Genomic DNA, 71,807 nt, shown 5'->3' on the forward strand with positions numbered 1-71,807 from the left:
ATAAGGGAATCAAGGAATATGGGGATAGGGCGGGAAAGTGGAGTTGATGTAGAAGATCAGCCATAATCTTACTGAATAGTGGAGCAGGCTCGAGGGGCCAAATGGTCTACTCCTGCTCCTAATTCTTATGTTCAAATATGAATCATGCATATAACATTGCATTAGTTCAAGCTCTGACTACTTCCTCTTACCTTGGAGTAAGTTGTGGTTCATAAACCATACAAACGAAGAACGTTCAAGGCTCATTCCACTTTCTGTACTGTGTCAATTGATTTCAGTCGGTGCACTAAAGTTGGCCTTAACACTGCTGGTCTAGGGAGGAGATTAGTCCTGATCACCATCCAGTAATCCCTGCTGGAAAATACATGTGCAGAACCACAGACATGTGTTGAAGATCTGGTTATCATACCATGTTTGATCAGAAAAGTTGTTGATACTCATTGCCCTGGCTCACATATTTTATTTCTGCAATTAGCACTAAAGGCAGCACTAATAGGAACACAGAGTAATGTCATGTACCATGGTCTAGATTTCCATTTTCAGCATCAACTATTTATATTAAAAAACTTCAGCCATTTTGTTTTGTTATTATCATAATGTTTCCACTGAAGTGTGAAAGTGCTAAAAAGGAAAGGCTACACGTGGAAATCAGAAGTTGATGGTAATCCACTCCTCTACAGCCCTCTCCACACCACGGCAGACCAAAATGTTTCGGATAAAAAGCAGAGAAATGGCACAATGGTCAACGAGCAACAGTTAGCTAGACTTATTTTGGGATAAGGGTTGCATTATATTTACAAAACTAAGACCAGGAGAATGCTGGCGGAATGCTGGCTGTGAAGTGCCATTATCAGTGGTACCAAGCAGAGGCTGCATGCAGCAGTTCATTTTTAGAACTATTCCATTGGCAATGTTCTGTCTATACCCACTGCAAAGTGGGATGGAAATCTTGCATTGCCACTAATAGGGTGTTGTGGGAATAATAAAATATACCACTATGTGCTCCACTAAATAGTGTAAGTGCAGCTCACCTGCTGATGATGTGCAAAGAGAAATGAAGTCATTGGTCTATCTTCTTTATTAGGTGGTATAACATTTTTCATGCATCAAGAAACATCACATTGCAATTATGGTGAATAGGTGCCAACGACATGCATTTATATAGCATCTTTAACATAGCAAAACATCCCAAGGTGCTTGAGCACAAGAGCATTATCAATCAAAATTTGACACTGAGCCAAAGGAGATATCAGGCTAGATGACCAAAAGCTTGGTCAAAGAGGTAGGTTTTAAGGAGCGTCTTAAAGGATGAGAGTTTTAAAATTGAGGCGTTGCCGGATTGGGAGCTAATGTAGGTCAGCAAGCATAGGTGTGACGGGTGAAAGGGACTTGGTGTGAGTGGATACGGGCAGCAGAGTTTTGGATGAGCATAAGTTTATGGAGGGTGGAAGATGGGAGGCCGGCCGGGAGAGCATTGGAATAGTCAAGTCTAAAGGTAACAAAGGCATGAATGAGGGTTTCAGCAGCAGATGAGCTGAGGGAGGGGCGGAGTCGGGTGATGTTATGGAAGAAGTAAGCAGTCTTGGTGATGAAGCGGATATGCAGTCGGCAGCTCATCTCGGGGGTCAAACACAACACCAAGGTTGCGAATGGTCTGGTTTAGCTTCAGACAGTTGGCAGGGAGAGGGTACAAATATACTCATATGATTGGCTTGAGGGTTACAATCTTCTGTTTAACATCACTGTGTGTGAGATACAAAATATCTTTGTGTGAAATGAGATACAGAAATACATATTGAAATATTGATTAACCACAAACTAGGAAATCAGAATGAAAAGCACTAGAGATATCTACACTGTACAGCATCATTTGCAAAGCTTTGCAGATTTCAGCTCATTATGTGCCTTATCAATTTAACAAGTAGCTGAACAAATTTCTTGCAGGTATTCTGAATGGCTGATCAGTTGCATCTGTATCCAAATCAATCCGATCTTGAAGAAATTGCATTACTCAAAATAATGCCTACCCATCAGTTTGTTACCATGCATTAAAAAAATTAATATATTTTTTATATGAGCAAAGGAATCTTGTCACCAAAGCTACATTGTTAGTACTGTATGTTAACCTAATTTGATAAGCCAGAAATTGCTATATAGAGAGTGCCCAGCTCAGAGATCGGATGATTGCACTGAAAAACCCAAATAATAAAGAAGCCAAATAACAATTGCACTTTTCATAGGTGAAGCACCAGAATACAGCCAGTGACTGTGGGGTTAAACCTCAATTATGTCACTGCCTCCAACAGAGGATGGTGCAGAAATTGTGGGGAAAGTTATAAAACACAAATTGTTTTGTATATACTTCCAGAAAAAATGACATTTTAAAAAATACTGAATAAGTAACATTAGGATACATTCACTTACACAATTACAGGGTATCCCATTTGTGTCTAACATAGTAACTACGACTGCAATACTTCACTTTAAATTTAAGTATATAATGTTGCTAATTTCATTTTTAGATATATTATGAAACTATGAAAAGAATTTTTAATTCTGCAAAATTCTGTGCAGAAGCATTTATGTAGCAGTGTCTATATAATTTGAATGACATTTGAGCTTAATATCAAGAAAAATTCTTGAAGAACATAACATGAAATATAACACTGAAATGGTTTAATGCTCGCACCTTATGATTCAGTATTAAAATGAAATTGTTATGGTGTTAATTATTATGAATAACAACTAAAAGTTTTAAATATAGTAGCCTAGAAATTAATGTTGGCGATATCAGTAAATTCTTAGCATGCTCATTTGACATTCCTCTGCCTACTATTTTAGTATAAGCACTAATCCATCTGCTACAATACTGGACAGCGGAATGTCCTATAAAAGTGTTAACAGTTCACTCGCTGATACCATCAACAGTAATTTCTAGGCTACTGTTTCTGAAGAAGCATATTGGCTCAAAATTTAATAAACTTGTTTTTTTGATAGCTATCACTCTCTTATTCATATGTCGACGATTCATATACCTAGACGAGGGAACTAGATGTAATATCTCCAAGGTTGCAGACGACACAAAGCTGGGTGGGCGTGTGTGCTGTGAGGAGGATGCCGAGAAACTCCAGTATGATTTGGACAGGTTGGGTGATTGGGCAGAAACATGGCAGATGCAGTATAATGTGAATAAATGTGAGGTTATCCACTTTGGTGGCAAAAACAGGAAGGCAGATTATTATCTGAACGGCAATAGATTGGGATAAGGGGAAGTGCAACGAGACCTGGGTGTCCTTGTTCACCAGTCGCTGAAGGTAAGCATGCAGATGCAGCAGGCGGTTAAGAAGGCAAATGGTATGTTGGCCTTCATAGCGAGAGGGTTCAAGTACAAGAACAAGGATGTCTTGCTGCAGTTGTACAGGGCCTTGGTGAGACCACACCTTGAGTATTGTGTGCAGTTTTGGTCACCTTATCTGAGGAAGGATGTTCTTGCCATGGAGGGAGTGCAGCGAAGATTCACCAGACTGATACCTGGGATGGCAGGAATGACGTATGAAGAGAGATTGGGTCGATTGGGCTTATACTCGCTGGAGTTTAGAAGAATGAGAGGGGATCTCATTGAAACTTATAAAATTCTAACAGGACTGGACAGACTGGATGCAGGAAGGATGTTCCTGATGGCCGGGGAGTCCAGAACCAGGGGTCACAGTCTAAGGATAAGGAGTAAGCCATTTAGGACAGAGATGAGGAGGAATTTCTTCACCCAGAGAGTGGTGAACCTGTGGAATTCTCTACCACAGAAGGCAGTGGAGGCCAATTCATTAAATATATTCAAGAAGGAGTTGGATATATTTCTTAAGGCTAAAGGGATCAAGGGGTATGGGGAGAAGGCAGGGACAGAGTATTGAATTTGGATGATCAGCCATGATCTCATTGAATGGTGGAGCAGGCTCGAGGAGCCGAATGGCCTACTCCTGCTCCTATCTTCTATGTTTCTATGTCCATGATAGTCCACTCAAGAGGCAGTTGATAACTGTGCTTGCCCCAATATGATGTGACACTAGGAGATCTGTGAAAATTGCCATGGAACATAATCTGAAGAATCTCGTAACTTCACGAACCAAATTGTGGAAATAGTTTCTCTTAAAATACTTTCTGCTGAGTTTTCTTGCTGTGGTACTAGTCCTGTTGATGTGTCCACCCCATATCAAAAGGTTTAATCTACGATCCAATTAAATCAAACTACAGAAAGTCCAGCATTTATTGGCTGAGAAATACTGATTTTTACATCAGCTTTTCAACCAATCAGATGCAGTTTTTAAAAGATGTAGATTGCAGCTCCAAAATGAATGATGGGGCAATGAAAACCATATATAAAAGAGGAGAACAGGAAAGGAACAAAATAAAGAATAGCTGTTAGGATTTTAGAACTTTGTTTAGTTTAGGATTTCTTAAAAGAAAAATAACGTTACAGTAAGATGAAGTAAATCCTTAAAAAAAGGCTGGTGCACGGGGTACAGAAGTCTCTGTAGATGTTGGCATTGTGAGGATTAAAATAAACTTAGACTGTGCATCAATACCATCTAGAGTCAAAGATAACTTTTGAGAGATTGTATTTTGTTGATTACTATAGACTGTATGGTACAATGGGGGAAACACTTATCTTTCACCTCTGGGTTCAAATCCAGAACAAACTGATGGGATAGAAGTTTTCTCTGTAAGAGTTGTATGCAGTTTAAAATCTAGTTCCCAGTGGACATGGACCCACAGCACAAAACTATTCCCAACTAACACTATTGACTGTTGTGTTTTCCTACATAACAACAGTGGCTCCGTATCAAAGAGTAATCCATCAGTTGTTGCTACATATTCGGGTCTACAGTAGATACATTCTCATGTTCAGTGGCATCACAATAACAATAGCCCTTGCAAAATGAACCGGATAGTTGTACAGGAAACTCTCTTTTAACCGGCATCCGGAAATCTCTCTCACCCGGCAAAATTCAGGAGTAGGTTCAGGTAAGTTTTACTATATATTAGTGGCCGTGTAACCAGGGTTCCTGGATCTGTGGCCGTGTAACCGGGGTTCCTGCATCTGTGGCCGTGTAACCGGGGTTCCTGCATCTGTGGCCGTGTAACCGGGGTTCCTGCATCTGTGGCCGTGTAACCGGGGTTCCTGCATCTGTGGCTGTGTAACCGGAGTTCCTGCATCTGTGACCGTGTAACCGGGGTTCCTGCATCTGTGGCCGTGTAACCGGGGTTCCTGCACAAGTGCCGTGTAACCGGGGCTCCTGCACCTGTGGCCGTGTACGGGGCTCTCGTAGCTTGGTAAGTATACCTCTCTGTAATCCAGACTTTTTGATCAACCGGCACCACGCCGGTCCCGTCGGTGCCGGATAAAAAAAGAGTTTCCTGTATGTGTATTTTTTCAATCTCTCCAAAGGCAGACTGAGTGAGCACTTGGTGAGATGAAGCCAGATGTGAATCATTGAGCTGCTTTATTACACAGCAAGTGACGATGGAGTACCATCTGTAATCATAATTCACTCATTCCACTCAGCTTTACTTCACTTCTGTACATAAAGAAAATATGAACGCGCCATACTTTTAGTGGACTATCTTAATGACATTTTCAGAATGATCTTACTTTCTGTACAACTACTGGCTATAAGAAATTGAAGCTCTGCATTCTGGCCTTCAATCCAGAGCAGAACCTCATCTCCTTGCAGGCTGCTATTTTATTTCACGTCAGCCTGACTCCTCTGTCAGTTTTCAGTCAAACTGACTACACCTCCCCTCAGCAACCTAACTTGGCAATGACACCCCAGCTGAGTTTGAATGAATAGAGTTGTCACAGCAGCAACAGCATGTGAAGACCAGAATGTACCTTTCATTGTCTACAGCATGCCATCTGAATCCTAACCTACAACTCCAAGCCTTGCTGTGCTATGAATTTATCCCCCCAGAGGTAAATTCAGCTCAACATTAGCAATTTTAACACATATTACACCAAGGTCATTCTGTGACGACATATTCAGAAATCTCTAAAAGTTATAACGTACTTTCAGACATCCTGAGGGCGTGATAGGTGCTACGTAAAATGCAAGTTCTTTCTTTCTAATTAAGCAATCAGCCACAGGGTGGCTGGTGTGAGAAAAGGAAAAATGTCACAGTAGTGCAAGTTATGTGGCAAGTTACCATCCAACTGCGCTGTATTGGACATTGGAGTGCTTGATGCTGACATTGGGTTCCTGAACTGGCAAGAATTCCGTTCCCTTGCACTGAAATCACTCACTTTGATGAGAATAATAATAGGTTAGCAGTTTAAAAATCCCTCTTTTGATGGTTTCCCAGTGGAGTGGATTCCTAGACAGCCTTAAGAATGGTAGAATTGGAAAAGAGTTTCCTGTCCATGGAAGAGTCTGTGTCATTCATAGGGGTATTGAGAATGTTCAGAATCTTCTTTTCATCTGATTTTTTCATGTTCACTTTAATGTGCAAGATAGCTCCAATGTGCTGTTTTCTGCAGAGAGTGGAACATTTGATTAGGATGGAGGACTCAAGAATTTTATTGTAATAAAAACTACACTTGCAGACTACAGAAATTACCTAGTGAATTCAGCTTAAAACCATATTGTGTTAATCGATTTTACTAGTAAAAGTGGAGAATGATTGTTCTCTCTAGACACACTAAGCAACCTCTGGTCAGTAGCATATCTGTATGAAAGTGTGAATTGCTAGCTTAGCTATTCAAAACTCCAGAAAGAAATCATCCAATAACAATAAAATATTAATTTTTATATCTGTTTTGTGCATTAACATGAATCAGAATTTTCTTCATTGTAAGAACTTAAGAAATAAGAGCAGGAGTAGACCATTCGGGACTTCGAGCCTGCTCTGCCATTCAATAATGGTCTTCTACCTCAAATCCAACTTCCTGCCCTATCATCATATCCCTTGATTCATTTAGTATCCAAAAATCTATCAATCTCTGTCTTGAAGGTACTCAGTGACTGAGCACCCTTTGGGGTAGAGAATTCCAACGATTCACAACCCTTTGAGTGAAGAAATTTCTCTTTAACTCAGTCCTAAATGGCCAATCCATTATTCTGAGACAGTGACCCCTCGTTCCGGACTCCCAGCCAGGGGAAAAATCCTCCCAGCATCTACCCTGTCCAGCCCTCTAAGAATTTTATATGTTTCAATGAGATCACCTCTCATAGGGAATACAGGCCTAGTCTACTCAATCTCTCCTCACAGGGCAATCCCCCCATCCCAGGACTTGGTTTCTTTGATTTTTTTTGACAACAGTGTGTGGCACTTTGGATAGTTTTCTGTAGCATGTGATGTAGATTCAACAACATCAGCTGCTTTTTAGGAACATCACTGGCTGCAGTTTCTCAGTATGCCTTGGGGTAGAAACTTCATTTGACTCATATTGCACATGATTTTAACAGTTTCCATTCTGATGAATGCTACTTGTTTAAAGCTATTGCACAATGTCTTTGATTGTATAATAACAGGCTGTGCAAATGATTGCAGCAGCTTTTTTGAAAATAAAATAAAACTAATTTCAGCTTGCATCCTGCCTTGGCATTGCCAGCCAAGCGCTCAGCCAGCCCCAAGGCCACCAGTAAGCCCATGCCTGCCACAGTCATTTTATGTCTCCTCCGGGCAGACTCCCTGGCAGAGACTGTGGAGCCTGCGTCAAATATACAAAGTGCCCTGACCTGGAAAATAGGCTGAGGCCAGAGGTGCACGATTGTGGCAGGGGATGCACCATAACTGTGCAAATGTGGAAAATCTCAGCCTGTTTATGCAGGACTCACTAGAGGGTTTGTCTGTAAGTTCATGGGCCAGCACAGCACCCACTTCATCATCACCGTCAAGCCGGGAGATCAATCCTGGTTCAATGCAGAGTGTAGAACGGCACGTCAGGAGCAGCACCAGACAAAGCTTTGAATGGGGAATGAACCTCGTGAAGTTACTATACAGGCTATTTGCATACAGGCTATCTGCATACTAAAAAAGTAATTTGATATTGTGCGCCAGATGTTTCATAGCGATTTCTTTTCATTGCCAATATACTACAGCCATTGTAGTATTTCTTCCAGGTGGCATCAGTTCACAGTCAACTCTCTAACAATGCCAAAAAGATTTCTTAAGAACAATTAGAACTCAGTCTTGTAATAAAAATGTTTGCCTAGGCATGATTGAAAGGATTGCGTGTTAAGTTTTTGTAAAGATGCTTTGCCGCATTCCATTGCTAGAATTTCCTGCAGGATCACTTGTATTTCCCACAGACATCTGGCAATGCTCAGATTTGCTTTCAAGATGATTTTTCCTTTCTGAACTAGTTTTCACACACTATTATTGCATCTTTAACTTTCAGACAAACTTTAACAGGAACTTGCTATAAAATGCTATTTGAATGAGATTAAGAGTATAATATGTCGATATAATGCATAGCAGCTTTCAAATTCTGAGAATTGAACATTTTTTGATGTTATGTTTAGCTCCACTTACTATGTACCTTACATAATATATTCTCTTCGGACTTTATTGATAATATAATAACATTAAGTTTGATAAGCTCAAAAAACATTTATATCGTTACGCATTTGTATTTGTACAGCTTTTAAAATATGGAAAAGTGTTATCAAAATGATCTGTGCAGATTTCAAAAACTAAACACTGCAAAGAATACTTAAAAACTTTTAGAGATCTTCACTAAATTATCTGAATAGAACAAGAATTGTGTTTTTTTTTTAAAAACAGAAGTCATCTCAGTTGTTCTTAAGGAGTCGCTGACTAGGCAGCCAAGTGTCAGCTTGGATCAAGGGTAAGATTCTTGTCTCGGAGTCAGAAGAGTGTATGTTCAAGCTATACTCCAGGATGAGCATATAACATAGGCTGTCACTTTGATGCAGAACCAAAGGATGGCTGCATTATAAGAGGTATTGTCTTTCAATTGAGACATTAAACTGAGGCTTCGTCTGTCTAAATCGGATGGATGTAAAAGATTCCATGTAATTATATAAAGAAGAACAGAGCATTCTCCTGATGTCTGGGCCAACATTCATCCCCCAACCAGCACTGCTAAAACAGAATAACTGGTCATTTATCTAATTTTCTATTAGTGGAATCTTGCTGCCACAATGCTTAACACAACAGTGATTATACTTCAGAAGTAATTCATTGGCTGTAAAGCACTTTTGGATGTCCTGAGGATATGAAAGGTGATATATAAATACAAGTTTTTTTCTTTCTTTAGAACATAAGAAATAGGAGCAAGATTAGGCCACATGGCCCCTGAAGCCTGCTACACCATTCAATGAGATCATGACTGATAGTCTACCTCAACTTCACTTTCCCGCCCTATCCCCATATCCCTTGATTCCCTTAGTGTCCAAAAATCTATCGATCTAAGTCATGAATATACTCAATGACTGAGCAGCCACTGTTCCCTGGGGTAGAGAATTCCAAAGATTCACAACCCGCTGAGTGAAGAAATGTCTCCTTATCTCAGTCCTAAATGGCCGACCCCTTATCCTGAGACTATGACCCCTAGTTCTAGACTCTCCGGCCAGGGGAAACAGCCTCTCAGCATCTACCCTGTCAAACCCTCTAACAATTCTATACATTTCAATTAGATCATCTCTCATTCTTCTAAACCCTAGAGAATATAGACCCATTTTACTCAATCTCTCCTCATAGGACAACCCTCTCATCCCAGGAATCAATCCAGTGCATCATATTCATTAGCTGAGCTACGAACATTTTCTGATAGAGCTAAATAAAATATAATCCTACTGAATATTTATTATTCAGGACAGGATTATTGGAATGGTCAATTCAATATTCAAGAATCAACTTCCTTTACTAAACATCACCTTCAGATGTATTGATATTTTTGAGTTTTGTGATTATACATTTCTGGCTGTTCTTACCCAACATCTGGAAAGTCATGAAAGAGTGCAGCAACTTCCATTATAATTGCATTGACATCTTTGAGCCTGATGATTTCAGCTATTTTAGGGAGCGCAGTCTCTAGAAATTTAGCTTCAGATCCCTTGTTAAATGAAAAACAAAAACAATCCATCTGTTAGATACACAAAAAAAAGTAATAATATGAGAGTGATTGCAGGACAGTAATGTAATCAATGTGTCTGGGTGATGTGATAAAACACAACAGTAACACTCAAGTGATTTATAACCATCATAGGAACCTTGATATAAAATTAGTGTTCAAATCATCCCTTTGTGTTTGTTATTATTAATGATGGTGTATTGCTAGATTAAAATCTACTGCAGGCTCTGCCACATCCTGAACCTCTGATCTATTTGTAGAACTTAACAGCAATAAAAACAGAAAATGCTGGAAATACTCAGCAGGTCAGGCAGCATCTGTGGAGAGTGAAACAGAGTTAATGTTTCAGGTCAATGACCTTTCAGAACTGACGACATCGACCCGAAACGTCAACTCTGTTTCTCTCTCCAAAGATGCTGCCTGACCTGCTGAGTATTTTCAGCATTTTCTGTTTTTATTTCAGATTTCCAGCATCCGCAGTATTTTGCTTTTGTAGAACTTAACAGTTCTGTCATGGCAACTGTGGTATAAGAACATAAGAAATAGGAACAGGAGTAGGCCATACGGTCCATCGAGCCTGCTCCGCCATTCAATAAGATCATAGCTGAACTTCTACACCAATTCCACTTTCCCGCCCTATCCCCATATCCCTTAGTGCCCTAAAATCTATCGATCTCAGTCTTGAATATACTCATCGACAGAGCATCCACAGCCCTCTGGGGTACAGAATTCCAAAGATTCACAGCCCTCTGAGTGAAGAAATTTCTCATCTCAGTCCTAAATGCCGACCCCTTATCCTGAGGCTATGACCCCTAGTTCTGGACTCTCCAGTCAGGGGAAAATGACCCTCAGCATCTACCCTGTCAAGCTCTCTAAGAAATTTATACGTTTCAATGAGATCACCTCTCATTCTTCTCAACTCTAGAGAATATAGGCCTATTCTACTCAATCTCTCCTCATAGGGCAATCCCCTCATCCCAGGAATCAGTCTAGTGAACCTTTGCTGCACCCCATCTAAGGCAAGTATATCTAAGGTAAGGACACCAAAACTGTACACAGTACTCCAGGTGTGGTCTCACCAAAGCCTTATATAATTGCAGCAAGACTTCCTTACTGTTATACTCCAAAGCCCTTGCAATAATGGTAAACATACTATTTGCCTTCCTAATTGCTTGCTGTACCTGCATGTTAACTTTCCGTGATTCATGTACAAGGACCTCCAAATCCCTTTGATTACCAACATTTACCAGTCTCTCACTTCTAAAAAAAATTCTGCTTTCCATTCTTCCTACCAAAGAGGATAACTTCACACTTCCCCACATTATACTCCGTCTGCCATCTTTGCAGCATCTTTGCGTCCTCCTCACAGCTTACTGTCCCACCTAGCTTTGCATCGTCAGCAAACTTGGATACATTACACTCGGTCCCCTCATCTAAGTCATTGATATAGATTTTAAATAGCTGAGGCCCAAGCACTGATCCTTGGGGCACTCCACTAGTTACACCCTGCCATCCCGAAAATGGCCCGTTTATTCCTACTTTCTGTTTTTTGTCTGTTAACCAATCCTCAATCCATGCTAATATATCACCCCCAATCCCACGAGCCCTAATCTTGTGTGACAACCTCTTGTGTGGCATCTCATCGAATGCCTTCTGAAAATCCAAATATACTACATTCACTGGTTCCCCCTTATCTTCCTTGCTAGTTACACCCTCAAAAATGACTAATAGATTTGTCAAACACGATTTCCCTTTCATAAAATCATGTTGACTCTGCCTAATCATAATGATTTTCCAAGTGTCCTATTACCACGACCTTAATAATAGATTCTAGCATTTTCCCTGCTACTGATGTCAGGCTAACTGACTATAGTTCCCTGTTTTCTCTCTCCCTCCATTCTTGAACAATGGAGTTACATTTGCTACCTTCCAATCCACGGGGACCATTCTAGAATCTAGGGAATGCTGGAAGATCAAAACCAATGCATCCATTATCTCTGCAGCCACCTCTTTTAAAACGCTATGGTGTAGGCCATCAGGTTATGGGAATTTGTTGGCTTTTGGTCCCATTAATTTCTCTAGTACTTTTTCTTTACTAATATGAATTACTTTAAGTCCCTCACTCTCATTAGACCCTTGGGTCCCCATAATTTCCAGTATGTTCTTTGTATCTTCTACTGTGAAGACAGACACAAAATATTTGTTTAACGTCTCTGCCATTTCCTTATTCCCCATTATAATTTCTCCTGTCTCTGCCTCCAAGGGACTCACATTTACTTTTGCTAATCTCTTCCTTTTTACATACTTGTAAAATCTCTGACTATCTGTTTTTATATTTCTTGCTAGTTTACTCTCATATTCTATCTTCTCTCTCTTTATCAATTTCTTGGTCATACTTTGCTGATGTTTAAAATCCTCCCAATCATCAAGCTTATTACTCTTTTTGGCAACATTGTAAGCCTCTTCTTTTAATTAATACTGTCCTTAGCTTCTCTAGTTAGCCATGGCTAGAACCACTTTTCCAGTGCAGTTTTTATTCCTCAGGGGAATGTATATTCATTGAGAATTATGAATTATTTCTTTAAATATTTGCCATTGCTTATGAGAGTGAATCTTTAGAGTTCTCTACCCCAGAGAGCTGTGGAGGCTGAGTCAGTGAATATATTCAAGGCAGAGATAGACATATATTTGAGCTACAGGGGAGTCAAGGGTTATGGGGAACAGGCAGGAAAGTGGAGTTGAGGCCAAGATCAGATCAACCATGATCTTATTGAATAGCGGAGCAGGCTCGAGGGGCCGAATGGCCTAATCCTGCTCCTATTTCTTATGTTCTTATCACATCTTTTAATCTAATTTCCCAATCTACCTCAGCCAACTTGCCCCTCATACCTCCGTAATGGTTTAAATTTAAGACCCTAGTTTCAGACTTAACCATATCACTCTCAATCTTAATATGAAATTCTATCATATTATTGGTATTGGAGCATACTCAAGCCAGAACGTTTGAAAACCAGCACAGAAACATGACATAAGGTGGCTTGTGATCTTACTGATATTCACTGCAAATTACAGCATTTACTGAATTTTTGTGTGAAATATGGACACCAACATCATAATTTGCAATGCCTGAATTAATGATATGAGTAATACAATAATGTGACACTAGAGTTCTTTTGTTCAATCAGTAAAGAATTTTATAGTATACTACAGGAAACTCTTTGGTATCCAGCAGTGACGGGACCAGCGTGTTGCGGTTGATCAAAAATTCCGGATGACGGAGAGGGTTATCTACCGAGGCTATTTTTAACAAAGAAAATTAAAAAATAAAGAAATGTGCAGTATACAGTAATTGGGTACTCACCTACAGAATGTTGTGTTAAATGGATGGTGGAAGATGCTTGATTAAGTACAGTACTGCCAGTTGAAGGTAATGCAATGCAATGACTACCAGCAGCGTGGGAGACACACAGTACCCTGTAAAATGGCGGATCAGAAGAGACTACCGGCAGAGCGGGAGAGTCAGACCCCTGTTACAGGGGTATTAAGGCGTTCCGACTTCCGACAGCGCCAAGAAGCCGAGTAGTGGCAGTTTGGAGAACTAACCCCACTGACTAACTCGGCCACCGCAGGAGACTCGGACTCGGCAACATTGCCGGTTATTGAGGTGTTGTTTTCGGAGTGAGAATTCTGCCGGTTAATAGAGAATTCCAGATATTTAGGTGCCATTTAAACGAGAGTTTCCTGCAAGTTGTTTTCAAATGGCAAAGAGTGGCTTTCCCTATAGCTCATTGGGTAAATGCACCGAGAACATAACAACATAGAAAAATCCAGAGCAAGAAAGGGCCATTTGGCATATCAAGCTTGCTCCATTCCGAGTCCTTTTGGGTTGATGTGTACATATGATCTGTTAGACTGTTCAGTTTTTATGTGTTCTAGTGGCTCTGCTTGTCTAGATGTAACTGTAGACTCCAGTTTTCTGGAAGTCCAGGGAAGTATCTCTGTTGCCTACTGAGAGTGCACTATATTTTTATCTTGGACTTTGGGTTTGAATGGGGATGATGACAATGGCGACAAATTTCATTTATATAGTGCCTTTAGCATAAAAAAAATCTAAAGGAACTTCATAGAAGGCATATGGAAAATAGAGGCTGAGTCAAGTAAGGACAGGTTAGGAGGGGGTGATATGGAGATGGAATTAAGAGATCATTGTGATAGAGAGGACTTGAGGACTGAAGCTCTGCTCAGGGGGATGGGATCAATAGCAAAAGAGCAGCGTTTGTGGCAGGGGCCAAAGGCAATGTATTTGGTCTTTCCAATGTTGAGCTGGAGGAAGTTAAGAGTAATCCAACACTGAATGTTGGACAAGCAGTCTGACAGCACAAAGGCAGTCAAGGGGATCAAGAGAGGCGGTAGAGAAGACCAGCTGGGTATCTTTTGCATTCATGTAGAAGCTGAGCTTGTGTATATGGGTGATGCTGCCAAGGGACAGTATACAGATGAGGAAGAGGAGATTTCAGATGTGACGATGTGGTGGAGGGAAGAGATGTTCTGGCTACGATTGGATAGGTACCAAGTGATGGCAGTCCCACTCAGCTGGACAATGGAGGAGAGGCACTGGAGAAAGATGGCACAGCCAACCATGTCAAATGCAGTGGAGAGAATGAGGAGAGATAAAACATAATGGCCACTGTCATTTGGGACTTTGGTTATTTCAATGTTGAGACATAAGTGGAAATGGACTTGGAGGAATTCAAACAGAGAGTTAAGGGAGAGGTGGGCATGGCGTTTGGAGTTGATGATTCTTTAAGGACCTCAGAGAAGAAAGGGAGGTTGGAAATGGGGCATTAATTGGTGAGGATGGAAGGGTCAAGGGTGGGTATTTTATGGAGAGGTAGATAACAGTGGCTTTGAAGGGAAGAAGAATAGTACCTAAGAAGAAGGAACCATTGATGATAGGAGCAAGTAAGAGGTTTTGTACTAAGGAGTTCAGTGGCAAAGGGATTGAGGACACAGGAAGTGGGTCTCAGACAAGATGAGCTTGGACCATCTGAAATCTGGGATGTCTAAATTAATCGGAATACCAATCTCTAATTATCACCACTGCAGTTATCATTTTCAGAACTGTATTAATGGACAACATTTGGTTTACTTACATAGAAACTGAATAGTTTCTGTAACTGGTCTGCTTCATTCTCTATCTGGTCGGCCACTTGTTTCTGCTGATTTTCTGTTTTGCAACTTAGCCTTTTTTTCATAATTCTTAGGATATATTCTGTAATGAGCTGCTTATGGATTTCCTTCAATAGATCCTGTTTAAAAGAACAAAAAAAATCAAAATTATAGTCAGGTGAGGATACAGGGCATTCTTTCCCATCTAAAAGCAAAAATATTATATTCAGGCATGAAAGAATCCTTTTTCTTATGAAATACCCTTTAAAGTATCTTCTGAGCCAAGTAAAATGCTTATGAAAGTATTTTTCTTAGAAGTTGAGTTTTTTTCCCTCCAGTTTCCTGCTGTTATTTCTCTTCTGAAGGCTGCTGTTTATAATGGGCACATTCCACAGACTGCAGTTGCTCTTTTTACCCTCCACGAGAGTAGCAATTTTGATTGTGAGCTTTCACAATCATACTCAATTCTGCCCTCACCCAACACTCACACAGGCATGACTCCAGCAGGGGTCCCTGTGCAGGGGTCACTGGGCAGTGATCACGAGCAGGAATTTAGTCTGACTGTTGTTCCTTCCCCGGCACAGATCTAGCAGCTCAAAACTCGGCAGCCATTAGGCACTGTGGGCCATCAACAGGAGCAGAATTGTGTTCCACCACAATCTGTAACCTCATGGCTCGGCATATCCCTCACTCTACTATTACCAACAAGCCAGGGGACCAACCCTGGTTCAACAACGAGTGTAGAAGAGCATGCCAGAAGCAGCACCAGGCGAACCTAAAAATGAGGTGCCAACCTGGGGAAGCCGCAACACGGGACTACATGCATGCTAAAAAGTGGAAGCAGCATGCTATAGACAGGGCTAAGTGATCCCACCATCAACGGATCAGATCAAAGCTCTGCAGTCTGCCACATCCAGTCGTGAATGGTGGTGGATCATGTGATGAAATATATGTCTGCATCAGCCCCTGTGTTTTACCTGCATTGTATTGTGTGTACCGCCCCCTTTTCCCCTATTGTGTGTATTGGCTCCGCCCCTGTCTTTTGTCATATAAAGGTCTCAAGAGCTGTATGAGTCATTCTGCCAGACGAATCCGATGTGGAATGACGTGCAATGTTCTTAGCGATTAAAAGCCTTCAGTTGAATCCTTTAACTTTTTGTCTTTGAGTTATTGATGGCACATCAATTTTAATCGCTAAAACACCAAGATGGATCGACTCCTGAAACCAGAGCGCTTGGATCTGGACCCCCATGCCACAGACGCAGCCACACAGTTCGGACACTGGTTCCAATGCTTCGAATTTTTCATCGAAACCTCAGCCACCGCCATAGCAGCCGCGACCGCCACCGGAGACGTGAAACTGGGAATCCTGCAAAACCGGGTGAGTCATCGGGTCTCCCCTCTCATCCAAGATGCCACCAGCTACGAGGATGCCTGCACCATTCTGAAGGCCCACTACGTGCGGCCAATAAACGAGGTGTACGCCAGGCATCTTCTGACTACTCGCACGCAGCGGCATGGTGAGTCACTAGAGGACTTCATGCTAAGCCTAAAAGTACTGGGCAGAGACTGTAACTGTAAGGCCGTGTCTGCCACCGTGTACACGGAAGAGCTGATCCGAGACTCCTTTATTGCGGGCCTCAGTTCAAATTACATTCGGCAGAAACTGTTTGAAAAGGAAGGACTGGACTTGACTTAAAACAGGCTATGGGCATAGCGCGATCGCTGGATATGGCCCAGAGGAACTCTGAATCCTGTTCCTCAGGCCACGCGGCCCACTCCGCCTCGTGCGCGCCGTGGGGGCCGCCATCTTGGAAGCCATCTTCACCTCCCAGGTCTCAGGCCAGCCCAGCACCGTCGGAGCCCCAGCCTCCACCCAGGAGCCCCACTACTGCCGCGATGCATCGGGGCCCGAAATGCTACTTCTGCGGCCAGGACAAACACTCCAGGCATTTGTGCCCAGCGAAGGGCACCACCTGTTTTAAATGCGGGAAGAAAGGACATTTCAATAAAGTCTGCAGAGGGAACCCCGCCTCCAACTCCGCCACGTGCGCGCCGTGGGGGCGGCCATCTTGGACGCCATCTTGTCCACCCTCATGGAGTCCACCATCTTGTCCCGACTACACGGACCCCCAGGACCCACTGGTGGCCTCAATCACAGTGGATCAATCCAGGCCGCATCCGTTGTCTAGATCGATGATGGACATAGAGGTAAACGGGAACAAGGTTAAATGCTTGATTGACTGCGGGAGCACCGAAAGCTTTATTCATCCTAGCCTGGTAAAACGACTTTCACTAACGATAGTCCCTACACAGAGCAAAATCGCCATGGCTGATAAGACTCATACCTCAAAAATTACAGGTTTCTGCGCGGTTATGTTGTCGGTAAAAGGCACTGATTACAGAGATTTTAAACTGTTGATAATGCCAGATCTCTGTGTGAGCGTGATCTTGGGTCTGGACTTCCAGTGCCACCACCGAAGTATCACGCTTACCTACGGTGGGCCCCAGCCGCCCCTCACAGTGTGTGGTCTGGCTAACCTGAAGGTCAAGCCGCCCTCTCTGTTCGCCAACCTCGCACCCAACTGTCGACCCATAGCGACCAAGAGTAGGCGGTACAGCTGGGAGGACAGACGGTTCATTGCGTCTGAAGTAGAAAGACTCAAGCGGGAGGGTATCATCGAATGCAGTACCAGCCCGTGGCGCGCCCAGGTAGTAGTAGTTAAGGGTAGCGAAAAGAAGCGGATGGTGATAGAGTATAGCCGGACGGTTAATCTATACACCCAGCTAGACGCCTACCCTCTGCCCCGCATAGCGGATATGGTTAACCAAATTGCGCAATACCGGGTGTTTTCCACCATCGACCTAAAATCGGCATACCACCAGCTCCCCATTAGGCCGGAGGACCGTCCATACACCGCCTTCGAGGCGAACGGACACCTCTACCACTTCCTCAGAGTCCCCTTTGGGGTAATGAATGGGGTCTCGGTCTTCCAGCGGGAGATGGACCGCATGGTCGATGAGAACCAGTTAACAGCCACCTATCCATACCTAGACAACGTCACCATCTGTGGCCACGACCAGCAAGACCACGACTCGAACCTCGCGAGATTTCTGAAAACCGCCCTCAGACTCAATCTCACCTACAACGAGGATAAGTGTGTCTTTAGCACCACGCGCCTCTGTATCCTGGGCTGCGTGGTGGAAAACGGGGAAATCGGTCCGGGCCCCGACCGATTGCGCCCCCTACGGGAGCTACCCCTACCAAACACTCCCAAGGCCCTGAAAAGGTGCCTGGGGTTTTTCTCCTATTACGCCCAATGGGTCCCCAATTATTCCGACAAGGCCCGTCCCCTCCTGAAATCAACGTCCTTCCCGCTCACGGCCGAGGCCCACGCCGCCTTCAACAGCATTAAACACGACATTGAGAAGGCCGCGCTGCGGGCAGTGGACGAAAACATCCCTTTTCAGGTCGAAAGCGATGCGTCCGACTTCGCTTTAGCAGCCACCCTCAACCAGGATGGGCGGCCCGTAGCCTTTTTCTCAAGAACCCTCCAAGGGCCCGAGATCAGGCACTCCTCGGTAGAGAAGGAGGCCCAGGCCATAGTGGAGGCAGTGCGGCACTGGAGGCACTACCTAGCCGGCAAACGCTTCACCCTGCTTACCGACCAGTGGTCGGTAGCCTTCATGTTTAACAACAAACAGAGGGGGAAGATCAAGAACGACAAAATTCTCAGGTGGCGGATCGAACTCTCCACGTTTGAGTACGACATAATATATAGGCCGGGGGCCCTCAACGAATCCCCCGACGCCATATCACGAGGGATGTGTGCCAGCATCCAGGGGGACAGGCTACAGGGCCTCCACAATGGCCTCTGCCACCCCGGGGTCACCCGGCTATTTCACTTTATAAAATCCCGTAACCTGCCCTATTCCATCGAGGAGGTCCGGTCTATGACCAGGGACTGCCGCACCTGTGCGGAATGCAAGCCCCGTTTTTACAGGCCCGACCGAGCCCACCTGATGAAAGCCACACGGCCATTCGAGCGCCTGAGCTTAGATTTTAAGGGACCACTCCCCTCCACCGACCGCAATGTGTACTTTCTCAACATTGTGGACGAGTACTCCCGCTTCCCATTCGCCTACCCCTGCCCAGACATGACCAGTGCCACGGTCATCAAGTGCCTCGGCAGCCTGTTTTGCACGTTCGGCATGCCAAACTACATCCACACTGACAGGGGGGCGTCGTTCATGAGCGACGAACTGCGCCAATACCTGCTGTCGAAGGGGATAGCCACGAGTCGGACCACTAGTTATAACCCCCGGGGTAATGGGCAAGTGGAGAGGGAGAACGCGACGGTGTGGAAGGCGGTCACCTTAGCACTAAGGTCTAAAGGTCTCCCTACCTCCCGCTGGCAAGAGGTCCTCCCAGACGTACTCCACTCGATAAGGTCGCTACTGTGTACTGCCACTAACGCCACTCCTCACGAGAAGATGTTTGTTTTTCCCCGCAAATCAACCTCGGGAGTGTCCCTACCTTCGTGGCTCTCCACCCCAGGGACAGTCCTATTACGGAAGCATGTGAGGGGCCACAAAATGGATCCCCTCGTGGAGGCAGTACACCTACTCCATGCAAACCCACAGTACGCATACGTCAAGCACGCCGACGGGCGTGAGGACACCGTGTCCATAAAGGACCTCGCCTCGGCAGGAAGCGACAACGACCCATCCTCACCACCCCCAGAAGAACCTCCACCATTCCCAGAGGTATCCTCACCACCCCCAGAAGTACCTGCAACACCCCCAGCACATGGGTATGCCCAGGAGGGCACCACGGACTCCCAGTCGGAGCCCGAGTACTGTTGCGACGTTCAGGAAGGACAATCACACCCCTGGACAGACTAAATCTGTAGAAGGGGTGAATGTGATGAAATATATGTCTTCATCAGCCCGTGTTTTACCTGCATTGTATTGTGTGTACCGCCCCCTTTTCCCCTATTGTGTGTATTGGCTCCGCCCCGTCTTTTGTCATATAAAGGTCTCAAGAGCTGTATGAGTCATTCTGCCAGACGAATCCGATGTGGAATGACGTGCAATGTTCTTAGCGATTAAAAGCCTTCAGTTGAATCCTTTAACTTCTTGTCTTTGAGTTATTGATGGCACATCAGACCATTAAACAACTAATGGGAGGAGGAGGGTCCAAGAATATCCCCATCCTCAATGATGGTGGAGCCCAGCACGTGAGTGCAAAAGACAAGGCTGAAGCATTTGCAACCAACTTCAGCCAGAAGTGCCGAGTGGCTGATCCATATCGGCCTACTCCCGAGGTCACCACCATCACAGAAACCAGTCTTCAGCCATTTTGATTCACTCCACGTGATATCAAGAAATGGCTGAGCGCACTGGATACAGCAATGGCTATGGGCCCCGACAATATCCTGGCTATCATGCTGAAGAAATGTGCTCCAGAACTAGCCGCGCCTCTAGCCAAGCTGTTCCAGTACAGCTATAACACTGGCATCTATCCGACAATGTGGAAAACTGCCCAGGTATGTCCTGTCCACAAAAAGCAGGACAAATCCAACCCGGCCAATTACCACCCCATCGGTCAACTCTCAATCATCAGCAAAGTGATGGAAGGTGTCATCAGCAGTGCTATCAAGCGGCACTTACTCATCAATAACCTGCTCACTGATGCCCAGTTTGGGTTCCGCCAAGGCCACTCGGCTCCCGACCTCATTACAGCCTTGGTCCAAACATGGACAAAGGAGCTGAATTCCAGAGGTGAGGTGAGAGTGACTGCCCTTGACATCAAGGCAGCATTTGACCGAGTCTGGCATCAAGGAGCCCTAGTAAAACTGAAGTCAATGGGAGTCAGGGGGAAAATGCTCCACTGGCTGGAGTCATACCTAGCACAAAGGAAGATGGTTGTGGTGGTTGAAGGTCAATCATCACAGCCCCAGGACATCGCTGCAGGAGTTCCTCAGGGCAGTGTCCTTGGCCCAACCATCTTCAGCTGCTTCATCAATGACCTTACCTCCAACATAAGGTCAGAAATGGGGATGTTCACTGATGACTGCACAGTGTCCAGCACCATTCACAACTCCACAGATAATGAAGCAGTCCATGCCCACATGCAACAAGACCTGGACGACGTTCAGGCTTGGGCTGATAAGTGGCAGGTAACATTTGCGCCTCAGAAGTGCCAGGCAATGACTATCTCCAACAAGCGAGAGTCTAACCACCTCCCCTTGACATTCAATGGCATTACCATCACCGAATCCCCCACTATCAACATCCTGGGGGTCACCATTAACCAGAAACTTAACTGGACCAGCCACATAAATACTGTGGCAACAAGAGGTCAGAGGCTGGGTATTCTGCGACGAGTGTCTCACCTCCCGACTCCCCAAAGCCTTTGCACCCTCTACAAGGCACATGTAAGGAGTGTGATGGAATACTCTCCACTTGCCTGGATGAGTGCAGCTCCAACAACACTCCAGAAGCTCAACATCATCCAGGACAAAGCAGCCCGCTTGATTGGCACCCCATCCACCACCTTAAACATTCACTCCCTCCACTACCGGCATACCGTGGCTGCAGTGTATACCATCTACAAGATGCACTGCAGAAACTTGCCAAGGCTTCTTCGGCAGCACCTCCCAAACCTGCGACCTCTTCCACCTAGAAGGACAAGGGCAGGAGGCGCATGGGAACACCACCACCTCCAAGTTCCCCTCCAAGTCACACACCATCCTGACTTAGAAGTATATCGCCAATCCTTCATCGTCGCTGGGTCAAAATCCTGGAACTCCCTACCTAACAGCACTGTAGGAGTACCAGCACCACATGGACTGCAGCGGTTCAAGAAGGTGGCTCACCACCACCTTCTTAAGGGCAACTAGGGATGGGCAATAAATGCTGGCATTGCCAGCGACGCCCTGATCCCATAAAGGAATTTTAAAAAAAGCTCAAGACCACCAAGGCCAATAATGTGTCCTGTCTGCCATTCCAGCTGAGGCTGATTAAGAAGGCGTGGAACGATTCTGGGAACTCATATGGCTCAGTGTCACTCCATATTAGGCATTTACATAGTGACTTATCAGCAGTGCACTAACATTCTCTTAAAGGCAGTTAGCAGAAAGTTGCACAGCTGTGATTGTTATCTTTACAGTGCTAATACTGTGGATTTGAAAAAGCTGGTTATCATAATGTGTTTCCTCACATATCAACAATTCTGTTGTCTGTTACATACCTGATACTGTGGTGCTTTCAATTTCTTTAATTTTGTGAGGTGCTCCTCTGTTATTTCAAATATTTTATCCACAGGCGCCGGGCACACAAGCCATTTTTCTGTCACCAGCTTTTTACAGAGTGGCTGAGGGGTGATGTAAAGGAGTTAATTTATGAGGATTCAAATTATTTAAGTGCGAAATAACTGTTCTTTTCAAAATCTGACCCTGAGCAAAAGTCAACAATCCGTTAAACCAAATATTTCCAGAATCCTTTCTAATGCAGTCTTTCACATTTTCAAAAGCAATGAGAATTAAATATCCTTTTTTAAAAAAGCTCAGTAAAAAGTGCAGAATACAACAGGGATTGAGTGCAGTGTACGTAAGGGGGGAGTTTTAACATGGGGGAGCGGGTGGGATTGGATGCGGGGGGTGGGGGGGTGGAGTTAAATGGCCAAAAAATGGAAGCGTGTTGGGGAGGTTTAACGGTGGCCGGCTGGATTTCCCAGGCCTCGGGGAACCCGGCAGCTGCAGCGAGGTGAGGACAACCTCAGGGAGCACTCCTTGTGGGCCAGGAGGAGCAGGAGTGCTTCCTCCTGGCCCCCCAAGCTCCTGCACCATCAGACCCCCCGCCCAGTATCGGACCCCTCCCCAGAATCGGTTACCTTCCCCCCCACCCTCCCTCGGGTCAGGAATCGGACAGATCCCACCCGCCCCCCCCACCCCGGATCGGACCCCGCTCCCGGGGGCAGGGATCAGACTTACTGGGTCCTGTGGCCTCTTCTCCAGCGTTCCCCGCTCAACTGGATGCCAAGCCTATCAATCAGGCTGACTTCCGGGCGGGGAACCTGTCAGTGACGTCTGACGCACGCTGTGGTTAAAACTCCAAAACAGGTGGGTCACCCCCGCCCTCGGCGGGTTAAAATGTTAAAATTCCCCCATTGTGTTTATGCATCATATACTAAAGAAGATGAAAAAACCTACTCAACATTACATAAGGTTACATAGGATATACGGCACAGAAACAGGCCATTCGGCCCAACCAGTCCATGCGCCATTTATGCTCCACATGATCCTCCTCCCGTCTTTCCTCATCTAAATCTATCAGCATAACTCTCTATTCCCTTCTCCCTCATACGCTTGTCTAGCCTCCCCTTAAATGCATCTATACTATTTGCTTCAACCACTCCCTGTTAACAAAATATATAGCGAGTTCCACATTCTCACCACTCTTTGGGTAAAGAAGTTTCTTCTGAATTCCCTATTGGATTTCTTGGTGACTATCTTATATTGATAGCCTCTAGTTATGCTCTTCCCCACAAGTGGAAACATTCTCTCTGTATCCACTCTATCGAAACCTTTCATAATTTTAAAGACCTCTATTAGGTCACCCCTCAGCCTTCTTTTTTCAAGAGAAAAGAGACCCAGCTTGTTTCTGATATGTATACCTTCGCATTTCTGGTATCATCCTTGTAAATCTTCTCTGCACCCTCTCCTTTTTATAATATAGCGACCAGAACTGTACGCAATAGTCTAAGTGAGGTCTAACCAAGGTTCGATACAGGTTTAGCATAACTTCTCTACTTTTCAATTCTATCCCTCTAGAAATAAACCCTAGTGCTTGGTTTGCTTTTTTTTATGGCCATACTAACCTGTGTCACAACTTTTAGTGATTTGTGTATTTGTACTCCGAGATCCCTTTGTTCCTCAACCCCACCTAGACTCGCACCCTCCAAGTAATAAGTGACCTCCCTATTCTTCCTACCAAAATGTAATACCTCACATTTATCTGTGTTGAACTTCATTTGCCAACTATATGCCCATTCTGCAAGTTTATTAGTGTCCTCCTGTAATTTGTTGCCGTCCTCCACAGTATTGACTACTCCCCCAATTTGGTGTCATCTGCAAATTTAGAAATTGTGTTTTTGATTCCAAAGTCTAAATCATTAATATAAATTGTAAACAGCAGTGGTCCCAGCACTGATCCTTGTGGAACACCACTACCCACCTTCTGCCACTGTGAATAGCTACCTTTTACCCCTACTCTCTGCTTTCTGCCTTGAAGCCAGCTAGCTATCCATTCTGCTACATGTCCCCCGACTCTGCACTCTCTGACCTTGTTCATCAGTCTATTATGGGGTACCTTATCGAAGGCCTTTTGAAAATCTAGATACATTACATCTACTGCATTACCATTGTCTACTCTCTCTGTTACCTCTTCAAAAAATTCAATGAGGTTGGTCAAGCAAGACTTTCCCGTTTGAAATCCATGCTGGCTATTCATTACTAATATTTTAGTTTCTAGATGTTCTTCTATTTTCTCCTTTAGTAGGGATTCCATTATTTTTCCTACTACCAATGTTAAACTGACTGGTCTATAATTCCTTGGACATGTTCTATCCCCCTTCTTAAATACAAGTATTACGATAGCTATCCACCAGTCCTCTGGCACTACACATTTTTCTAATGAATTATTAAATATGTGTAGTAATGCCTCTGCTATCTCTTCCCTAGATTCTTTTAAAATGCGTGGATGCAATCCATCTGGACCAGGGATTTTATCCTCTTTGAGTTTAATTAGTTTATTTAATATATCCCCTATTTATTTTAAAAATGCATTTATCTCATTACTAATCTCATCATCCAATGTCATGTCCACCTGTTCTAGCTCCCTGGTAAATACAGAATTATTTAATATTTCTGCCATCTATCATTACCTGTGGTATTATCCTGTCTATCCCTTAATTGCCCTATTCCCATCCCAACCTTCCTTCCTTTTTTATTGCTGTGTCTGTAAAATATTTTAATATTTTGTTTTATGTTCCTTAATAATCTATTTTCATAGTTCCTCTTTGCCTTCCTAATTGTTTTTTTGACTTCTCTCCTAATCTCTTCATATTCTCCCTTATCATGCACTTCCCTGCTGTCTAATTACTTAATGTATGCCTCTTTCCTTACCCTCAATTGTTCCCTTATGGCTTTATTCATCCATGGAGTCTCATTACTGTTTAGTTTTTTCTTTCTTTTTAGCAGAATATATTGTTCCTGCACTCTGTGAACACCGTTTTAAATGTTTCCCATTGTCGTTCTACATTGTTGTTTGCCAATATTGTTGCCCATTTTATTTTCCCAAGTTCTATTCTCAGCCCCTCAAAATCAGCTTTTCTCCAATCTATTACCCTGTTTTTCGTCATATTTATGTCCTTCTCAATTATCATCTTAAAGCGTCTTATATTATGGCCAGTATTGCCTAGATGTTAAGAACATAAGAACATAATAGGAGCAGGAGTAGGCCAATCGGCCCCTTGAGCCTGCTCCACCATTCAATAAGATCATGGCTGATCTGATCCTGACCTCAAATCTTCTATCACTCTCCATCCCACCCGAACCCATGTGATCTCCCGGGAGAGGCGAAAAACCAGATAAAAAACCCAATGGCCAATTTGGGAGGAAAAATCTGGGAAATTCCTCTCCGACCCATCTAGGCGATCGAAACTCTTCCAGGAGATCACTCTGTCCCTATATTTTCTACAGTACTTACCTTCTGTAAGTCCCCTACTTTTACTTATTTTATCTGCTCTGTTTCATTCCCCATTACTAGATCCAATAGCAAATCCTCCCTTGTTGGACTTTTTACATATTGGGTTAGAAAGGAGTCCTGTACACATTGTAGGAACTCCATTCCCTTATCCCCTTTACCTACCTCCTCTGTCCAATTAATATCAGGGTAGTTGAAATCTCCCATGAATATTATTCTATGTTTTTTTACTCATTTCCCTAATTTGTCTGTGTATTTCTTCCTCCACCTCCCTTCCACTATTAGGTGGTTTGTGGACTACTCTTATTAGTGTGATTGATCCTTTATTATCTTTTATCTCTATCCATATGGATTCTATTTTTGTCTTGCTGATAGCTGCGTCACTTTTTTCTACTGCCATTATGTTATCCCTAATAAGTACAGCTACTCCACCTTCTCTTTTTCCCTCTCTATCTTTTCTAAATATGTTATACCCTGTAATGTTTAATTCCCAGTCCTGATTTTTCTGTAGCCATGTCTCAGTAATCCCTACTATGTCTGGTTCCTCGCAATGCATGATTGCCTCCAACTCCCCTGTTTTATTACGGACACTATGTGCATTGCTGTACAGACAGTTTAACTCATTTTTAATAGGATTTCCTCGCACTTTATGTTTAACCATCTTCTTAGATCCCTGTTCTATAACTCTCTTTATTCCTTTGCCATCAATGTCCTCCCTTACTTTATTCTTTCCTATGCTCTCTTCGTGTTTTGTTTATATTTAGGCTGGTTACGTTTCTTGTAGATCCCTCCCCACATCTTACTAGTTTAAAGCCTTTGCCACCTCCCTATTTACCCTTTCCGCTAGGACACGGGTCCCATCCCAGTTCAGGTGGAGCCCGTCCCATCGGTACAGCTCTTTCCTGTCCCAGAACTGGTGCCAGTTTCCCATGAAAAGGAACCCCTCTTTCCCACACCAGCCCTTTAGCCACATGTTAATTCTCTAGATCTGTCTGCTTCTATGTCAATTTGCACATGGCTCGGGCAATAATCCAGAGATTATTACCCTCAAGGTCCTGCTTTTGAATTTAGAGCCTAACTCCTGATACTGTTTCAGCAGGACCTTCTCCCTGTTCCTACCTATGTCATTTGTTCCAACATGGACCACGACAACTGGATTTACTCCCTCCCTTTCCAAGTTCCTCTCCAGCCGTGTGAGATATCCCTTACCCTGGCACCGGGTAGGCAACACACCCTTTGGGATTCTTGTTCTTGGCTGCAGAGGGCACTATCTATACCCCTAATTATAGAGTGCCCTATCACTACCACATTTCTATTCTGCTCTCCCTCCACCACCACCACCCCCCCCCCCCTTGGACAGCCTTCTGAGCTATGGTGCCTTGGTCTGCACTGTGGCTGTCCTCCCTGCAGTCTTTCTCCTTGTCCTCACAGGTAGCAAGTTCTTCGTACCTGTTGGACAGGACCAGTAACTGTGGGACCTCCTTCTCAACCTCTCCTAAATCTCTGCTACCCGGCTCCCTAACAGTCACACCCTCCCCTTCCTGAACTCTAGGGTGTGACTGCTTTCAGGATAAAACTGCCCAGAAATTCCTCCCCCCACTTATGTGTCGGAGTGTCTCCAGCTCGCACTCCAGCTGAATGACTCTGAGCCGGAGAAATTCGAGATGGAAACATCTCCTGCAGACATGTTTGCTCAGGACAGTCTCGCTGTCCACAAACTCCCACATACTGCAGTCCAGACAAACAACCTGCCCTACCATATCTTAGTCTAGCCTTATTTTATTTAATTAAAGTCTTTATTTAATAATTATTTATAGTTATATTAATTAGTTTAACTAGTTAAGCTATAAATTTAATACAGTACTTTGTAGTTTCCCACACCTAGTTTAAACCACTGTAGAGAGAAAAGAGAAATTTTTTTTTAATACTCACCAACCAATCACCTACCTGCTGTCCTGTGACGTCACTCCTTGTTTTTTTGGAAATCGTCGAAGGTTCGGCCTCCGCTGATATCGCCTCCAATTTCTCAATTTGGTAAGAAGCTACTGCTACCGTCCTTCAGAAATCATTTTTAGGATGTCTGTTTAATTTATTCTCACCATACCTTTAATTTACAAAACAAGGTCTTTAACAAAACGTCTTTTCTCCCCTTTTCCATTTCATTCAGAATTGAAAGGGCATTCTGTTTCATCACAGCATTTGTGATTTTCTCATTTCTTTTAAGATAATTCCTGAAAACAGAATAAAAAGTTAATAAATCTCACATGTTTAAACCCAACAGTGCTTTGAGAGGAGACTTGTAAAGATAGGGTAATTTTGACTTTGGGCGATGGTGTAAAACAGGCGATAGCGAATTAGTCAATCTTTATATATCTCTCCTGGTTTTCATTTCCATTGTGGAATTATTTTATTTCCAATTCATATAAAAATGTAGCTGAAATCTCTGACAGCTTCAGGTAGAAATTGGTTTTGTCACATTTTCGGGCCCATGTCACATTTTCGGGCTGCATGTGCGCGGCAAAAACCAGGAGGCCCAATGTTGACCGGAAATTGGGCTTCATTTTAATAATATAGGTGAGCTGCCGGCGCCTGTCGTGCCTCCAGAGGCAGCACCCCCGAAATCATAAATGAAATTTGGGCCTGCTGCCTTGTTGGTAGCAGCCCTCAGGCAAGTCCTGGAAGGTTGCGAGGGGGCGGGCGGGGATGGGGGGGGGGGAAAAGAATGGGAGGAGGATTAATCATGGGCCAGCAGTAGCCCTCAGTGGTGCTGTGAAACTGGAGCACTCCTGGTCCTCCCAGACCCATAGGAAGGTAAGTAAAAAAAAAAAACACTTTTTAGCGTCGGACGTATTTCAAGTGTCCTTGGGGCGCCGGGTATAGCCCTGTGAAATTGGTGATTTTTGCTGCTGATTTCACCCCAATAATGGGTGCAATGAGGACTGATTTCTAGGAACAGACAGGAAAGTGGATTTGAGGCCTAGATCAGATCAGCCATGATCTTATTGAATGGCGGCGCAGGCTCGAGGGGCCGAATGACCTACTCCTGCTCCTGTTTCTTATGTTCTATGTTCTTATGTTCTACCCATTTGGGTCAGCTATACCTCTTAAGTATGGTCTGTATTATGGTTAAAAAGAGATTCTGATATGACTAGCGTTTTATTGGTCTACAAATCAATCTGAGAAATCTAACTGAAGTGTCTTAACAAATTATTGTCCAAACATAAATGTTTTGTATTATTTTGTAGCAATTCTTAGCCTTTTCTGTCTTCATGTGACAATACAGCATGGTTTATGTCTGGCTTTCTACGATGCTGCTCACGTTTTTAATGTGACAGATGTTATGCCACTCAGCTTAACAAACTTACCTGATAGATTCACAGCTGTTGGTAATTGAGATTATAATGCAAAAGAAATATGGATGGTTCAAATGGTTTTTCTCAAAATTCTCTGCTGATCTCTGGAAGCTGAAAAACATTTTACATTTTAATCCTTATTATTTTCCCACAAAAAATTGTAAACAAAATATAAATATATTTGTTTCACTATATGAAGGTCAATAGTACTTCTTTGGGATAATCCTAATTAATGAAGGCCTACCTTTTTTGGCTCTCTTTATTTATCAATACCATTGAGTATAGAAGATTGATGGGTGATCTGCTCGAGGTGTTTAAAATGTTAAAAGGATTTGATAGCGTAGATACAGATAAACTATTTATTTTTGTGGAGGAATCAAGAACAAGGGGACATAATCTTAAAATTAGAGGAAGGCCATTTAGGAGTGAAATCAGGAAGCACTTTCTTACATAAAGGGTAGTGGATATCTGGAACTCTCTCCCCAACTTTCTCACTTAAAATTTTCAAGACTGAGATCGATAGATTTGTTAGGTAAGGGTAGAAAGGGATACGGAGAAAAAGAGGGCAAATGGAGTACAGATCAGCCATGTTCTGATTAAATGGCAGAACAGGCTCGAGGGGCTGAATGGCCTACACCTATTCCTATGTACTATAGTCATTATTTCTCTGAATTGCCACTCTCTTCCTCCTAAGCTCCAAATACACCATCCTACATGCTCACCCTCCTCTTTGCACCTTTACTGTGTTGAAATTGAGATTTGCCTCAATCTTCTGTTCTAACATATTGTTTCCCAGAGATTTCAAACTGTGGAACTCCTTAGGGTCTAAATTCAACAACATTGCACCCGTTTTCCAGGCATAAAACAGGTGCAACATTAAACCAATTTATCAGGGCAGAGGCTCGCGGCCAATCTGCACAGTGCAGTTGGTACGGTCCCTCCACTAACCGGGGTGTCAGTCCTTACCAACCACCATGGCTGCTCCCCAACACTTGTGAACTTGATTTTCCATTTGCTGTGACTTGGACCTGCAGGCATTCACCTCTTAACATTAATTAAATCTAATTGAAAGGAAGGGTTAAGAACTGAAGTATTGAACTCCAGCAGATGGGAAGGGATTGTTGCAATCCAGTTTAAAATTAATTCTTAAGCAGATGTAAGAAATTGGAAGAAAAAACTTAAGACAAAAAAGTCTCTTCAGACTGGTGTTAGAATAACTGAATAGACGCTTACAATTTGCTTATGTTCTTGGTTCTGCGGATGTTATAATATTCTGCACCGTGGCTGTGACCCTGTTTCCAGACTAGCTGTCTGCTGTTTGTGCGCTTGAAAGGTTGTTGACTGTATCTTTGATTTGGCCAACTGAGGCCCAATACCTATGTTTCTTCCATAATTGCAAATAACCATATTATAATGCTAAGTTAGGATTTTGACTTTGTTTAACAAAGCTGCTTTAAAATGTGTAAGTTAATTAAGTATAAGGGCATAGAATAGAAGATATCTTTGGGAATTTAATGATTTATTCCATAGTACAATAGTCTGATGAACAGTGTGAACATAAATAACTGATAACAAGCAGCTACGAACATCTGAAGGCCGAGAATGGCATGTCTGACTCCAAACTTGGGAGGGTAAGCACGGGAGAGATAGTAGGCAATTGTTTGAAAGTATAAACAGGAAAGACATGTGAAGGGGAGGGTTTTCATTCGAAAGTTGAGACAAACAATTCGACATACCATTGGGCACCTTGGCTTAGGAAGAGCCCTTACAGGTTAGATAGTCCTGTCCATAATCTACCCTAGGACCACCCCTATAAAAAGGGAATAAAAAAGAGATATCTAAAGAGCCTTTAACACACGGTGAAGAGTAGGGAAGAGCTGTTCATGCACACCAGCGTCTGTCCGATCGGGACCAATACCAGCTGCTTGTCACGGTCGTATGTCTACTATGTCTATCTTGAATGTATGTTGTACTTAACTTAAACTGCTGCTCCTTAATAAAGCAACTTATGACTCCTAAGACCCTTTGGGTAATCTGTGTGTGACCTGTGATCTAAATCTTATACAGATTATAATTGTGTCGTTTTCTTTCACGGAAAGTTAATATTCAATAATGATTGCAATCTTCAGATATTCCAACAGCAGTTCTGATGTAACACAATGAAAACTTTTGAAGATGGGTATGTGCTGTGACTTTACCACAGTCCTCAGAAAATTATAGCTTTGCAGTTGAAACTAAGCATTATCATTGCCAACACAGTTTCCCTAAAACACATGTTTTTCTATTATAGGAAGCTAAGGGAAAAGTTCTCATCCCAACAGTTTCCCTCCCACGACCCATAGCTGGGTTAAATTAGACAGTAGAAAATACTTATTTCTCTAAATGGATAACTCATTTAAAGACTTGACACAGGCCAAATGGACTCCTTATGTGCTTTAAAATTGTATCATTTTATTTCATCACAAACTTGAAATAAGTGATTGATAGAATGCATTGCGCAGTTCCGTCAAATAGATTTTTCAGTTGTTTCATGGACTCACAGGCTGCCTTTAACTTTTGTGGCCTGGATGAGTTCATGTTCCACATCTAGCCTCAGTGTGAGAGTTTGCAGCTCTTCTTCCATTATTGGAAGGGGATGCTCCTCAATTTCTGGTTGCACTTCCTATGCTCCTGATCTTTGGCCACCTGGTGTGGAGGGGGGGGGGGCGGGAGATTGGGGGGACGGGCAATTCGAAGGACCTCCTTGATGTGCCTCAATAATTCCGAGACTCGATGTTAGCGAAAGGAAACAAGGCTTTTATTAACTTAGAAGGTAACACGTAGTGGAGAGAGGTATCTTCCATCCGGAGGGCTGCAGTACTGGATATGAGGCCAGACTGAGCTTGCTTACATAGGGGCCAGGTATGGGCGGAGCCCTACACACAACACATTCCAATATACAATACAATGGTGAGGAACGGAACTGGGGGAAGGGAAATGAAACTGAAACCGACCACAGTCACAGGCAGTGATGAATGGAATATTTCATCACATTCACCCCTTCTATAGATTTAGTCTGTTCGGGGGTTTGATAGTCCTCTGCGACCGACGTGGCTGTTGCGGTGCCGCGGGTGTCGGCTGGGTGTCCCCGGTAGCCTCCTGGGTCTCTGCCGGGGGTGCCGCCAGGGTTGTTGAAGGGGTAGTTGGTGGGGGTGCCGTTGGTCGATGTTCTTCCGGGGGTGATGAGAGAGTAGTGGGTGGGTAAGAGTTGCTGCGATCGTTGTCGCTGCTATCGCCGTGGTTGTTGTCGTTACCGGCTGGGGCGACGTCTTATGGACACGGTGTCCTCCCTTCCGTCGGCGTGCCGGACATATGCGTATTGGGGGTTGGCGTGGAGTAGGTACACTGGCTCCACGCGAGGGTCCGTCTTGTGGTCCCTCACATGCCTTCGCACGAATACCGGACCTGGGGTGGAGAGCCATGATGGCATGGATACGCCTGAGGTGGATTTCCGGGGAAAGACAAACATTCATTCATGAGGCGTGGCATTAGTGGCAGTACACAATAGCGACCGTATCGAATGGAGCACATCCGAGAGGACTTCCTGCCAGCGGGAGATAGGGAGGCCCTTGGTCCTTAGAGCTAGAGTGACTGCTTTCCATACTGTCCCGTTCTCTCGCTCCACTTGGCCGTTACCCCGGGGGTTGTAGCTGGTGGTACGGCTCGTGGCGATCCCCCTGGACAGCATGTACTGGCGTAGCACTTCACTCATGAAGGACGCCCCCCTATCCGTATGGATGTAGCTCGGCATACCGAACAGGCAGAACAGGCTGTTGAGGCATTTAATGACCGTGGCACTGGTCATGTCTGGGCAGGGGAAGGCGAATGGGAACCGGGAGTATTCGTCCACAATGTTCAGGAAGTAAACATTGCGGTCGACGGACGGGAGGGGGCCCTTGAAATCTAAGCTGAGCCGCTCAAAGGGCCGTGTAGCTTTGATTAAGTGGGCTCTATCTGGGCAGTAGAACCGAGGCTTGCACTCAGCGCAAGTGCGGCAGTTCCTGGTCAGAGACCGAACTTCCTCAATCGAGTAGGGTAAGTTACGGGACTTTATGAAGTGGAACAGCCGTGTGACCCCTGGGTGGCAGAGGTCGTTGTGGAGGGTCTGTAGCCGATCCCCGGTGGCGCTGGCACACATCCCTCGTGAGAGGGCGTCAGGGGATTCGTTAAGGGCCCCTGGCCGGTAAATGATGTCATACTCGAAGGTGGAGAGCTCGATCCGCCACCTAAGAATCTTATCATTTTTAATCTTCCCCCTCTGTTTATTATTGAACATAAACGCTACCGACCGCTGGTCGGTAAGTAGGGTGAAGCGTTTGCCGGCTAGGTAGTGGCGCACTGCCTCCACGATGGCTTGGGCCTCCTTTTCCACGGAGGAGTGTCTGATCTCGGGCCCTTGGAGGGTCCTCGAGAAGAAAGCTACGGGCCGCCCCGCCTGGTTGAGGGTGGCCGCCAAGGCGAAGTCAGACGCATCACTTTCCACTTGAAATGGAGTGTTCTCGTCCACTGCCTGTAGCGTGGCCCGCTCAATATCCTGCTTAATGCTTTTGAAGGCGGCGTGGGCCTCAGCAGAGAGCGGAAAAGAGGATGCTTTCAAGAGGGGGCGGGCTTTGTCGGAGTAGTTGGGGACCCATTAGGAATAATAATAAAATAATCCCAGGCACCTTTTCAGGGCTTTGGGAGTGTTGGGCAGGGGCAGCTCCCGTAGGGGGCGCAATCGGTTGGGGTCTGGTCCGATTTCCCCATTCTCCACCACGCTGCCTAGTATGCAGAGGCGCGTGGTGTTGAAAACGCACTTGTCCTCGTTGTAGGTGAGGTTGAGTTTTTGTGCGGTTTCCAGGAACCTCTCGAGGTTCGAGTCGTGATACTGCTGGTTGTGACCGCAGATGGTGACGTTGTCGAGGTAGGGGAAGGTTGCCTGCAAGTGGTAGTCATCGACCATGCGGTCCATCTCCCTCTGGAAGACCGAGACCCCATTCGTCACCCCAAAGGGGACTCTGAGGAATTGGTAGAGGCGTCCGTTCGCCTCGAAGGCGGTGTACGGGCGGTCCTCTGGTCTGATAGGGAGCTGGTGGTACGCTGACTTAAGGTCGATGGTGGAGAACACCCGGTATTGGGCGATTTGGTTCACCATTTCTGATATGCGGGGTAGCGGGTGGGCGTCTAGTTGGGTGTACCTGTTGATCGTTTGGCTATAGTCGATCACCATCCGTTTCTTCTCGCTACCCCTTACCACTACCACTTGGGCGCGCCACGGGCTGTTGCTGCATTCAATAATGCGCTCTTTGAGGAGCCTGTCTACCTCGGTCGCGATAAACCGCCTGTCCTCCCAGCTGTACCTCCTGCTTTTGGTCGCTATTGGCCGGCAGTTAGGGGTAAGGTTCGCGAATAGCGAAGGCGGCTTTACCTTCAGAGTAGCCAGACCGCACACTGTGAGGGGCGGCTGGGACCCACCGTACTTGAGCGTGATGCTTTGGTGGTTGCACTGGAAATCCAGGCCCAAGATCACGCTCGCACATAGATTCTTCATGATTAATACTTTAAAATTATCATATACAGTTCCGTTAACAGACAATTGTACCGTGCAGTAACCCAGAATGGTCGATGTCTGGGTTTTATCAGCCATAGAGATGGTACCCTGAGTAGGGACCACCTTTAGGGAGAGTTGTTGTGCCAGTTCAGGGTGGATAAAACTCTCCGTGCTTCCACTGTCAATTAAACATTTAACCCTGCACCCGTTTACCTCGATGTCCACCATTGATTTGGATAGCGGGTGCGGCCTGGTCTGGTCCACTGTGACCGATGCCACTGTAGGGCCCTGATCGAGACAAGATGGCGTCCGCGCTGTCTGCTCATAAGATGGCGGACCCCACAAGGTCGGGCAAGATGGCGTCCAAGATGGCCGCTCCCGCGGCGCGCACGCGGCGGTGGCGGGTTTTCCGGCGGTTGGTTTTCCAGCGGGGTTCCCTCTGCACACCTTCCCGAAGTGCCCCTTCTTACCGCACTTAAAGCAGGTGGTGCCTTTCGCCGGGCACAGGTTTCTGGTGTGCTTTGGCTGCCCGCAGAAGTAGTAGTTGGGTCCCCGATGCGTCGCGGCTGTCGTAGGGCTTCTGGGGGGAGAGCGGGGCCCCGACGGTGTCGGGCTGCCGAGCGGGGAAGATGCCTTCCAAGATGGCGGCGCCCTTGGTGCACACGTGGCGGCGTGGACGGCGCGGGCTGAAGAGTAGGCGTCCGAGTTTCTCTGGGCCACATCCAGGGATCGCGCGGTGTCCGCAGCCTGTTTCAGGTCCAATCCCGTTTTTTCCAGCAGTCTTTGCCGGATGTAAGTGGAGCTGAGGCCTGTGATAAAGGCATCGCGAACAAGCTCGTCAGTGTACACTGCGGCTTTTACATCTCGGCACTTGCAGTCTTTGCCAAGCATTTTCAGGGTGCCTAGGAACTCCTCCACCGATTCCCCAGGTCGCTGTGCGCGAGTAGCGAGCAGATGCCTAGCATACACCTCATTCGTAGGCTGCTGGTAATGCACCTTTAAGATGTCGCAGGCGGTCAGGTACGTGTCGGCGTCTTGGATGAGGGGGTAAACCCGGTGGCTTACCCAATTCCGCAGAATTCCGAGTTTCATACTCGCAGCGTCCGTAGCGTCTTTGACGGCTGCGGAATTGTCCAGGAAGAATTCCATACACATAAACCAGTGTCCAAAGCGTGCTGATGCGTCCGGAGCATGCTGATCCAAATCCAAACGTTCGGGTTTCAGGAGTTGATCCATTGTGTTGAAAAATAAGTTAATAAAATTGATGTGCCTCAATAATTCTGAGACTCGATGTTAGCGAAAGGAAACAAGGCTTTTATTAACTTAGAAGGTAACACGTAGTGGAGAGAGGTATCTTCCATCCGGAGGGCTGCAGTACTGGATATGAGGCCAGACTGAGCTTGCTTACATAGGGGCCAGGTATGGGCGGAGCCCTACACACAACACATTCCAATATACAATACAATGGTGAGGAACGGAACTGGGGGAAGGGAAATGAAACTGAAACCGACCACAGTCACAGGCAGTGATGAATGGAATATTTCATCACACTCCTCTTGGGTCTGCTCCTGGGCCTGGCCAAGGTGGCCATCAACAGGTCCAGGTTAGACACAGCTGATGGGGTTGTTCGCTCCGGCTGCCTGCCTCTCTTCTGTGGCTACCTCCGTGCCTGGGTGTCCCTGGAGAAGGAGCATGCGCTGTCCGCTGAGAGGTTTGAGGCCTTCCGCAACCAGTGGGCACTGGAGGAAGTGGAGTGCATTACGGGCACAGAATATAATATTCTTATTTAATTTGATGTTTCTTTTGTTTTATTTATGATTTGGGTGTTATTGTTTGTACCGCTATTAAAAGGGGGTACTTTTATTAGATTGACGACGCTGGGCCAACCCAGTGTCATCCTGATTTGCCAATAAGAGTAAAATGTGTTTTTGCCTCATTCGCACAAGGAGTTGCTGTAAACTACTTCCTGTTTCAAGGACATGCCTCTCAGCAGCAGTATGTGATGCTGCATTTAGGTAACTGTAGACATAAAAAGGTCCTCCTCGAGACCATTTAGGCCAAGAAAAAGCACGTAGGAATCTAGAGAATGGGAAGAAAAATAACTTCCAAAGCTAGGGCTTGGGGTGCTACTTGCCTGCACCAAGCTGAAAATTATACATCTAAACTCAAATATACAGAATAATTTTTTGCTGGTTTGAACTCTACATAAGTTTTTCAATAAATGCTCAGAAATAAGGAAACAAAAAACATCTCTTCATTTGCATCTTTCTCCATAATCATCTGTGGTTTTGCGACTGCTTCAAAGACATGATTTAAATAGCATTCAGATAACAGTGTTTGATATTATCTACATCCCACAGGGTTTACTGTACCTTTCCAGGAACCAATTTGTTTCCTCTAGCAGAATGTCTAGTGTGAGGTCACCCAGTTCACAAGTGAGAGTTCTGGAGTTTTGAAATGCTCCCTCAATTATCTGACAGGCAAGAGAAAAGTACTTAGCAAACTCTTGGTGGGAAAAAAGTAGCAATAATCTTAGTCCCTTAGAACTAGTAAATTTACATGGTAAAATGATCACCGGTTGACGAAATAAAAACAGACACTATTAGTTTTAAACAAGGGGAAATTTTTTTGAATAAATAAATATCAAAGAAATAAAGGTGAAAGTTAAATGAAGTACTCAATTGGAAGTGCTTATCGTCTTACATTTCTGCAATTTTTAAAATATCTTTACAACTGTATGTGTAAATACTGTAGAAAGAAAAATGCTTTAATGCTGATTTTGTTTTACAACCAATTTTCAGAGTGAGTACATTAAAATGCTTAACTTTCACATCTGGGAATAAGGTTGAATTCAATCGAAATTCATTTTATGGGGACACTGCTGACTATTGTGGTATTCACTGAAATTAGTTTGGATAGTCAGCTCAACCCAATTTCTGATGAGCATGAGGTTACAGTTTTGGCACTAATTGGCATTAAACCAGCAGTCTGATAACGGGCTATAAAAACAGTGGCTACGTGAAATGGAAGTGTCACACTGATGGAGTAGGGGACAGATATGGTTTAAGTTACATTGACGGGACAGGGCAGTGGGAGTTTTACTCTGCTTCTGCTCATACTGTGCCTGGCATGGGAGTGCTTGGTGCCAAAACGGAAAGTGTTTTGTTCTCCAGCCCTGACACCCCTCACCTTGATGACAATTACCCACCACCCCAAAAAACTGTCTAATGTACAAATTGTTACAGATTTTATTATTTTACAGTATCAGAAGAAACACATCAGTGCACCTTCTGAAACAATAAATGGCCGCTTCATTAAATATATTCACGAAGGAGTTAGATATATTTCTTAAGGCTAAAGGGATCAAGGGATATGGGGAGAAGGCAGGAACAGGGTACTGAATTTGGATGATCAGCCATGATCTCATTGAATGGCGGAGCAGGCTCGAGGGGCCGAATGGCCTACTTCTGCTCCTATCTTCTATGTTTCTATGTGAAGGCTACAATATGGAGAAAGTATTTTCCTGGAATTTCCTGGATCGCATTTACGCAGAAATTACACTCAAATTTACGCCAGTTTCTGTGTCGATCTTGCCACCCAGAACTTACACCCAAATTTCCTGCTTACCTCATTTGCCTACGCTGGAACATAAAAACCGGTGTTAAACAAGTGCAAATTCAACGGTTGACGTAAGAAAACTCACTAAGCACTTGGTTGAGTATAAAACAAGGCTTTAATCAACTGTTTCACAACCATGAGATGCTAGTTACATCACTAGTTCCTGGTTACAAAAACATCCTGGGCAAGCTGGGCCCACACCCGAGTATTTATACTCCTTGGATGGTGCCACCGGCTGGCCGCCCAGTGTTATTTCATGAGTCATTTCTTCATGAATGATAAGATTCATGACATTGGTATTATCTTGCATTCTAATTTCTTTATTCTAAATGGCTGGACAAAGGGTTAAATTAATGATTGTTTTAGTCATGTCCTAATAAAGTTGATCAAAACTATATACAGTACCTGTATGCTAACATTTTACCTCATTCTATATTCCTTTAAATAATAAAACTTGCTATTAAATTAAACTATATTCTTCACTATGTTAGTCCTTGATAAGTGCAACTAAATCATGAGGCCCAAATGTGATTTTTTTTTTAGAAAAGCAGAACAGTGCCTCGTTCCTAAAAAAAAAACTAACGCTGAGAAATGCAATTACTGCTCCAGATACACCGATATCAAGTGACTTCTGGTCCTGTTGCACCTAAATTTTTTGCGGGTAAATCTAAACCAGGTTATTACTAGCGTAAGTGGTAAAACTTGTATGAGCTGGTCTTATGCATGGGGTGGGTGGAGGGGGCGGTGGGTAGGGTTGGTGGTGAAGCTATGTAAATAAGTGGCAGAGGGTTTCGGCAGATGCATCCTGGAAACAGCGTGAATGATTCAGGAAATAGTGGGTGGGAACTTCTTCAGGCAACGGGTCTGTTGAACCAGCGTAAAAGATGACGGACTCAAGCGTAAAGTAGTTATGGGCGCAACTCACGCTTATAATTCCACAATCTTTTGCGCTACTTGATTTGATTCCACCCAGATTAAGCTGTTATCGGGGCGGAAATCATTTGGAAACTCTAGGCCTATAAGTCTTGTAAATCTGCTAGATGACTTGAATAATCCTTGGTACTGCTCTTCTTCCCCTCTCCTGGCTATTTTGCTGGAGGCACCAACAAAATATAAGAAGAGTACATTATTGTACTGATTTGGAGACAAGTGCCTGGAGTTTCTGCAGGGACCTCTGATCTACATCTGTGTTTTTGGTGGAATATTGATGGCACTCTTGGAGAAACGGTGTAAGTGGCTAAAAACCGTCATTTCTGCCGTTTTGCTGGGATTTCCACTGACATTCCGTTAGAGTTACAACAAGAGATCGGGAGAGTCCCATGCAAATTCAGCAGCATACCCTGTTTCAGAAATGAGTTCTATTCTAGGTACCTGGATTATGTCAATAGGTAACTCGCTGTGGTAACAATCGTTCAACACCAAAGGCTCTTTTTCAATTCTCCAGCTCTCCTCTTCCATTTGGAGACTATTATTCATGTGCATTCTTGCATTTGACTAAAATGAAAAAAAGCAATTGAACGAAGAAAAGCACTCACCATGCAATAATTAACATGTACAAAAAGTCATCCACAAAATATTGCAGCAAATAACTGTAATACCCACTGGAAATGTTAAGTATGGTTATCAATCTTTAACTTAGACACTGTATTATCATTGTTATAAATCCCTGGGTTAAAGTTGCCCATGTGAAGGTACGGCAAGAACTTTTAAGGACACAATGTGACTAAGAGCATACTTTCCATAATTCTGCACCAGTATCAACTGTTGCAGACAGTGAGGCTGCGCAGTCTCCAGGCAGAAACCCCAGGAAGGGGTGGAGTCGGGTTTTTCGAGCGGGAAGAGAGAAGCGACTGGAAGAGGAGAGGGCAGGAGCTCTGAAAAGAGGGCTCAGGAGGCAAATGGCTGCCGCATCCCGTCCCGGGTTTCCAAACTCGGCCGCCGCCCTTCGTATTAGTAGCTCTGCATCCAGAACTCAAAGTGGGATTCAATGATCATGAAGAGAATTCAACGAAGGGGTTCGGAGTCGTAAGTCTTGCAGACATTATACATACCATGAGCTCCAACTTAAGCGCGCCAACGAAAGAGTGCACTCGAATTTGGACACAGGGACAGATTCTCCTTTGAATCCATATAAATGGAGAATGTATGTTTATTATGTCTAGATTCATTCTAATGTATGCAAATGTCTAATTTAGGTCATTGGCCCGTAATCATCTTATACTGTCTGACGTTAAAACTATAAAGTAAGATAATTAGAATTAAGCCATTGTAGTAGTGATCTCCTTACTGGACTGTAGAATACTGTCTACAACAGAGACCACATCTCACATATATCTAGAGAACCGTGAAGGGGTTACATTTTGGGGGCTCGTCCGGGATTGTGGTCTATTTATGTCAGTAAACTAACAGTATTGAATGCTCATTGCTAAGAGAGTGGTTTGTGGTTTCTACTGGGCTGTTTGAGCATAAAAGATGGATGTTATTGAGGTTGAAGCTTGGTGCAAACGGAAGCAGATAGCTACTACCCATGCCATTGTGCTGAATGGTGTTGCTAACGATGACCCTGATGATGTCTTGCTAAGGGCTCTGAATTGTGTCAAAGCCTTTGGAAAGGTTAGGATAGTTGAGCGCTGCTTGGATACAGCTACCAAGAAGCAGTTTGTGTTGATCCAGACATCAGAGAACCTGAGAGGTCATGGTTTACCTGAGGCAGTTGGGCTTTCTGAAGAGGCTGGTCCCTGGCCAGTTCAGTTTGTCCCTATTACTACTAAGGAAGAAGAAGGGTTTCAAACCAAGTTGTTGTCATTCTTAAGACAAGAAGGAAAGACTGTTGCTGATGTCAAAGGTCTGATAGGTCCTTCGGCCCTGGATATGAACACTCAGTTGGTCAGTGCCATTAGTTCTCTGGTGGATAAATGCACCAATCTGCCCTTCGAGGCTCAGGGATACCGTAAGCTCCGTATGTTCTCAGGAGTGAGACCAACTCCCAGTGGGGAAGAGGATTACGACGCCTGGGCTGAGCAGACCCTGCCTCTGCTAGAGGAATGGCAGTGCAGTGACAATGTGAAGAGGCAGAGAATAGTAGAAAGCCTTAAGGGTCCTGCTGCTGACATTGTAAGATTCTTAAAGGCGCAGAACACCTCTGCTACTTCCTTTGACTACATGCAGGCTCTAGAAACTGCCTTTGGAACTACTGAAACCATTTCAGATTTGATGGTCAGATTCAGAAGCACATTCCAGTGTGAGGGAGAGAAGCTGTCCAGTTATCTGCTGAGAATAGACAAACTGCTGCATTGTATGTTACGGAAAAGAGGGATTGAGTTGCCTGAAATGAATCGGTTCCGCATTGAACAGGTTGTGCGAGGTGCATTGCTCGAAGACGTGACTGCTCTTCGCATACGCATGACCCATAAGTTGCGAGATCCACCTACCTTCACTGAGCTGCTAAGGGAAGTCAGAGAGGAGGAGGATATGCTTCAGGCCCAGAATGTAGCAAAGCGTGCTGTGATGTCCAAGCTTGTGACTCCTGTTACAGTTCCTACTCCTAAGGGTGATGTCAACCCTGAGATGGAACAGCTGAAGAAGGAAATAAATGTCATGAGAGCCGAGATGGCATATTTTCGGTCTAAGCCCAACACAGAAAGGGATGACTCACGGGTGCAAAAGGTTGAACACCCTGCGAAGTCTAACAGCAAAATGAATGATTCCTCTAAAGGATATCCCCATGAAGGAGATAGACCTAGAGTCTTTTGTTATAACTGTGGAAAGGATGGACATTTCAAGCGAGAATGTAGAGGTGAGGAAAATCTAAAAAAAGTAAATGGCCGTCTCATAAAACTTACCAAGAAGTCGGGAAACTACAAAGGGGCACAGTAACGGAACGGCCTGCTGTCCCTGTAGTTAAGACACGTTCCGCTAAGTGCAATAATAGACGAGGGGATATGAAAGACATCATACCTGAAGGTTTAGTAGGGCCGAGTTCTGCTGTATCAATACAGATTGAAGGCATTTATACTAAAGCTATCCTCGACACGGGTTCTCAGGTTACCATACTGTACAGATCCTTCTATGACCGATACCTGACGCATTTGCCGTTAACCCCAATCAGTCTTCTTCAGATCTGGGGCCTTAGTCCTGCTGATTACCCATATGATGGCTATTTGTCGCTGAGGTTGGAGTTCTTGGAAGCTGATGTAGGGACCACTGAGACCATTGATGCACTTGTGTTGGTTTTCCTTGACCCCATGGTGAAAGGTGAGGTTTCCATACTGGTTGGCAGTAATACACCCATAGTGAGACGACTCCTGACAAGCTGCAAAGAGCAGGGAGGTGAAAACTTCTTGAGTACCAGACACATTCACCCTGTTTTCAAAAAGGCTTTTGAGAAACTGCCTGAACTTTCTTCCGACGTAGATGATAGCAAAAGAGGAACTGTGTGGTACGTTCGAGCCAAACCTATCACCCTGCATCCTGGAGGAGTGGCTAGAATCCCTGGGATACCAAAATTCCCTGGAACGCCAGGTACTGAAGCCATTCTGATAGAGTCACCTGATGATCCTGCAGAAGAGTCACGGTTTCCAAATGAGCTTCTGGTGAGACCAGAGTTGCAGACCCCGACAGCTGTGATGTCAAGGAGAGTTACAGTGACCGTGAGGAATATGTCAGGCAAAGGAATCACATTGAGGAAAGGAATGCCGATTGCGCATCTGTTTCCTGTAAATGTACTGTCGTCACATGTGAAGGAAGAGTCCAAAGTTAACTCAACCGGAGATCTGACACCCTCCTCCTTCAACTTTGGAGATTCATTCGTTCCTAAAGAATGGAAGGACCGATTAGTCAGGAAGATGATGGAGCGGAGAGGAGTTTTCTCTACTCATGAGTTTGATGTTGGTTGTAGTAAGAGTACTCGCCATTCTATCAGAATTACCGAGGATAAACCCTTTCGGGAGAGGTCTCGACGGCTGGCACCAGCTGACATCGAAGCAGTGAGACAGCACCTGTCGCAGTTAAAAGAAGCTGAGATCATTACCGAGTCCAGGAGTCCTTATGCATCTCCTATAGTGGTGGTGAGGAAAAAGAACGGAAAGATTCAGATGTGTGTGGACTTTAGGACGCTTAACAGACGTACTATTCCCGACCAATACACCGTTCCAAGAATTGAGGATGCACTGGCTTGTCTTAATGGAAGCAAGTGGTTCAGTGTGTTGGATCTCAGAAGTGGATACTACCAAATACCGATGAGTGAATCGGACAAAGAAAAGACAGCCTTTATATGTCCAATTTGAAAGGATGCCACAGGGAGTTTCAGGCGCTCCAGCAACTTTTCAAAGAATAATGGAACAAACAGTTGGGGACATGAACTTGCTCGAAGTATTGGTGTACTTGGATGATATCATTGTGTTTGGGGCAACCCTTGAAGAACACGAAGCTCGGTTGCTGAAAGTGCTTGGTCACCTGGAGGATGAAGGTCTCAAGCTATCATTGGACAAGTGTCAGTTTTGCCAAACATCCGTGTCCTATGTGGGGCATATTGTATCACAGGATGGAGTAGCCACAGATCCATCCAAGATTGAAGCTGTTACCACATGGCCAAAACCGAACACAGTGACTGCCTTGCGGTCATTTCTTGGGTTCTGCGGATATTACAGACGCTTTGTGCAGGATTACTCCAAAGTGGCCCTTCCTTTGAATCAGCTGCTGGCTGGTTACCTCCCACCAGCCGAGAGGAAGAAAAAGGCTAAAGGTAAAGAGAACAAGGACTACTTCAAACCCTCTGAGCCTTTTGGTGTTAGATGGGATGAGAAATGCGAAGAGGCCTTCCACACCTTAAAGCAAAGTCTTACTCAAGCCCCCGTGTTGGCTTTTGCAAACCCACAGCTGCCATATGTGCTACACGTGGATGCCAGTCAAGAAGGGTTGGGTGGTGTGTTGTATCAGGACCAAGGAGCAGGGCTGAGACCTGTAGCGTTCATCAGTCGCAGTCTTACGCCATCAGAGCGTAACTACCCAGCTCATAAGCTAGAATTCTTGGCGTTGAAGTGGGGGGTGGTGGATAAGCTGCAGGATTATCTGTATGGAGCGAAGTTTGAAGTGAGGACAGACAATAATCCATTAACCTATGTGTTGACTTCGGCAAAACTTGATGCCACCGGCCACCGCTGGCTTGCTGCACTATCTGCTTATGACTTTAGTCTCAGGTACAGACCTGGGAACCAGAACATTGACCCAGATGCTCTGTCTCGTCGCCCACACTACCAGAAACCAGAGTGGAAAGATGTTGCTTCAGCAGATGTGAAAGTAATGTGTCAGATGTCCGTGGTATCTGGACCAAAGAATTCATTTCATGCCCGAGAGATTGACCACTTGGGAGCGTCAATGCATGCTGTTCCCCAGGCATTTTGCAACCTTTCCAGTTTGGATGTACAAAACTTACCCATGTTGTGTTCATCTGAAATATCCAAAGCACAACAGGAGGATCCCTGTATTCATGAGGTGTTTTCAGCTCTCCGTCTGGGTGATATTACACAGATCGACAAATCAAAACATCCTGACTGTCGTCTGCTCCTAAGAGAATGGGACCACTTGGAAATTAAAGAGGGAGTGTTGTGTAGAATCACTCACCCACCCACTAAACCATGTCATTCACAGTTGGTCCTGCCTGAAAAGTACAGGGAAATAGTGATGAAGTCTTTGCATGATGGCGCAGGTCATCTGGGAGTAGATAAGACCTATGGGTTGGTCAAGGACAGATTCTATTGGCCGCGTATGAAGTCTGCGGTTGAGGAGTTCTGCAAGTCCTGTGCACGTTGTGTCCAGAGAAAGACTTTACCTAAAAGAGTTGCTCCTCTGTTTCACATGCAAAGTGATGGACCTCTAGACCTTGTCTGTATGGATTTTCTGTCCATCGAACCCGATTCCAGCAATACCGCAAATGTCTTGGTCGTTACAGATCATTATACTCGCTATGCCCAAGCTTTTCCCACAAAGGATCAGAAAGCATCCACCATTGCCAAAGTGTTGTGGGAGAAATACTTCATCCACTATGGACTGCCAAAGCGAATACACAGTGATCAAGGTAGAGACTTTGAAAGTAGACTTATACATGAGTTGTTGTCCATGCTCGGGATTGAGAAGTAAAGAACAACTCCATACCATCCTCAGGGAGATCCTCAACCTGAGCGGTTTAACCGTACTTTGTTAGACATGCTTGGAACGTTGGATTCAAAGCGAAAGAACAAGTGGAGTCGGCATATTGGACATCTTGTTCATTCTTATAATTGTACCCGAAATGACGCTACTGGTTTTTCACCGTACTACCTCATGTTTGGACGTGAAGCGAGGATGCCGGTGGATTTGTGTTTCGGAGTATCCAGTGATGGCACATCACAGAGAACTTACCTCAAGTATGTATCTGACATGAGAAAGGAATTGCAAGCTGCTTATGAACTTGCTGAGTCTGTTTCTGCCAAACAGAATAAAGGAAATAAGCAGAGGTATGACCAGAAGATCCGTTTTTCCCAACTCATGCCTGGTGACCGAGTTCTCATACGGAACCTAGGACTTCAAGGGAAACATAAGTTAGCAGACCGCTGGGCTTCTACACCTTACATTGTTGAAAGTCAAATGTCACAACTACCTGTGTTTCGGCTAAAACCTGCAGGTGGGAATGGACCCATAAAAATACTGCACCGGAATCATATCCTGCCATTGGGACAGCAAGTGCGTCTGGATCCGCCAGCGGATAATGAGCCGACACCTAGTAAGAGAACCCTGCAGAGAAGAAGAAGGAAAAAAACGAGAAACCAGGAAAACTTTGTTCCAGAAGACAGAGAACCCATGACACAGTGTGTGGATCATGAGGAACCTGATGAGTCGGAAGATGAAGAATGGGATCTATGGTACGACCTCCCAGAAAGACACATAAGACAGAATCTGGATGAATTGTCTGAACCATTTAGCTCAGACTTGGCATGGTCTGGGAAGAACCAGATACTTCCGAGAAGGAGATAAAAGAGACTGAAAGGCATGATAACAAAGGAACCAACGCCTCCAACGTAGTTGAAGGAACTGAAGGCCGGGTATCCGAAATAAGGAGCTCACAGCGAGTTAAGAAGGTTCCTGAAAGATTGACATACAGTACACTAGGAGTGCCAAGTGTAATGATAGCCCCTACGGTTCGATATGTTACCTCCCTTTATACATGGTTGGGAAGCATGCAACCCCTTATGTGTAAAGTTCATTAGTCATGGGGACATGCCTATATTTGGTAGGGGGAGTGTAATACCCACTGGAAATGTTATGTACGCTAAGCATGGTTATCAATCTTTAACTTAGACACTGTATTATCATTGTTATAAATCCCTGGGTTAAAGTTGCCCATGTGAAGGTACGGCAAGAACTTTTAAGGACACAATGTGACTAAGAGCATACTTTCCATAATTCTGCACCAGTATCAACTGTTGCAGGCAGTGAGGCTGTGCAGTCTCCAGGCAGAAACCCCAGGAGGAAGGGGTGGAGTCGGGTTTTTCGAGCGGGAAGAGAGAAGCGACTGGAAGAGGAGAGGGCAGGAGCTCTGAAAAGAGGGCTCAGGAGGCAAATGGCTGCCGCATCCCGTCCCGGGTTTCCAAACTCGGCCGCCGCCCTTCGTATTAGTAGCTCTGCATCCAGAACTCAAAGTGGGATTCAGTGATCGTGAAGAGAATTCAACGAAGGGGTTCGGAGTCGTAAGTCTTGCAGACATTATACATACCATGAGCTCCAACTTAAGCGCGCCAACGAAAGAGTGCACTCGAATTTGGACACAGGGACAGATTCTCCTTTGAATCCATATAAATGGAGAATGTATGTTCATTATGTCTAGATTCATTCTAATGTATGCAAATGTCTAATTTAGGTCATTGACCCGTAATCTTCTTATACTGTCTGACGTTAAAACTATAAAGTAAGATAATTAGAATTAAGCCATTGTAGTAGTGATCTCCTTACTGGACTATAGAATACTGTCTACAACAGAGACCACATCTCACATATATCTAGAGAACCGTGAAGGGGTTACATAACTTTTGTGCTAAAATGACGACAAAGTTCCAACAGCCATTGTAGTGTTACTTTATTTACAATTTTTTTAAAACCTATTTCAAAATAAGTAAGAAAGTGCTGAACATTTTACCTGTATAGCAGAAAAGTACTCATTTTTCAAATGACTGATCGTCCTTTCTGGGAGCAGGATGTTCAACAGTTGCTGACTTATATCTTCAGGTTGCATGGCAGCAATCATTATTCTGAACAAGTAAACAGAAATGATCTTTTAACTAATGTGATGTGATTCACAAGACTGACTTGTAATAAATATGAAAATTAAATCAATCTTCAATTCATGTTTTTCATTATTGATACACACAATAGAAATAAATATTACCAGCACATATACAATGTGTGTGTGTATTATATACATAATGTAGGTCATTTGTACAACCTCTGTAGTAAACAAAAGGATATAGAATCCTTTAACTGGATCCCATAGAGTGGTGCGATAAAATTTATCTAATTTACAGCAAATGTATGTTAGAGTGCAGCAGTTGACACCGCGACTTACATTAACCATAAAGTACTCTGAGTTCATGAAATACATACAGTGCAATATACCTTTTGTCAAGCAGAGCATGAACTGATTAGATGTCTTGGCTCTGCCAGTCAACTTTGACAGCAGCATTAAAAAAGTTCCCCCCAAAAATGTGCACCGTGGATTTCTGGTAACTGACACCAGATTGAGATGGTGAGATATAAGGAAGATGGGATTCAACACTCTAGCCAGCTTTTCTGTAAATATCAGTGGTTTAAAGGCTGAAAATTGATGAACTAGACAATTGCAAAATATAGTTGTTTAACAAAATAATGCATAAAGTCTATAACAGCTATACTTTTTTAAACTACAGAACCTGATATCCACTAACTCAAAAAATATTTTAAGTAAATTACCCTAATGAATAATTTGGTGGCATAGCCAATGATGTAGCAATATCTTGTGTAATGGAATTGTAGGTCATTCATTCTCACTTGCAATTCTCCACATAGAATTCCAGGCAGTCTGGAAGAGATGCTAAGCAGTGTAAGATGCTTCTCCATAAGGAAGGCAGTAAAACCAAAGGACATGCCACCCAGGTGACTTAAGCATATATAAGATGCTGGTTACACAGGAGCACTCACAGAGGCTATGTGGACAGAGAACGGTGTGTATATAAGGGGGCCAAAATTGAAGGGAAGAGCAATTTACTGAAAATGTGCAAGAAGAACTCATGATAGTAAAAAAATCGAAATGATTAAACCTATGAGTAATCAAGGTTATTGGCCAAAGTTCAAGCTAAGTGATAGAGGAAATATTGTTGGTTGACATCTCTGTTTCTATTTGGTGCACAAAGGGATGAGCATATAAAGAATTTCCTGATCTTAAAAGTAATACAAATTTACCAGGGTTAATATAGTAAGCACAAAACCAGAGTGACTTACTTCGGATAACAATTGTAAATCCAATACAGAAATGGATAAACATCTTTTTCTGTTAGTCCACTTTCTGCGATTAATGCGATGTGAGAAGAAATTTTTTTGTGATAATATTCCGCATACTTTTCACATATATTGTATTCTTGGGGATAACATGGTTTGATGCAGTTCACAATGATGTCTAAATCCTCTTCGAGTTGGCTGCGAAGCTGCACTAAACACGGAGAGAGCCATTCGTTTTTGTCGTCATCAGAAGCACTGGGTAGTTCACCTATTCTTTCATTCACAGATTGCTGTAAAATGCTCAGCCATTTTGCTTCCCATCCTCTTGGCCTAACCTTTGGAATGCTTCCCGATTTTTCTTTTTCCTCTAGGTATATCTGATCTGCTTTTTCTTCTTGGATTTTCACTTGTACTGCCATTTTCAACAGATCTGGATTTTCTTTGGCGATGTTCATTGATTCTTTCACCACTGTGAAAATTGCAGCGCCAAGCAGTTCATACAATGATTCGATTTCTTTCTTTTCCTTTTTGATGCTATCTTCATCTTTCTCTGCAGTATCGTCAGTGTATCGCTCATATTCTAACTTGATGAGATGCTGGTCAGCCTTAAAATATCTTTTTTGTTCAATAAGTTCTTTGATGTCTTTTTCTAGGCAGAAGAAAGTTACTATTGGTATTCAGGTAAAATAGACCAAGATTTCTGCTCGAATGTCAATTGAAAGTGGTCCAATATTTCAAAGATTGCTAACTAAAACTAGCTGCCAGTAAAACTATCACCACATAAATATTCATCAGCTTCACTTCTGGTTAAAGTTTAAGCAAATATATTCATCATTTTAAAAGTAGACCCTTGTACCATCAAAGTCATGCTGTTAATTAGCAGAAAGGCAATATTCCTTAGCTAACTGAAAACATACTCTGAGCCAGTTATTAAAGACTGAGGGCTCGATTTTCAATGGTCCGTGGAGGCGGGATTGGAGGCGTGTGGGGGGTTAAAAATCGCAAAAACTGGCATGCGGGACCCCCCCCCCCCGGCCTGGTTCCCGACTCCAAGCAATTTTAACTCAGTCATGTCTGATGGTCCCGACTCCGTCCCGCATCCAACAGGCGGGACTGGTCGTTAAGGCCCTTAACAAGCACTAAATGGCCTCTATAATCCTATTTTGAAAGGCCCTTGTGATTTTAACCCTTTTCCCATGTGAAACATGCCTGGTGGGAAACACGATGGAGAAACCTGGCGGGAGCACTATTGGATTGCTGACTATCAACTGCAGGTCAACCATTAAAGAGGAGATTTGATCAGCCATCATTTGCAGGTGGCAGGACTTAGTGGTCTCAGGTCTGGGGCAACTTTTAGAAGGCTTAACCACACCTGTGGAAGGCTGGAGCTTGACACCCATCTCCATTGTGACCTCCTGGGAAACCCCTCTCGCCACCTTCACTCAGCGCTTCCTCAACGGAGGCATATACCAGAAGCATGGGAAACATTTATTTCCTTCCCATCTGGGCATTAGAGGAGCTCGAGCACCAGCCGTGGCACCAGCAGAACCAGGAACAACAGCAGCACCAGCAACAGCAGCAGCAGCAGGAGCGCCAGGCTGATGCTCACCCACCTGAGGCTGCACAGGCCAGAAGGGGCCAGCGTCTGGAAGCCCGTCGGCGCAGGAGATACCCCCCAAACAGGGTTTACAGACACAGGGTCACCTATCTCAACATGTCTGAGCAGCAGTGCCAAAGGCGGCTCCGACTTTTGTGAGAGATAGTGACTGACATCTGCGCAATGCTACAGCAAGACCTGCAGCCCAGAGGACCAGATGGACAAGCATTACCAGTGGCCATCAAAGTCACCACCGCACTCAACTTTTTTGCCTCAGGCTCATTCCAGGGATCAGCAGCAGATATCAGCAGCATCTCCCAGGCAGCCGCACACACTTGCATAACGCAGGTAACTGATGCCCTCTTTGCCCTCGCGCTCAATCACATCCATTTCACCAAGGATCGAGCAAGTGTCACGGTGCGAGCTGTTGGATTAGCTAATCTGGCAGGCTTTCCAAGGGTGCAGGGCGTCGTTGACTGCACACGTGGCCCTTAAGGCACCCCATCGCAATCCAGGTATTTTTGTCAACCGCAAGGGCTTCCACTCCCTTAGCGTTCAGCTGGTGTGTGACCACAAGAAGGAAATTTTGCATGTTTGTGCCAAGTACCCTGGCAGTTGCCATGACTCCTTCATACTGCGCCAGTCTAGTGTGCCTCCGCTATTCAGTCCGCCAGACCAACTTAACGGATGGCTACTTGGAGACAAGGGCTATCCCCTGAAGACGTGGCTAATGATGCCGTTGAGGAGCCCATCAAACAAAACTAATGAGAGCTACAACTCCAGCCACATGTCCACCAGAGCCATAATCCATGAGTGCATTTGCTGAAGATGCGCTTCAGATGCCTGGATAGATCAGGTGGAGCCCTACAGTACTCAGCAGTGTGGAAGTACAGTTTCTCACTTAGACACAAAATGGCTTCCTAGGCATAGAATAAAAACTCAAATGGCCGACAGCATGATTCACTAATCAGTTTCAAGGGGATGAGTAATTTAGGAATGCTACATACATACTCCTTATCTGTGACAAGCTTAACAAGGAGCCTCGTTTACCAAACAAATAGCCAAGGACAGGATAAGGTAAACATCGGCCCACAGGCTCAGTTGGTACAGTGGGAGAACAGAAGGATCCCATAATAAAGGATTAATTAATCTTATCTCAAGGTATTTCTGTTCGTTATTCTAACGAAGCCTGGAATACGTTGTTCCAATAATTCGCAAGGTCTGTGCCTTTGTAATCCGGTATGATTCAATACTATGTCATATGGCATAGAAAGCCTGTTTTGCTTCTGTACTGTATAAATATGTTACAATTTCTGTATTACTTTGAAGAGGTCTGATGTAGCCCTTGACTACACAACTCTTCCCTTGCAAGCAAATAAAGCCTGTCTTTGACGATACTTTGTGTTTAAGAGTCTTACTCGGGAGTCGAGACTTCGACAGCAGCCAGGGTCTCCAGAATCGTCATGGTTTGCTGTGCACTTCACAACATGGCACAGCGTCATGGCTTGCAGACTCCTGAGGACCAACTGGCTCCTCACGTATCCTCCTCAAATGAGGAGGAGGAAGAGGAGGAGAGCGAAAACAAACATCCTGCAGAGGCCCATCAACGAGCGGCAGCATTACGCGAGAATATTGCTAGCCGGGATGCAAGGAACGCACTCATCCTGGCCTGTTTTGCTAGTCAATCAAACACTTTTGCCTCGCAGCTTCTTTCCAGAGCATTGACAATGGCCAAGAACCAGAGGATTCCTAGCAATGTGACCACCATACTGACAGTTGCAAGTATTCCTAAGGCCTCAATGTGGAAGTCCCAATAGCGAAATGACAGCCGCCACAACTGCAACATTTGCCATCAGGATTTTTATGTACAATTACGAAGTGATGGCATTTTTACAGTAAACACAAAATTGCACCCAAGTGACTACCCTTGTGACTATTTGTGCAGAATTTTCCTCTTACGCGTGCTCCTACGTGGTGCCTCCCCTGTGGCTTCAGCAGATGTGGAGGCCCCTTGCTCACTTTGCTGCTGCTCCTGTCTCGACACCTTTGGCAGGCGTCCTCTGGGGTGGCAAGCCTGTGAGGGCTCATCAACAGTCTGCTGCTCCTGCGGCTGTGCAGGGGTTGAGACGACTATCTCAGTTGGGTGTGGACTCCGGTGAGGCTCTGACTGAGGGCTCTGCAGTGGCATGGAAGTGTGAGCGCTTGGAGAGGAACCCCCACTTCCTTGAGGCCTGCCACCAACCTCCCTCTCATGGGTCAGGTCCTCCTCAGCACCTGCAAGTGGCTGGAGAGCACCTTGCTGCACATCAGGGGGGCCATTGGGACCCGTATCTGCAATGGCAGTCCTACTCAGAAGGACTTCCATGAAGGTCTGGTTTCTCTGTTCAATAGATGCCCATCGCTCCTCAAGAGATGTCATTCCATTCTGAACAATGACCATGTTTTCCATACTCTGGTGACTAAGCTCCTCCATGGCCGTAGCCATCCTCTTCTCTACTGTAGCCATCCTCTCCTCTACGGTAACTAGCCTTTCTGTGGTGATGCGTTCATGCGCCAATGACTCCACAAAGGCTCTGGTCATGTTCACTATGGACTCCTCCATTCGCTCCACACTCACAGCGACCCTAGAGACAAAACCTGCCAGAGACTCCTGCATCTGTGCCTGGAGTTCCATCACCTCTGATCTCATGGATGGACCCAGAGGCAGAGGGTCGACATGCTGCTGAGCCGAGCTGGCAGAGTCCTGCGCCCTCCGACTAGGGCTCTCCACTGCTGTCCCTGTCTCCACAATCTGCTGATGCTCACTTGTGAGCTGTGATACACCAGGTGACAACACTACTCTATGTCCCGAAGTTCCCACCGAGGTGTGAGTGTCTGCGCTGATGCTGGGTGCGCAGAATTCTGGTGACGCTGCGCCCTCAGAGGTTGCAGCTTCCTCTGAGGAGTCTGGCTGCTCAGCCTCTTCTTCCTGGCTAGGGGGGACGGATGCTTGTGATGGTCCTGTGGGGGAGTAAAGGAAAGAATCAGAGATGTGATGCCAAGGCTACATGCACATTGCTTTTTGCAGATGCTCATAAGTCCATCTGTTAGAGCTTCACAATCATTATCAGCGACTCATGCAATGTCAAAGAGAGAGATGGGAAACTTTTCTGTCACCAGCTTGCTGTGTTGCACCCGTCTGTCCGTCCCCCACTTGTGCATCCTCCTCGATTTCCACTATTTCCAGTACTGCCTCCTCCCAGGGGGTCAGGTGGGCTATTGAGGCTGCCCCTCCTTGTTCTCTTTTGTTGTGAGCTCTCTTTTCCTGCAATGAGGGAGACAAGTGGAGGTTGAGTGAGAATGAAGGAGTGAATGTAGAGATTGCATAGAATAGATGGAGTGAGGTTGTAAAACCAAGGGCCCTCCCTGTGTGTTGTCAGTTGTGTTCAAAGCATCAGTGTGATAGGGTGTGTGAGGGCTGCATGGTCGTGTGTGAGGACTGCATGGTTGAATAGTTATGTGAATGTGACCATAGAGAGAAAGGGAATGGGTAAGGATGCATGGATGTCAGTGTCAAGTGGGATGTGGAGGAAGAGATTGCTAAAGCTGAGTGCTGGTGAGGAAAGGCAATGGGGATCAGATTGAGGGTGATGGGAAATTCATACTCACTTTTCCAGTGCGCTGAAGGTCATGAAATCTTTTCCGGCACTGAATCCACGTTCTTCGTGTGACTCCCAAGGAGTTGACCTCCTCAGCCATCTGCAACCACACTGCCTTAGTCTGCTTGGGAGGCCTCTTCCTCCCTGAGGAAGAGAAGAGCACCTCCCCGTTGGCCCTAGCCCAATCCACCAATGCTTGCAGGGCCACCTCGTCGAAGCGAGGAGCTGATCTGGGCCTCCCACTTGTCATCCTTGTTGAAGGTCCCTCTCACACCAAACGGAGAAAGCTTGGCAGCCTGTAGACCTTAAATGCAGCAGCAATTATGACATCATCGGAGGTGACTTTCAGTCACGAAAAACCCATTTGCCTAGGGTTCCCACACGTTGGGAGTCAATTGGACAATTAAGTTAAAATTGTATCAATCTCCCACATCCATTTAGATTCAGGTGGATAACACGAAATGCGGATAACACGACACCACCCCGCACCCGAGTTAAAATCCAGCCCTAAATCTCAATTACATTCGTTTGGAAAATATATCCTATATATGCTGTGAATTCAATGTTAACTTGATTTAATACTTCTAAATCTGGAATAAGTGCATTGTTACAAGCTACAAGCTACAAGCAATATTAATATTACTACACTAGCAGCTATTTTTCTTTCTGAAAATGAACAGTGTAACGTATGTAAGGAGGAGGGGGACTTTTTGAAAAGACTTTGGCCAGTAGTTCCCCCTAAAAAAATGGGTGCTTTTGGAGTGTGGGTGCAGTTAAAGTGGTAAAAATGGGATTCCCGATCTGATCTCGCCTCCAACCTGCCCACTTCCAGTTTTACCGGAGGTGGGATGGGGGAAGGGTGGGGGGCAGGTAACCAACCTGCTCCCAGTGGGTGTTATCTCAATTCAAATATTGTAATAAGGCTGGAAGCCTCTTTATTCCCCTCCATTTTGTGTTTAACTGCCTGTGGACGGGTTTCACACAATTCATGAAACCCGGAAGTTAAACAGAGGCGGGGACTGCTGCATTCAGGAGGTAAGTGGCTTTATACCCATGTCCTGGATCCAGGGTCCTGACCATACCCACCCCCTATGATAGGAGACCCCCCCCCACAAGACCTCCAATCACTTTACCAGGCCTCCCCCCCTCTGCCCAGGCCTCCACCCCCCAGTGATGATGATGAGGCCGGCCATGATCCTCCGGTGGCTGGCCCCAATTCTCTTTCCCCCCCTCCACCCTGCAAACCCTGAGCCCCCACCCTGCGATCCCCAGCTGACCCCCCACCTTGCGATCCCCGACCCCCCACCCTGCAATCCCCGACCCCCCACCCTGCGATCCCCGGCCGACCCCCCACCCTGCGATCCCCAGCCGACCCCCCATCCTGCGATCCCCGGCCGACCCCCCACCCGCGATCCCCGGCCGACCCCCCACCCTGCGATCCCTGACCCCCCACCCACGATCCCTGACCCCAACCCACGACCCCTGACCCCCCACCCTGCGATCCCATGCCGACCCCCTACCCACGATCCCCGACACCCCACCCACGATCCCCGGATGACCTCCCACCCTGCGATCCCCGGCCGATCCCCCACCCACGATCCCCGGCCGACCCCCCCACCCGCGATCCCCGGACGACCTCCCACTCACGATCCCCGGCCGACCCCCCACCCACGGTTCCCGGCCGACCCTCCACCCACGATCCCCGGCTGACCCCCCACCCACGATCCCCGACCCCTGCCAATGCTCTCTCCCCCCCTGCACTCCCTGACCCCTGCCGATTTGGACTCCCCCCCCTCCCAATCCCCGACCCCTGCCAATTGCCAATCCTCCTCCCACAAACCCTTCCCTAGACCGGCCCCTCACTTCTGAGGCCTACTCGGCCGCAGCCGGCCAGCCTCTCAAGCTGGCTGGTTGTGGGCGGGAATCCGAGGCCTAACATTCAAATCAGGCCCTGCCATTAAAGTCGGCAGGGCCTGCAGGAAACCTGGCCTCCCAAGTTTCATGCCTGCCTCGGAGGCCCCCCGCCCCTAACCTACCTACCTGGGGAAAATTCCAGCCTTAGTGTCAATTTTTTCGACTTGCCGAAATCGGTGTTGGCGGGGCAGTAATAGCCTCAAAGTTAGGTTGGTAGATTTACTGCCCCAACAATCAGCCCGCTGCCACATCACAAGGGCCTATTGCTGGGTGGCCGAAATACCTGCCTGTTCCAGGCAGTAGGCCCCTTTTATATGTAAATTGGGGTCCTGTCACATCCATAGAACTCCGTTTGCCATTTTAGGATAGAATAAGCTGGCGTGTGTGCTGTGCACTCTCTAACAAGTTTCACTGGCAATAGAGGCCTGAAAAAGGTCCAATTGAAATTATTTTTGTCAGGCCAGGAGGAGCAGGAGTGCTACTCTGGGTGCCACAAAAATAATTTGATCCGTTGCCGCTCGGGGTGCCCCCACACCCGCAATCGCAACATTCCCCTCACCGGACATACCTTGTTACCGACTCAGCAACCTTCGGGCCGGCCGATATTGGGCTGGCCTGAATCCGGCAAGCTGTAGCGAAATGCCCGTTTGGGGCCCACAGCTCGCCAGTTCCATTTAAATAGGTTCTGGACCTCAAAATGGCTCCGGCCTCTTCGGCCCCAGAACAGGTGGACTGCTGGCGCTGGTCGACCAGCTGTAAGTTAAATTGGTCCCCTTATTTTTTTCCTGATTAACCACCTTTAAAAATGGAGGGGGGTAACCTGAGCAAAGAGTGAACTCTGATATATAGAAGGAAAATAGGTTAGAAAAGATAGGTAAGGTGGAAATTGATATTTTCCCAGATTGGCAGTAGCTGAATGGCGTTACCACTGAAAGTGCCTGATACCTTCTAATCAAAAACAGGCACCCCGATGTTTGCTAAATCAAAGCCTAAAAAAATGTAAATGTAAATTTACAGCAATGCTGATTCACAATCTTACTGCTTGGTTGAATAGACTGTCTACTTTTGTTTTGATCCAATTTCTTAACCAGCTTAGAAATGGAATTAAAACTTTTGGTTGATAAATGTTTTCATTGGAGAACAATTTTAAGATTTTAATTGTCTTTTGTCAACCATTTTTTGTGTTATTTTTGTGTCTGCATTTAAAGTCAAATCAGAGAATGACACTTTCAATGCCTGCAGCACTGTCCACTATAAATCAATAAGATAATCGGATAACCAACTATAAACAGATACCTCACTGATCATTCTTCTAAACAGTGAGAGTGTACAGTTCCAACAAGATTTCGGATAAATCCAAATATGTCTCAGGCATGATAAATTCCAGCCTTTCTTAAGTTGTGCAAGATGGTGTCCAAATTTTCATACCCTGAACATTCACGAGTTTAAAGCTTTAATACTTGCAAAGCAACTATTGCCAGTAAGTCTTTCTTTACATGTTAACTAAAAAAGACCTACCTGATAGTAGTTTTATAGAATGCCAGAGTGTGCCATTGATTTCTAAAATATCCATAATGTTGTCTGTTGAATCCACTTCTTCTTGTTTGTTTGAAGACTTCTTGCAGGAAAATGGTGAAAGGATTGCGTTTAGCAGATTACATTTCTTTTCAGGTTTTGCTTTGGATCTTATTTTTGAAGAGTCAACTTTCTCTGGTGACAATTTGTTTTCTGTGATGACATAAGAACATAAGAACATAAGAGTTAGGAGCAGGAGGCCATACAGCCCCTCGAGCCTGCTCCGCCATTCAATAAGGTCGCGGCTGATCTTCGACCTCAACTCCACTTTCTCGCCCGATCTCCATATCCCTTGATTCCCCTAGAGTCCAAATAACTATCTATCTACTTTGTTGCCTCCCTCTGCAATATGTGCAACTTTTATAAAATATAAATTAAAACTACTGGTTGCCTTTGCAATATATGAAGTATCAAAATGCAAAAAAGAAAATCGGTTTATAATGGACCATAAAATGGGGAGGGGTAGTAGGAAAGAGATAACTATTAGTGGCTTTCAAACTTTATTTGAGCCAGGACCACCATGACTAACCCAAATCTGGGCTAGAGACCACTGCATATTTATTCTCATTCATCTCTTATTTTTCTTTTTTTAATCTGTACATTTAGGTCTTAAAAATACCTCAAATTAACTTATAAAATGAGCTTTAACAGTTAGAGAAGAAAATAGTCTTTTACCTCAAAAGCTTACCTAAGAGCCACTTACATTTCTTCATGATTCAAACCTGGTTCAGATTCAGATTCAGTCTTGAAAACTAGAACTCTAAAGATTTGTACTTTATTGTAAGCCTAAATAACAAACACACAAAATGTTACTTTTCTGGAATAAGTTCAAACATTAATTATAAAAAAAGGTTATCACTTGGGAGTCTTACCAACTGTTCAATTCCATTAAACAATTTTAAAAAGTATAAAAATGAACAGCAACATGAAGATGATGACAGTGATATTGAAACCAATTGTACACTCTCTCTCTCACTCAGTCACTCTCACTCACTCATTCTCACTCAGTAACACTATATTACATTTACTTAGTTTCATTCTCTCAATCTCACTTCCTCAGTATCTAACATTCTTACACGTACTTAATCTCACTCTCACTCACCCTCTCAATCGCTCACTCCCTCATTTGCTCAGTCTTTCACTCAAGCACTCACAATCACACTTTCCCTCACACGCACTCTTACTCATTCTCTCATATTCACTTACTCACACTCTTTCTCCCACTCAGTATCTCACCCCTTTTACACTCATATTTACTTATTCTCTCACACTCATTCACTCAGTTTCACACTCATTCATACTCTCACTCACTTTCATATTCACTCACTTACACTTAAGCTCATTCACTCACTCATTCTCTTTCACTCACTCACACTCTCACTCAGTAACTCGCCCTCTTTACCGGAGGATAGAGGGAACTGGACTCTGATCCCAGGTGAGAGAGGATTGTATTCCGACCTTAGGGTGCGAGGGGATTGTACTCCTTTCCATTTTCTCTGTCTCTCTGTCGTGAGCTCTCCCGCCAGATTTAAGCCACCCTCTTGCCCATGCCTCTTCCTTCTAGGGGACCCCAGAGACAGACCCCGGCACTCACCAGCAGCAGCCCTAAAGTCTGTCCCCTCGAATTCGGCCGGAACCCGAAGACAGAGGCTCCCGCCCAGGACAGACTCCCACTAACTTCATAGGACCATCGGATGACACCGCACAGAAGGAGGCCATTGGCACATAGAATAATTATTTATTTTATATATAATCCTTGCTCCTTTACTATTAACCCCACTGTACAACACAGCCGCCAGAATCTTTCTACCATTCATCTCCATTTCACTACGCACAGTGATCAGATATTTAAATATACAGTTTATCTTCCCACAATTACAACAATAACTCCACTTCAAAACTACTTCATTGGCTGAAAAGCGCTTTGAGACGTCCAGTGGTCGTGAAAGGTGCTATATAAATGCAAGTCTTTCTTTTTCTTGTTAATTTACAGAAGGTCAGAAGACGCCGGGAGGTTTCGGGTGGGGCTCTTCACTGGAACCCAATAATATTGTCTATTTTTATGACGGATTTCCAGCATTCCCACTTTTTCTTTCCAGCAATCTTTAACCGATTTAACGACGCCGTTTCCCCCGCAAGCCCCGCACCGTTATAATGAACCATGAGCAAAAACAGACCTTGGAGATGAGGAGACCCGGGCTCCAATGCTGCAGTGCGGATTTCTTCTGGTACCAAACCAAACCAACCAAACCAAACCTATTATTTATAATAAATTCAGTCGTTCCACTGAGAGAATTTTGCTGGATTTCCAAACGGACAGAAATTATTAATGGAAGTGTTTTGAATCCATAAATTTGCTTATGGCCACAGCCCCCCAGTCAGCTTTTCCTCTCCGCAGTCTGTTCCTCCGTTCTATATTTATACCTTCAAGGGGTGGGATCAAAAATATTTGCATAAACAGGGGAATTACGTGGGGAATATCAGAGCTGCGGCTGATGGCCCTGAGAAATGAGCTGTGACCCCAAAGCAATAGAAGAATGATGTTTATTATTCACTGGCAGCGAATCCTTCTGTTTGCCATTCATGTCCTCCTTGCTCGTTCTCTGCACAAAGCGCTCCCGCTTTTCATTCGGCGTGCGTCTGTAGCACTAAACCAACAGGTGCTATGTACTGCTTTGCATGCGTTTTACGTGATTTTTTAAAATGATGGTAGTTTGTTGCCAAGGAAGGAATGAAATCAGCCAGCTCATTGATGGGAGACAGAGATGAGACGTGTTATACAGGCCAACCTAGAAAGCTACCAAAAGCTGGCCTCAAAAAAGCTGGCTCAGTCCCCAAAAACCTGATAACCGCAGAAGCGTCGACGTGTGAAAAGAAGCAGTTACTCGGCCTTCCCACCTGAAGGCTTTATTAAGTACAGTACATGGAATCATAGAAAGATACAGCACAGAAAGAGGCCATTCCTGCCTGTGCCTTTGAAAGGGCTCACCAATTAGTCCCACTCCCCTGCCCTTTCCCCACAGCCCTGCAAATTTTTCTCCTTCAAGTATTTATCCAATTCCCTTTTGAAAGTTATTATTGGATCTGCTTTCAGGCCATGCATTCCAGATCATTACAACTCGCTGAGTAAAGAAAATTCTCCTCATCTGTCGTCTGGTTCTTTTGCCAATTATCTTAAAGCACATGAAGGGCTGATGAAGGAAGTCCAAATGTTGAAGGCACAAAATTGGTGGGGGTCAAAGGGAATTATTTCCTGGAAAAAAATGAACTTTAATGTTAAAATTAATGGTTACTTTTAAAATTCATAGATTTTTAATTAACAAAAAACAAAGTGGCATTTGAATTTTCAATGGATCAGCTAGACCATCACTTATCAACGCTTACCTGAACATTCACTCTCCCACAGTCAATCCCCACTGTCCCAGATTGCAAAGGCACCCTTCCCCCTTCAGACCCAGAGCACAGACACAATGCACACCAGCCACCTTCCCACCCTTTCACTGATGTATTCTGTTCTCCAACTTTCCCACTTCATACTGGCTCTCTTTTCCCTCTTCTTGTCAATTCAGTCAAGTACTTTTCTCCCTTTCCAACCTTGGTCAGCTGATACTCTATTTCCACTCTTCACCCATTCAAGATGATGTTCTTTCTCACCCCAACCCCGAGTTTATGCTGACATTTTTCACCTCCCCCCCCCAGTTATGTTGACACTCTCCCACCCCATTCCCTCTCAGTTAATGCTGGCAGTCTCCTTCCTACTCCCAACTAGCTCCTCTCTTCTCTTCCCCCCAAGTGCTGCTCCCAGCTTTTCTCTTCTTCCCCTCAAAGCACCACTCCCGGCTTTTGCCCCTTTCCTCTCTTTATTACTATCCACTTTCCCCTTACCTCAATTAACATTGATTTAACTCCCCCTTCATTGTAATTAATTTCCCCCAACCTTCTCCATTTCATTGCCATGCATTGCTCCCTTCTACATTCTGCTACCTCCATTCCCTTTCCCTCCCATCACATTCTACCTCTGCCCCCTCCCCTTGCATTCTACCTCTCTCCCTCCTTTTTCTCCCTTTCCACACTCTATTGATTCCCCTCTCCTCCTCTTCTATGCTCTGCTCCCTCCCCTCCCTGCCTTTTGAATTCTTTCCACTGCCCCACTTTTCTTCTCTTGCATTCTCTGCCTCTCCCCGCCCTTCCTTTGCATTCTCTCCCCCTTGCCCTCCCCCTATAGCTCTTTCCCTCCATTTCACCTGTTCTGCTCCTCCAGTGGTTTATGCGCCATTTCCACAAGTCATGCTGGTTTCTCTTAATAACTGTTGTGCTTTCCAGTGAGTGGACAGGGATTCTCTAATCATACTTTGCAGGAACTGACCTACAACTGACATATAACTAACTGGCATATCATTCGCAGGTTTTCACTTGCACCCCTTCTTAAATAAAAGCACTACATGGACCTCTCTCCACTCTGTGGGAACAATCCCATACCTGAACAAGCTCTTCAATATATGAATCAGTGATTTGCATAATACAACCTCTGTTTCTTTTAGCACTCATGGGTAAATACCATCAGGTCTAGCAGCTCAATCTGCCTTAAGAGCCTTAATCATAGATAGAACAATCTTTCCATTGACTTCCAAGGATTCAATTTTTTAAAACATTCATTCACGGGATGTGGGTGTCGCTGGCAAGGCCAGCCATTTATTGCCCATCCCTAATTGCCCTTGAGAAGGTGGTGGTGAGCCACCTTCTTGAATCGTTGCATTCCGTATGGTGAAGGTACTTCCACAGTGCTGTTAGGGGGAGTTCCAGGATTTTGACCCAGCGACAATGAAGGAACGGCGATATATTTCCAAGTCAGGATGATCTGTAACTTGGAGGTGGTGGTGTTCCCATACGCCTGCTGCCTTTGTCCTTCAAAGTAGTAGAGGTCGTGGGTTTGGGAGGTGCTACCGAAGAAGCCTTGCTGAGTTGCTGCACTGCATTTTGTAGATGGTACACACTGCAGCCACGGTACGCCGGTGGTGGAGGGAGTGAATGTTTAAGGTGATGGATGGGGTGCCAATCAAGTGGGCTGCTTTGTCCTGGATGGTGTCGAACTTCTTGAGTGTTGTTGGAGCTGCACTCATCCAGGCTAATGGAAAGTATTCCATCACACTCCTTACTTGTGCCTTGAAGATGGTGGAAAGGCTTTGGGGAGTCAGGACAGGGATTCGCCACAGAATGCCCAGCCTCTGACCTGCTCTTGTAGGCACAGTATTTATGTGTCTGGTCCAGTTAAGTTTCTGGTCAATGGTGACCCCCCAGGATGTTGATGGTGGGGGGATTCGGCAATGGCAATACCATTGAATGTCAAGGGGAGGTGGTTAGACTCTCACTTTTTGGAGATAGTCATTGCCTGGCACTTGTGTGGCACGAATGTTACCTGCCACTTATCAGCCCAAGTCTGAAGGTCATCCAGGTCTTTTAAAAAAAAATTAATTTAAAATTTGAACATTTTATTTACAGTTAATGACATTACAGAGCTCAGGTCTCAGCTCTTTGTACAAAGTCACAAGCCATCATTCCCTGCAAGGCAGTGGTCCCAGTCTCTTCAAGTTGGTGATGTGATCTCCAAGCTTCTTGATCGTCTTCACTTGTTCATCCAGATAGTGGGTCTCCAGGAATTCACACAGATGAGGGTCAGTGCTCCCAGTGGAGAGTTTGTGCAGATACAGCAGACTCTGGTTGACATTCTTCTCCATCTGCAGAGCTCTCTGAATCGCCGAGTGGAGCCTCCCGCTCTCCTGGCCGAACAAATGAACTGTTAAGAAACTTAAAAACTTAAATTAATTTTTAAAACTTATCAAATTAAATTAAAATCACATTGGCCGGGGTAATGATGCACTGCAGTCCCCACGACGCTTACCGGTCTCGGAAGGCCTTGAGCGTGCCGGCGGACACCGCGTGCTCCATCTCCAGGGCCACCCGGGCACGAACATAGCCATGGAAGAGAGGCAGGCAATCGGGCCGAACGACCCCCTCGACCATCCACTGCCTGGACCTATTAATGGCCACTTTGGCCAGGCCCAGGAGCAGTCCTACGAGGAGGTCCTCCGACCCGCCCGCTCCCCTCCGTATTGGGTGACCGAAGATCAGGAGCATGGGACTGAAGTGCAGCCAAAAATCGAGGAGCAGCCCCTTCAAGTAGTGAAAGAGGGACTGCAACCTCTCACATTCTATGTATATATGTAACACGGACTCCTCTAGGCCGCAAAAATGGCAGGCAGCCTGGGAGTCCGTGAACTTGTTTAAAAGCTTATTGCATGGGACTGCTCCATGCAACACCCTCCAGGCCAAGTCCCCAATAGATAAAGGGAGGACCCCCGCAAAGAGAGCCCCCCATTGGGGACCTCCGCCTCTGCCGAACGGCAAGAGGCATGCCAAGGCATGTCCGGACGGCAGGCGGAGATGACAAAGTGGAGAGTGTGCAGGAGCAGCCCGTACAGGAAACCCCGCCGCGCAGAACTAAAAGACACGGAGGGCATTTCCCCAAGATGGCTCAAGTTGTGAGGCGCCGGTTCCCGAGAGGGGTTTCGGGGCCGCGCGCCAATGAGGAATTCCGTCCGAACGGGGGTCAGTTCGGATGGGATCGCCCCACGTGCTTGAGCCTCCTTGATACACCTAATGGAGTCAGGGCCCAGCGCCACTTTCAGTATCCTGATGCAATCGGCCGCACGCCGGACGCTGGCCCAGGACAGGCGCCGCGCCAGCTCCTCCGGCGCCATCCAGCCCGCTCCTCCGCCATCGAGCAGGTCCCTGACTCTGGTCACCCTGCCAGGCACAGCCCTGCCCGCCATCAGCCACCCGATCCAGTGGTCGAGGAGGTGCGGATTCCTGAGCAGCGGCTCCCGAAGGACAGCCACCACTCCTGACGATGGAGAACTCTGCCTTGAGGTGATGCTGTTCCAGACCCATAGCAGTTCCTGGTAGAAGACGGGCAGCTCCCGCAGGTAGGCACATGTACCACCCAGTTTCACAAACAGGAGCTGCGTGTCGTAGTTGAGGCCGTGCAGCTGATGGAAGAAATACATTGCCAGCGCGCACCATCGAGGAGGATTCTCGACGTACAGGTATCTGCAGGGTCCAAAGATGGAAAGTCGCAGCCCGGGTGCGAAGTCACATCAGCGCCAGACCGCCCTCCCTAAGCGGGAGACTCAGAACCACGGCAGAGACCCAGTGCTTCCCTTTGTCCTAGAAGAAGTCGATGAGCTTCTGCATCTTGGCGACAAACGCAGGGGGAGGGATCAAAGTGACCAGCGTTCGACCCCTGTAGGACAACACTCGGAGAAGTCCTGTCCAGCGTCCTAGGCGAGCGGTGACTTTGGCCTCCAGCTCTTGCCAGTTCGCTGGCCAGGCATCTTCGGCGGGGCTGTGGTAGACCCCCAAGTAGAGGAGGTGCGTGGTGCCATCCAGGTCTTGCTGCATTTAGGCACGGACTGCTTCATTATTTGAGGAGATGCGAATGGAACTGAACACTGTGCAATCATCAGCGAACTTCCCCACTTCTGACATTATGATGGTGGGAAGGTCATTGATGAAGCAGCTGAAGATGGTTGGGCCTAGGACACTGCCCTGAAGATGTTCTGGGGCTGAGATGATTGTCTTCCAACTGTCATTTGAGCCTATGCAATTGGCATAATCACTCAGCATGCAACATGTGTATCAGCAGGAGTTGAAGGCTAGAAGGAATTGAACGTTTCCAAGAAGATTAAAATAATACTAATCCTTTTTATATATATTTTATATTCTTGAGAGCTTGAGCACAGAGCTTGAAGACAGAGCTGGGTGAATCACAATCAGAGTAGATCGCAAGCAGAATGGAAGAATTGGGTGTTAGTAGGAATTTCACTGATAGGTATAAGGTAAGTAAGGTAAGTAATCATCAGATTGGAATTTAGCTTTGTCTTGTAACTTTAAAGAAACTGCAAGGTCAGTGGCAGTTAGCAGTTAACAGACAATCAGCTATAAGTGGTTGCCTGATTTTTTCGTTAAAATTTGAACATTTTACAGTAAATCACATTTACAGAGCTCAAGTCTCAGCTCTTTGTGCAAAGTCACAAGCCCTCATGCCTACAAGGCAGGGGTCCCAGTCTCTACAAGCTTCTTGGTCGTCTTGATTTGTTCATCCAGATAGCGGGTCTCTAGGAATTCACACAGATGAGGGTCGGTGCTCCCAGTGGAGGGTTTGTGCAGATCTGGCAGACTCTGGTTGACATTCTTCTCCATCTGCAGGGCTTTCTGCATCGCCGAGCGGAGCCTCCCGCTCTCCCAACCGAACAAGTGGACTGTACAAAAGCTTAAAAACCCTAGATTAATATTTAAAACTTATCAAATTAAATTAAGATCACCCCGGCCGGGGTGATGATGCACTCCAGTCCCCGCGGCGCCCACCTGTCTCGGAAAGCCCCGAGCGTGCCGGCGAACACCGCGTGCTCCATCTCCAGGGCCACCCGGGCGCGAACATAGCCGCGGAAAAGAGGCAGGCAATCGGGCCGAACGACGCCCTCGACTGCCCGCTGCCTGGACCTATTAATGGCCACTTTGGCCAGGCCCAAGAGCAGTCTTACGAGGAGATCCTCCGATCTGCCCGCTCCCCTCTGCACTGGGTGGCCGTAGATCAGGAGCATGGGTCTGAAGTGCAGCCAAAAATCGAGGAGCAGCCCCTTCAAAAAATGGAACAGGGGCTGCAACCTCTCACACTCCAAGTAAATATGAAACACGGACTCCTCTAGGCTGCAAAAATAGCAAGCGGCCTGGGAGTCCGTGAACCTGTTTAAAATCTTATTGCACGGGACTGCTCCATGCAACACCCTCCAGGCCAAGTCCCCAATAGATAAAGGGAGGACTCCCGCATAGAGAGCCCTCCATTGGGGACCTCCGCCTCCGCCGGATGGCAAGATGGCACGCCAAGGCGTATCCGGACGGCAGGCGAAGATGGCAAAGTGGAGAGTGTGCAGGAACAGCCCATACAGGAAACCCCTCCGCGCAGAACTAAAAGGCACGGAGGGCATTTCCCTGAGACGGCTCAAGTTGTGAGGCGCCGGTTCCCAAGAGGGGTTTCGGGGCCGCGCGCCAATGAGGAATTCCGTCCGAACAGGGGTCAGTTCGGACGGGATCGCCCCACGTGCTTGAGCCTCCTCAATACACCTGGTGGAGTTGGGGCCCAGTGCCACTTTCAGCATCTCGATGGACTCGGCCACGCGCCGGACGCTGGCCCAGGAGAGGCGCCGCGCCAACTCCTCCGGCGCCATCCAGCCCGCTTCTCCGCCATCGAGCAGGTCCCCGACCCTGGTCACCTTGCCAGGCACAGCCCTGCGCTCCACCAGCCACCCGAACCCGCGGTCGTGGAGGTACTGATTCCTGAGCAGCGGCTCCCGAAGGACAGCTGCCACTCCTAACGGGGGAGAACTGGGCCTGGAGGCGACGCTGTTCCAGACCCATAGCAGTTCCTGGTAAAAGACAGGCAGCTCCCGCAGGCAGGCACGCGTACCGCCCACTTTCACAAACAGGAGTTGCATGTCATAGTTGAGACCGTGCAGTTGGTGGAAGAAAAACGTCGCCAGCGCACACCATCGAGGAGGATTCTCCACATATAGGTATCTCTGCAGGGTCCGAAGACGGAAAGTCACCGCCTGGATGCGTAGGCACACCAGCGCCTGACTGCCCTCCCTAAGCGGGAGACTCAGAACCGCAGCAGAGACCCAGTACTTCCTTTTGTCCCAGAAGAAGTCGATGCATCTTGGCGACAAATGCAGGGGGAGGGATCAAAGTGACCAGCGCTCGACCCCTGTAGGACAACACTCGGAGAAGTCCTGTCCAGCGTCCTAGGCGAGCGGTGACTTTGGCCTCCAGCTCTTGCCAGTTCGCTGGCCAGGCATCTTCGGTGAGGCTGTGGTAGACCCCCAAGTAGAGGAGGTGCGTGGTGCCATCCAGGTCTTGCTGCATGTAGGCACGGACTGCTTCATTATTTGAGGAGATGCGAATGGAACTGAACACTGTGTAATCATCAGTGAACTTCCCCACTTCTGACCTTATGATGGTGGGAAGGTCATTGATGAAGCAGCTGAAGATGGTTGGGCCTAGGACACTGCCCTGAAGATGTCCTGGGGCTGAGATGATTGGCCTCCAACTGTCATCTGAGCTATGCAATTGGCATAATCACCCAGCATGCAACATGTGTATCAGCAGGAGTTGAAGGCTAGAAGGAATTGAGTGTTTCCAAAAAGATTAAATTAATACTAATCTTTTTTATATGTATTTTATATTCTGGAGAGCTTGAGCAAAGAACTTGAAGACAGAGCTGGGTGAATCACAATCAGAGTGCATCGCAAGCAGAGTGGTGTTAGTAGGAATTTCACTGATAGGTATAAGGTAAGTAAGGTAAGTAATCATCAGATTGGAATTTAGCTTTGTCTTGTACTCTTTTTGATGGGGGTGGGTTGTAAGATTTGCAAAATTTCTACATTTCCCCAGGAGGTTATAAAGCGGCTCGTCTGTCTGTCTGTCTGTCTGTCTGTCCGTTCTCTATACGTTTGAAAGTTATAGGGCGTACCGACGTGCGCGTCACGTCAAAAGAAAGCTTACGATTACGGACCGGTCATAGGCGTATTTACGTTTCAGCCGGACAAAAATCGCGCCCGCGGTATCCAAACAACGTTCAACATTCCGCTCATTAGCATCTCATTAGCGACAGGTCGACCAATCGTACGGCGGGTTCCTGGCGCGTGCCATCCTACAGTTGAGTGTTGAGTGACTTGACGATTGACCAATCCTACAGTTCAGTGACCTGACGGTTGACCAATCGGTGCGTGTGTGGGCGGGCCTTATCGTTCTGAACCGAGGTGAGTGGCCGCCATCTTGATTTTTCACGATTTTTTCCCCACACTTTCTGTGTGTTAGGGAACTAAGGTAAATATTTGAATTATGTGTTAGGGAATTAAATAACAATTTATTTGAGTTTTAAATTGTGTTTAGCAACAGGAGGAAATGAAGTGATCCCCTGCCCTTCGCCTGGAGGCTCGCCTACTTTGACGGCCGTTTCGAGCGGCTGTGCCGGCGCCGGGCACGGCCTAGCAGCCCGGGAAGCCTGGGCCTTGAGTTGCGGGCCGTGCCGGGAGCCGCCGCGCACAAAACTTCCCCGTGGCATCAACAGCCCCGCCCCAGAGCCGGACCCATAGTCACCAGGTCACTCTGTTCCCCGCTCGGCTCGGGCGGGGCTCTCGGGAGTGCGGATCTCGGGCGGGGCTTGGAGAGCGGGAAGGGTTACCCCGGCAACGGGGCCCGCTGCGGCTCTCGGGCGGGGCTTGGAGAGCGGGAAGAGTTACCCCGGCAACGGGGCCCGCTGGCCGTCCTGAAACCAGCTCGGGAGGGCGGGAGTCAGCGCGCGTGCGTCAATTTCGGCCCGGACCGCAGCTAAGGTGAGTTCGGCCGGGACTCAATGTGCTAGCCCGCGCATCGGCCGGCCCTGAGGCGCTGATCCGCGGAGAGGGAGAGAGGGAGAGAGGGGGGGAGAGAGAGAGGAGAGAGGGGGGGAGAGGAGAGAGGGGGGAGAGGGGGGGAGGGAGGAGAGAGGGGGGAGGGAGGGGGAAAGGAGAGAGGGGGGAGGGAGAGAGGGGGAGGGAGAGAGGAGAGGAGAGAGGGGGGGAGGGAGAGTGGAGAGGAGAGAGGGGGGAGGGGGAGAGGGGGGAGGGAGAGAGGGGGGAGGGAGAGAGGAGAGAGGGGGGAGGGAGAGAGGAGAGGAGAGGGGGGAGGGGGAGAGGAGAGGGGGGGGAGAGAGGAGAGGAGAGGGGGGAGGGAGAGAGGAGAGGAGAGAGGGGGGAGGGAGAGGAGAGAGGGGGGAGGGAGAGAGAGGGGGAGGGAGAGAGGAGAGGAGAGGGGGGGAGGGAGAGAGGAGAGGAGAGAGGGGGAGGGAGAGAGAGGGGGAGGCAGAGAGGAGAGGAGGGGGGAGGGAGAGAGGAGAGGAGAGAGGGGGGAGGGAGAGGAGAGAGAGGGGGGAGGGAGAGAGAGGGGGAGGGAGAGAGGAGAGGAGAGGGGGAGGGAGAGAGGAGAGGAGAGAGGGGGGAGGGAGAGAGGAGAGGAGAGAGGGAGGAGGGGGAGAGGAGAGGAGAGAGGGGGGGGAGGGAGGAGAGGAGAGGAGGGGGAGGGAGAGAGGGGGGAAGGGGGAGGGAGAGAGGGGGGAGAGAGAGCGGGGGGGAGAGAGGAGAGGAGAGGGGGGGAGGGAGAGCAGAGAGGAGAGAGGGGGAGGGAGAGAGGAGAGGAGAGAGGGGGGAGGGAGAGAGGAGAGGAGAGAGGGGGGGAGGGAGAGAGGAGAGGAGAGGGGGGGAGGGAGAGGAGAGAGGGGGGAGGGAGAGGAGAGAGGGGGAGGGAGAGAGGAGAGGAGAGAGGGGGGGAGGGAGAGAGGAGAGGAGAGAGGGGGGGAGGGAGAGAGGAGAGGAGCGAGGGGGGGAGGGAGAGAGGAGAGGAGAGAGGGGGGGAGGGAGAGAGGAGAGGAGAGAGGGGGGGAGGGAGAGGAGAGAGGGGGAGGAGAGGAGAGGGGGAGGGAGAGAGGAGAGGAGAGAGGGGGAGGGAGAGAGGAGAGGAGAGAGGGGGGGAGGGAGAGAGGAGAGGAGAGAGGGGGGGAGGGAGAGGAGAGAGGGGGGAGGGAGAGGAGAGGGGGGAGGGAGAGAGGAGAGGAGAGGGGGAGAGAGGAGAGGAGAGAGGGGGGAGGGAGAGAGGAGAGGAGTGGGGGGGAGGGAGGAGAGGAGGAGGGGAGGTGTGGAGGGAGTGAGGAGTGGAGAGAGGGGGGAGGGAGAGGAGAGAGGGGGGGTGGAGGAGGAGTGAGGGGGGAGGGAGAGGAGAGGTGAGAGGGGGGGGTGAGGGAGGTGAGTGGGGTGAGTGGGGGGGAGGGTGAGTGGAGGTGTGAGGGGGGTGGGTGGTGTGGAGAGTGGGGGGGAGGTGGAGTGGTGAGGGGGGGGAGGGTGAGGAGAGAGGGGGGGGGGAGGAGGAGAGGGTGAGGGGGAGGAGGTGTGGTGGAGGAGTGGTGGGGTGGGTGTGTGGTGGGAGGTGGGGGGTGGTGTGTTGGGGGGTGGGGTGTGGTGTTGGGGAGTGGGTGTGGTGTGGTGTGTGGGGGTGTGTGGGTGGTGTGGGGGGGTGGGGGTGTGGGTGTGGGGGGTGGGTGTGGGTGTGGTGTGGGGGGTGGGGTGTGGTTGGGGGGTGGTTGGGGGGTGGGGTGGTGTGGGGTGGGTGGGTGGGGGGGGTGTGGGGTGGTGTGGGGGGTGTGGTGGGGTGTGGGGGGTGGTGGGGTGGTGTGGGGGTGGGGTGGTGGTGGGGGTGGGGGTGGAGTGGGGGGGGGGGTGGGTGTGGGGGGGGGTGTGGGGGGGGGGTGTGTGTGGGGGGTGGGGTGGGTGGGGTGGGGGGGTGGTGGGTGTGGGGTGGGGGGTGTGGGGGTGGGGGGTGGGTGTGGGGGGTGGGTGTGGGGGGGGGGTGGGGTGGGGTGTGGGTGGGGGTGGGTGTGGGGGGGGGGTGGTGTGGGGGTGGGGGGGTGTGTGGGGGTGGGGGGGGGTGTGGGGGGTGGGGGGGTGTGGGGGGTGGGGGGTGTGGGGGTGGGGTGGGGTGGTGGGGGTGGGGGGTGTGGGGGGTGGGTGGGGTGGGTGGGGTGGTGGGGGTGTGGGGGTGGGGGGTGGTGGGGTGGTGGGTGGGGGTGGTGGGTGGGGGGTGGGGTGTGGGGGGTGGGGGGTGGGTGGTGTGGGGGGGGGGTGGGGTGTGGGGGTGGGGGGGTGGGGGGTGGGGGTGGGGTGGGGGGGGGTGTGGGGTGGGGGGGTGTGGGGGGGTGGGTGTGGGGTGGGGGGGGGTGTGGGTGTGGGGGGTGTGTGGTGGGTGGGGGGGAGTGTGGGTGTGTGGTGGGGGGTGTGGGTGGGGGGGGGGTGTGGGTGTGAGGGGGGGGGAGTGTGTGTGTGGGGGGGGGGGTAGTGTGTGTGTGAGGTGGGGGGGGAGTGTGTGT

General features: G+C 46.7%; 1 protein-coding gene across 1 annotated transcript; it reads right to left on the reverse strand.

Moving 5' to 3' along the window:
• Positions 1-1,060: 1,060 nt before the first annotated feature.
• LOC147109268 (tumor necrosis factor alpha-induced protein 2-like) lies at positions 1,061-60,437 on the reverse strand. Its single transcript, XM_086003035.1, has 13 exons — positions 59,974-60,437; positions 58,485-58,582; positions 57,740-57,949; positions 49,076-49,721; positions 47,739-47,850; positions 39,941-40,063; positions 37,324-37,424; positions 29,395-29,493; positions 28,134-28,260; positions 22,515-22,637; positions 15,244-15,399; positions 9,951-10,072; positions 1,061-6,523 (listed from the first exon to the last, which is right to left on the reverse strand). Exons 2-13 carry the CDS (start codon positions 58,507-58,509, stop codon positions 6,367-6,369), a joined length of 2,001 nt encoding a protein of 666 aa, XP_085859161.1. The 5' UTR covers positions 58,510-58,582; positions 59,974-60,437; the 3' UTR covers positions 1,061-6,366.
• Positions 60,438-71,807: the final 11,370 nt, after the last annotated feature.

Source organism: Somniosus microcephalus, chromosome 12 (assembly GCF_052327205.1).
Source record: "Somniosus microcephalus isolate GS21.2 chromosome 12, FLI_Smic_1.0, whole genome shotgun sequence".
NCBI classification, from domain to species: Eukaryota; Metazoa; Chordata; class Chondrichthyes; order Squaliformes; family Somniosidae; genus Somniosus; species Somniosus microcephalus.

What these genes read in the sequence shown, in the direction of transcription:
- LOC147109268 (XM_086003035.1), bottom strand. Translation starts at nt 58,509, where the DNA reads ATGAAGAAATGTAAGTGGCTCTTAG. An exon ending in GAAATGTAAGTGGCTCTTAG is followed by an intron (nt 57,950 to 58,484) that starts GTAAGCTTTTGA and finishes ATGTCATCACAG; the next exon opens with AAAACAAATTGTCACCAGAG. An exon ending in TGAAAGCACCACAGTATCAG is followed by an intron (nt 15,400 to 22,514) that starts GTATGTAACAGA and finishes TCTTTTAAACAG; the next exon opens with GATCTATTGAAGGAAATCCA.